The sequence below is a fragment of the Sciurus vulgaris genome (assembly GCF_902686455.1).
Source record: "Sciurus vulgaris genome assembly, chromosome: 8".
Lineage (NCBI taxonomy): Eukaryota > Metazoa > Chordata > Mammalia > Rodentia > Sciuridae > Sciurus > Sciurus vulgaris.
In genome coordinates, this window is record NC_136468.1 from 122,977,643 (window position 1) to 123,049,731 (window position 72,089).

The window sequence follows — 72,089 nt, forward strand, 5'->3', positions numbered from 1 at the left end:
ATACAGAAAGTTAGGAAGGACCTTGATGGCCCCACCAAGAGTGGCTTGATGGAAACATGGAGGCAGGAGTTTGAGTATTTCCCTAGAGTAGAGGATCAGGCAATTATGGCCTGAGTGCTACATCCAGCCCAACCCCCATTATTTCTTTTTTTTTTAAGATGTTGATAGGCTCTTATTTTATTAATTTATTTGTATGTGATGCTGAGAATCGAACCCAGTGCCCCACACATGCTAGGCAAGTGCTCTACCACTAAGCCACAACTCCAGCACCCCCCCATTATTTCCATAAGTTAAATTTAATAGGAACATAGCCATACCCATTTGTTCAGTCAGTGAATGCTTTCTTATCATAAGGGAAAATCTGAATATTTCAACAGACAGTATGACTGAAATGCCAAAAGTTACTATCCTGCTCTTCACAGAAAATGTTTGCTGGTCCCTTCCACTCCCCTGTGCAGAAGAATAAGTGCATTTCTTTCGCCTAGGTGGCCAATTTTTTCCACTGTGGGGACATTTAGCAATGTCTGGAGGTATTTTGGATTGTTACAAATGTGGGAGGAGACATCTGGTGTGTACTGGCTTCTGGCAGCTTAACATCTTATAATACACAGGACAGCCCCTCAACAAAAATTGGTCCAACCCAAAATGTTAACAGTACCAAGGTAAATCTGGCCCTACCAGCATAGTGGTCAGCCTCCTGTCACTGCAGGCACCAACCATGGTTCTGGCCTGTGGTTTGTAAGTTGGCAACCGAGGTTTTCGAGGTGACCCTGGTCTTGATGGTCTTGATGCCAGGAACCCTGGCAGTGGCCAATCTCCATCCTACCATGCTGCAGGTGGCAGGGGCCGGAGGGCCCACTGTCCTCCATGACTTCTACTGACTGTGCTCCTTCTTAGCCAGAGGTATATCTGGATGCTATGCCAAAACAACAGTTGCTCCTTTGGATTGAGTCTTGGAATCATGGAAGAGTATTTTCTACCTTAGGTGCTGCTCCCCAAAAGGAAGGATACCTCAGAGTATATGAAGGAAATGGTGCAATGATGATTCAAATCTTTCCCTATGGTCATGCTCACAGATCAATGACTGGATCCATCACGTGGGTATGACAGCAGTTATCAGTACTTACCCTCTTGACAGGGTTGGAGTAGACCTCGCTTTTCAGTTGATAGGGGAACACACCTCCACAGGAATCATTCATGCATTCAAAACAATTTATGCAAAGGTGTTTTCCTTTGATTTTTACAGAGGCTGATGCCCACTATATTAGGAATGGCTCCATTTGCAAGTGTTTCATTTTTTACTTTTGGAATCTTAAAGAGTGTCGGTCTCTCCAATACTCTTACCCTTCTTGGCAGATCTTCATCAGACAATCCTAACGTCTGGGTCCTGAAAACTCACATTAACTTCTGTTGTGGTGGTGTTGCTGGAGCAATAGCACAGACAATATCATACCCATCTGATGTAACTGTTCAGAGAATGTAAATAGGAGCTATTCCACCAGAATTTGAAAAGTGCCTTACCATGTGGGAGACTATAAAGTATGTCTGCAGACACCATGGAATTTGTAAAGGATTATATTGTGGCTTATCTCTTAAATACATTCAGTGTCTTCCTTCTCAAGCAGTGGCTTTTACAACATATGAACTTATGAAGCATTTCTTTTATCTCAACTAAAATTAATTGTAGTTTGTGGTTTCTTTTCCTTAATAAACTCCGAAAAATAAAAATAGAATGTTACTTTCATTGTGAAATAAACATTATTTGAAGGAGGATATTTACCTGTCACAGGAACCACTGGAATTAATTAGTTCTTGATATTTTTTTTAATTCACAAATCAAAAGTGTTTTCTGATCCAAACATTTTACCTTTGAACATTGAAAAAATATTCCTAAGATGATGATAGCTAGTCATAATCAGGTTGTTTGAGAACATTTTAAAGTGTTACTTGGAAACAGAACTAACTTAAAATGGAGTTTAAAGGTTGCCATTAGGTTTATCATACTGTTCCAAATGTCCTTCTTTTCCTTCTTTTTTTTTTTTTTTCTTTTGCAGTACTGGGGTCAAATCCAGCACCTCACACATGCCAGGCAAGAGCTCCACCCCTGAGCTAAATGCCCACCCTCCTATTCAAAGTTTTTGATTGTAATCATAAGTTTGGGGTTAGGGGCAGTGCTGGGGTTTGAACCCAGGGCCTTGCATGTGCTGAGCATGCACTCAACAACTGAATGATACTCCAAGCCTATAGTCATGATTTTGTAGAAACTGAGATATATGTACACAATGGAATGTTATTCAGCCATAAAGAAGAATAATATTATGGCATTTGCAGATAAATGGATGGAATTAGAGAATATTATGCTAAGTTTAGTAAGCCAATCCCAAAAACACAAAGACCAAATGTTTTCCCTGATAAGTGGATGATGATATATAATGGGGGTGAGGGTTTGGGGTGAGAGAAGAATAGAGGAACTTTAGATTATGTAGAGGGAAATGAGAGGTGGGTATGAAAAATGGTGGAAAGAGACAGACATTACCCTATGTACATGTATGATTACATAAATGGTGTGAATTTACATCATGCACAACCATAGAAATGAAATGCTGTACCCCATTTGTGTATAATAAATCAAAATGCAGTCTGTAAAAAAAAAAAATAAAATCTTAACATTTTTTTTATATTATTAAAGTAAACGGGTTTGATTATATTGCAGCAGAACAATGAGAACTGAATTTTTAAGTTCTATAAAATATAAACAGCATTGAAGTATAATTATTTCTCTTCTCATAATTCTGCTTCAATGAATAAAAGAACATTTTTTTCATTTTTTCTTCATTTTTTAGTAAAATAAATGTCATACTTAAGAGTAGAGACTCACCAGGCACAGTGGCACACACCTATAACCCCAGCAGCTCATGAGGGTGAGGTGAGATGATCATAAATTCAAAGCCAGAGTCAGCAATTTAGTGAGACCCTGTTTCAAAATAAAAAATAAAAAGGGCATGTGGCCCCATGCTTAAGCACCCCTGAGTTCAATCCTCAGTATCAAAAAAAAAAAAAAAAAAAAAAGGTAGAGACTCAAGCTGGGTGTGTTGGCACACGCATGTAATCCCAGTGGCTCCAGAGGCTGAGGCCGGTGTGGCAAGTTTGAAGTCAGTCTCAGCAACTTACAGAGAACCTGTCTAAAAATAGAAAATTTTAAAAAAAAGGTCTGGGAATGTGGCTCAGTGGTAGAGCACCCTTGGGGTCAAGCCCCAGTACAGAAGAAAAAGAGAGACTCAAAAAATAAATGAGAAGAATCATCAGGTTTTTGTCAAATGTTATGACCAGGTACCATGATTTACATGTGTTTTTAAAATTCAGTGTTTCCCAAAGGCAGGAATAATAAAACCTGAATATCTTTGCTCTCAAAAAGAGTAGTACTATAATTATTATTAGATCATATGATATCTACTATAAAATTTATTTAAGTGGACTGTGAACTATACATTAATGTAGATGTGAGTATAAAAGAATGTGCCTAAAGTATCATGTCATGATACGTCAAGAAGTTCTATCATGTAAAGTAATTATAGTACAAATATAAAGTTAAGTAAAACAAAAGATATGATCTGATCTATAGAACCAAACTAGGTGCATTTCAACAGATGAATGGATAAATTATATGCACAAAGGAATATTACTCAGCCATAAAGAAGAATGAAATTGTGACATTTGTTGGTAAGTGGAAGTAGCCGGAGAATATAATGCTAAGTGAAATAAGCCAGTCCCAAAAAACCAAAAGCCAAATGTTCTCTCTGACATGTGGATGTTATCTTTTTATATTAAGAAAAATTTTAAATGCAATAATTCTATTTATTATGTTTAGATCAATTTATGTGTTATTGTAAGCATGACAGAAATTGGCAGGGAACAATTAAAATCCTATATTTAGAAATAGTGATTTATAGAATTAATGTCCTTTTTAGGACATTAGAAAAGTTGAAAGTGTTATTTCTGCATCAATTTTTATTTTTGCATAAAATATTTCTTTTCATACTTTGGTAAAAATTTGATGAACTGGCTTCATTTTCCAAGTCTTTTTTAAAAAAATAAATATGTAACTTTGCATGACACAGTAAAAATATATGTTTCTTAAACTATTTTGTATATTTTCATTTTTGGACCACAATGTAGATAACTGTTGTCAAGAATCTTGAGATAATTTAAATGTTTAAAATAAGTATGTATGTTGCTGGTGGGACTGCAAATTGGTGCAACTACTCTGGAAAGCAGAATGGAGATTCCTCAGAAAACTTGAAATGGAACCACCAATTGACCCAGCTAACCTATTCCTTAGCATGTACCCAAAGGACTTAAAATCAGCATACTACAGTAATAGTCACAACAATGTTTTTGGCAGTTCAATTCACAATAGCTAAACTATGGAACCAACCTAGGCGCCCTTCAACAGATGAATGGATAAATTGTGGTATATATACACAATGGAATATTAGCCATAAAGAAGAATGAAATTGTGGCATTTGCTGGTAAATGGATGGAGCTGGAGATTATCATACTAAGTGAAATAAGCCAATCCCAAAAAACCAAAGGCCAAATGTTTTCTCTGATATGTGGATGCTGATTCACAATCAGGAGAAGAATAAAGAATTAGACAGAGGGGAGTGAAGGCAGGGGAGGGGGGATAGGGGTAGAAATGATAGTCTAACAAATTGAACATTATTACCCTATGTGCGTATGACTACATGACCAGTGTAACTCTACATCATGTACAACCAAAAGAATGAGGCACATTTATGTATGATGTATCAAAATGCATTCTACTATCATGTATAACTAATTAGAATAAAAATAAGTATGTCAATTATGTTATCAATAAAAGGAAACTTCAAATATTTTTAAGTAAAAAATGCATCCTATTTCTGTAATAGAATACACAGGATATTGAAAAAAATTTTTTAAAAACAGTACCAAGGTGGGGAGCCTGCTCTAGCTCTATCACTTGGCTCCTCTTGTCCTCCCCAAGGGCCCAATAAAAAGTTTTTCTTAACCTTGTCCACCTCATAACTCCTAGGCATAATCAGCTGACAATAGAGCGCTCTGTCCTTGGCAAGGATGGTCCTGTTCCAAAGCACTTCTGTCAGTCTCTTGTACCCCATGACCCTCAGGAGTAGAGGCTCAAGTGAACACTGCCCACAGTGCCTCAACCAAGTAGACCATGTTGATTAGTTTCCTGGGACCTGTACCCTAAGTTAGTTAGATTCATCCCATGAGATCATGCAATCAGACCAAACTCAGCAAAACAACTTCTGAAAACAAACAGCTTTAATTCTGTAATCCAGCCTCCAATGGGGTTTACAGCAGTACTGTTAGACAAGAAGGAGCTGACTGTCTCTCTCTCCTGGGCTCCGTGCTGCCCCATGCTTCCGCCCTCCTCCTTCCCACACCAGCCTCTCTGAGAGAAACCCCGTCTTCAATTCAAGTAGGCATGTCCTGGGGTGCCTGAAACCCTGAAGCAGCAGAATCCTTTTCTTCCCTGATCTCCCTCTCCATCTTTTCCCTCTCCGTGCTTTGGGCACCCACAGCACAGTAATACATTGCCTCATCCTCAGACTGCAGTTTGGAGATGCTCAAATACCCCCGGTTCCTGGCCACATCTTTGGACCCAGAGAAGCGAGGGGGGACATTGGGACCCCGGTGCTGATCTGAGTGTGAGAAGTATCTTAGCAAGAACCTTGGAGAGTTGCCCAGTCTCTGTTGGTACCAGTAGATGCTATAAACACCAATATTATAGTTGCTGCTCAGAGTGCAGGTAAGGCGGGTTGTGGTTCCAAGAGATGAGGATGTGGATGGTGGCTGACGCAGCACAGGTTGAGGGACACAACCTGGGAACACAGAACGTGTGGGTTATCCCATTGAGGCAGGGCAAAGTACAAGAAGGAGCAGAAAGGTTTGTGTGCTGTGAGTTCCCTCACCTGTGCAGTAGGCTAATAGCATGAGCAGGACAGGAATCCAGGACATGGTGGAGACCCGCAGAGCTGTACTTCCCGAGGCTATTGCTCCTGGGGCCTTTGCAGGGTGAGCCAGCACCTTCCTCCTTGCTCCAAGGGGAGGAGCCATTGCGACCCCAGTTCCTACTCACTACCATCCCGGAGTTTCTGGGTTTGCCTTGTCAGTTAAAAGAACAGTCCCGCGGCAGGCTTTGTGGCTCTGGCTTTGCCATGTGGAAGGGTTTGGGGAGGAAGCACCTGCTGAAAACTCACAGATCAGTGCCCAAGAGGCTGGCTGGTGAACTCAGGTCCCTGAGGGAGAGTGACATCAATTTCCCCTTGAGGAAACTAAGCCACATGAAAATAAGTTTCTCATCCAAATGCAAATGCCTGGTGAAATGGAGAGGACACATCCTCAGGGTGGTGAAAACACCTGCTTCCTACAGCACAAAATCTTGGGGACCCTGAAAACAGTGGGATGCTCTGTACCTTTCCAAAACTCAGTAGCACTTTAACCTGGCTCCTTTCCCTCTTGGAACAAAGTGGAATGGTTGGACTTCAAGAGAAAAGCACCAGGGAACCCAGCATCATTCCTTTCCCTGTTCTCAGCTCACTAAGGAGACACACTTTGGCCCTATTATGGACTAAACTATGTCCCCCAAATTCACACATTGAAACCATAACCCACACTATGGCTATATTTGGAGATAAGGCTTTTAAGGAAGTAATTATGGTTAAATGAGACCGTAAGAATGGGCCCCTGATCCAGTACAACTGGTGTCCCTATGAAAATGAGATATTTGAGCTCAGAGACAGGGACGATGATAAGTGAGATAAAGAGAAGTTCATCTTCAAGCCAAGAGAAAAATCTGGAATATATCTTCTTTCAGAGCCCTCATAAGGAATCAACCCTGACAATAATTTGATTTTGGACTTCTGTCCTTTAGAACTTCGAGACAATTTTTGTTGTTTAAGCCACCTAGTCAGTAGAACTTTGTCACTTAGGTCCTAGGAAACCAATACAGAAGTTTCTTAATTCATTTGGGCTACTACAACAAAATACCATAGGTTGGGTAGCTAGTGAATAACAGAAATTTATTACAGATCTCCAGTCTTGGGTGAAAAGGCCTATTATCAAGGCATTGGTGGATATGGTGTCTGGCAAACACCCGTTTCTTGGTTCAGAGTAGATTGTCTTCTCACTACAACTTCATGCGGTGGAAAGGCAAGGAACCTCTTTTGGGCCTCTTTTGTAAAAGCACCAAACCAATCATAAAGGTTCTGCCCCATAACTAATCATCTCCAAAAGGCCCTCCTAGTGCCACGTTGGAGGTGAGAATTTCAGTATAGGAATTTGGGGAGACACAAACATTCAAAGCATAGCCAGAAGTAATTCTAAGATGGCCCCAGAAGTTTTCATGTCCCATGGGCTCATTCTTCCACCAAAAGCTGAAGTCTGTTTCTCCTTAAATCTGCACAGCTCTGCGACTATGGGTGAAGTAACCTTATGTGCGCTAGAATGCACTGAGAAGCTGGGTGAGCACCAGTACTCCTTTTCTCATAAATACTTGGCTAAGTAAATTTACTTTTCCATCAGATGAGCCCTGTGGAGTCTTGAGCAGCCCTTTGTCCTTTATTTCTCTGACAAGGAGCAGACCTCACTCTAATTGGTCAACTAGGCCAACTCCAGGAGATGTGTCTTTCTTCCTACTGCCTCTCTGGCCAACAGCAAAATCTGCTCTGGTGAGGGGTGGGGAGATACAGGGCAAACACAAGGCATCTTGACCATCCCTTGTCCAGTCACAGCTGCAATCACAAAAATGACCTGTTGCTCTTCCCTCCTCAGCCCATGCTGGTGGGCAATGGGAAACTGACCAGTGAGTACTGATCCTTAGAGAGGAAAAAGAAAGCTTTGCTCATTCATGCATTCATTCCCTCATCCAGTAGTTCATCCATGTGCTGTGCATGTATTTGTGAAAAAGAAATAGCACCTCCCAGAGCATCCAGTCCTTAAGAATCAGGGACAGTTCCACTTGTGAGCACCAGCACTACTGAATCCCCACAATCTGTTCCCACCACAGTCACTGCCAGAGCTTTTTGATCCCTTATCTGAGAGAGAGTAAGTGCTTCCACTTTTACTTTTAGGTATATACATATAGTTTTACTGAGACAAGGAAGACGCTGAGAACCTCCCTTCAACTTTATAGAAACCCTGGCATCCCAGCACATTTGTATCACATATCTGAAAAAATTGACTCCCAGTGGCCAACACACGTGCTGGGAAATGCCTTGGCCCTTCCCGATCCTGCTGAATATGGTTCTGGCCCTCGGAGAATCTGGATTTAGAAGGGGATCGTAGCCCTACATGGCTATCCCCATCTCTGTTCCTTCAGCTTTGCCCTCAACACCCTGCCTCATGGAATCATCTTCAGGGCATGGCAGTATAATGGAGATGATATATTTCATCATTTTCCCTGGCTATATCCAACTCAAGTAACTATAGATCACCAGGCACGGTGACACACAGCCGTAATCCCAGAGCCTCAGGAAGCTAAGGCAGCAGAATCATGAGTTTAAAGCCAGCCTCAGCAATGGTGAGCCACTAAGCAACTCAGTGAGACCCTGAGGGTCTCAGTGAGACCCTATAAATCAAGAGAAAGGTGTTGAGCTCAGTGACAGACCTCAATGTCCTCAAGGACCACAGAATCCAAAAGACCTCTCAATGCTCCTTCCTAATTTATAGATGTCTTATAGACGCCAATTTAATTATCTACTGCTTCACGTCAAGCCACCCAAAATACTGTCAAAATCGTCATATTACCAAAAGCGCTAAACAGTTTTAATGTCTTTCCTATTAAAATTTCAACGTCATTCTTCATAGACATAGAAAAGAAAACCATGAAATTCATTTGGAAAAATAAGAGACCCACAATAACCAAAGCAATCCTTAGCAAGAAAAAGTGAAGCTGGAGGCATCACAATACCAGACCTTTAATCATACTACTGTGATAGTAATAAAAACAACATGGTATTGGCACCAAAAAAAGGCATGAAAACCAATGGAACAGAATAGAAGACATAGCAATAAACTCATATAAATACCCTTATCTCATACTTGACAAAGGTGCTAAAAACATACATTGGAGAAAAGACATCCTCTTCAATAAATGGTGCTTGGAAAACCATATGTAATAGAATGAAATTCAACCTCTATCTTTCACCCTGCACAAAATTCAACTTGAAGTGGATCAAAGACCTAGGCATTAAACCAGAAACCCTGCACAAGCTAGAAGAAAATGTAGGACTAGAGTTCTAACATATAGGCTTAGGAACCAACTTCCTCAAAAAGACTCCTAAAGCACAAGAAGTAAAATCAAAAATCAATAAACAGGATCATAGTAAACTAAAAAGCTTCTTCACAGCAAAGGAAACAATCAAAAGTGTGATGAGAGAGCTTACAGAATGGGAAAAAAATCTTTTCCACCTGCACCTCAGATAAGGCATTAATTTCCAGGATATACGAAGAACTCAAAAAATTTAGCACCAAAAAAAAAAAAACAAATAACCCAATCAATAAATGGACAAAGGAACTAAACAGTTCTCAGAAGAAGAAATATGAACAGTCAACAAACACATGAAAAGTGTTCAACATCTCTAGCAATTAGAGAAATGTAAATCAAATCTAAACTGAGATTCCAACTCACTCCAGTCAGAACAGCAATTATCAAGAATATAAGTAACAACGAATGTTGGCCAGGATGTGGGGGGAAAGGTACACTCATACATTGCTGTTGGGACTGCAAATTGGTGCAACCACTCTGGAAAGCAGTGTGCAGATTGCTCAGAAAACTTGGAATGGAACCACCATTTGATCCAGTTATCTCTTTCCTTAGTATATACCCAAAGGACTTTAAAATCAGCATATTACAGTGACACAATCACTTCAATGTTTATAGAAGTTCAATTCACAATAGCTAAGCTGTGGAACCAAGCTAGGTGCCCTTCAACAGATGAATGGATAAAGAAATTGTGGTATATATACACAATGGAATTTACTCAGCCATAAATAGGAACATCTTGATGACAACTGCCAGTAAATGGATGGATCTAGAGAATATCATGCTAAGTGAAATAACCCAATCCCAAAAAAACCAAAGGTTCGATATTCTCTCTTATATGTGGATGCCAACACACAACAAGGGAGGGATAGAAGTTCAGAGGATTATACAAAGGGGAAGGAAAGGAGAGGGACAGGAATAGGAAAGACAGTGGGATAAATCTGACATAACTTTCCTATGTACATACATCAACACACTATAGTGAATCTCTACATTATATACAACCACAAGATATTTGTATAAATATGTCAAAATATAGTCTACTGTCATGTATAACTAAAAAAAAGAAAAAAGAAAAGTCTAAAAAACAAACAAAAATTTTAAAACATAAAAATAAAAATAAACAATTGGTTATTCTTAACCAATTTGGGTTGTCTTAGTGGTTCTTCTGGCTCCACCTGGGATTACATATGATGGCTGACCCAGCGTGACTGGGAGGTCCAATATGGCACCTCATTTTTCTTCACATGACTCTGATCTCAACAAGACCCCCACATCCCCATCCAGTGGTTCCTCTAGTCACCATTTCTCCCCATCCCTTCCTCTTTCCTCACTCGAGGATCTCTACCATTTCCCATTCTACCTACTTTCTCATCTGAAGGCATGTTTATCTCACGCCTTTCCACTTTCATCCTCTCACACGGAGATAAGTCATACTGGCTCCAAGCTCTTTATTACTACTTGACATTTGCCCATGATCCCAATGCCTTTTCTCACAGTCCTCTAAGAACCAACCTCCTTCCTTCAGGTGCTTATTTCAATGTTACTTCCTTGGCAGACTCACTTGACTTTATCACCTAAGTCGGCTCATCCTACTCTTGCTCTATTACCTATTATACTTGTTTTTGTCAAAGCATCTGTCAGAGGTTCGAAGTTTGTATGTGCTTAGTTCTACTTACCACAATCTTTGTGAGGACAGGGACTATTTCTGTTTAGTTCTTCATTGAAGGTGATGATCTATATATTCACCCTATATATTCACTACTGCAGAACTGTATGAATGAATGAATGGTGTTTCTCTTGTGAAAGTGATGTGCTCACCCAGCACCCAGGTGGGCACACAGGTGAAATGCAACTTAATGGCACCTGTGAGTTATAGCAACTGTAGCACTAGTGTTGCTTCTCACTCTCTTCAGCCTTTCTTTCACTCTGCAGGCCAGTTGGAAATTCTTTCATGTATCATTTGGGTTCCCAAAGTTCAGCCAATGCATGTCACCCACATTGAGGTCTCAGTCTATTGAGAGGGATGAGGCTCATGATGATATAGATTAAATTAAGAATATGGATGACAGCACTGTCTCTGTCATGGAATGAATGTCTGTGTCTCCCATCTCCTACCCCCACCAAATTCATGTGTTGAAATCCTAACCTAAAATGTGATGGTGTTAGGATGTGAGGCCGTGGGGGGTGATTAGGTCATGAGGGTAAGACACCTCATGATTAGGACTAGTATCTTATTTTGTAAGAGAAATCCCAGTCCTAAACCCACATAAACACAGTTATCTCAAACTAGACAAAGATGCCAAAAACATACGTTGGTAAAAAAGAAACTGGAAATCTATATGTAGCAAAATGAAATTAAACCCTTATCTCTCAACCACACAAAAATCAACTCGAAGTGGATCAAGGACTTAGGCACTAAAACAGAGACCCTGCACCTCATAGAAGAAAAAAATAGGCCCAGATCTCCACCATCTTGGCTTAGGAACTAACTTCTTTAACAAGACCCCTAAAGTACTTATTGCCCTTTAAATCGAGAATCAATCCATGGGATGAAATCAAACTAAAAAGCTTCTTCACAGCAAAGGAAACAATCAATAGCATGAAGTGAGAGCCTACAGAATGGGAGAAAATCTTTACCACACACACCTCAGATAGAGCATTAATCTTCAGGATATACAAAACACTCAAAAGACTTAACACCATAAAAAAAGATAACCCAATCAATAAATGGGGAAGGAGTTGAACAGACATTTCACAGAAGAAGAAATACAATCGATCACAAATATATGAAAAACTGTTCAACATCTCTAGCAATTAGAGAAATTCAAATCAAGAATTAAACAACATTGCCCTATGTAAATTTATGATTTTTAATTAAAATAAAAAAAGAAACAAACCCAGATATGTCAATAAAAACTCAGAAATTTAAAAAAAAACTACACAGAGATTCCATCTCACTCCAGTCAGAATGGCAATTAACAAGCAACAATAAATGTTGGCAAGGATGTGGGGGAAAAGGTACACTCATACCTGGCTGGTGGGACAGCAAATTGGTACAACCACTATGGAAAACAGTATGGAGATTGCTCAAAACAACTAGGAATGGAACCACCATTTGACCCAGTTATCTCACTCCTAAGTTTATACCCAAAGGACTTAAAATCAGCATACTACAGTGACACAGCCACATCAATGTTTACAGCAGTTCAACTCACAATAGCTAAACCATGGAACCAATCTAGTGCCCTTCAACAAATGAATGGATAAAGAAAAGGTGGCATATACACCATGGAATATTACTAAGCCTTAAAGAAGAATGTAATTATGGCATTTGCTGGTAAACAGATGGAACTGGAGAATGTTATGCTAAGTGAAGTAAGCCAATCCCTAAGAACCAAAGACCAAATGTTTTCTCTGATATGTGGATGCCAATGGGGAGAATAGAGGTCCTTTGGACTAGAGAGAGCAAAGTAAAAGGAAGGGAGAAGGTATGGGGGTAGGAGTAACAGAATTAATCAGACATTATTACCCCATATATGATTATATGACCTGTATAACTACATCACATATAAGCAGAAGAATGAGAAATTATACTCCATTTATGCATGATGTGTCAAAATGCTTTCTATTGTCATGTATAACTAATTAGAACAAATTTTAAAAATTAAAAAAAAGAAATCCCAGTCCTTTATCCACCACATGAGGACACAAATGGAAATGAGCAGTCTACAGCCCCAAAGAGACCCTCACCAGAACCTGTGCTGGTACCTGATGTCTGACATCCAACCTAGAACTGCAATAAGTAAATTTCTGTTGTTTACAAGGTATCAAGTCTGTGGTATTTGTTATACTAGCCCAAACTATGACAATCTCCTAGGCTGACTCTAATTAGAGACACTAAAAATCTGCCTTCTGATCATACAGAAATCATATAACTTCATATCATCAATATCTTCTGAGAACAGGAGTGACCCAAAGCTGATCCCTAAGAGTCTTGGTGGTAGGCATGTAGTAAGAAGAGTTGGGTGGAGGCCAGGGCAGGGAAGGGAGGAAATGTTCTCTCCGTGTAAAATTATGAAAATAAAGGAGGGGCATGATTTGCTTCACAATTTTTAAAAACTGCTATGTGTAGATCAGTTACAGGAAACACAAACAAAAGTATTTCACAGCACATTTGTCCACGTTTGGATGGATCACATTTGTAAACAACAGTTTTATGTCATGAGACTAAATAAAATATTTTCTCATTCCAAATTCAATGAGTAATGAATTATCACAGTAGAATTAGGTGCTTCCTTTTTTAATTTTATTTTTCCACTTTAAATTTCACTCATTTACATCTTCCTCTGGATCTGTATAGGCATTTACATGTGTAACTCTTAGCACAAGGTGACTTAATTTGCTTTTTAACATGACAGTTGTGATGGATTCTGATATTTTACCAACAAGAAAAAAATGAAGAAATCAGTCTGTCAAACATTTGAATCATAGCTCCAAAGCCAATCAGAATTATCTGTTGACAAGAAATGTTAAAGTAATTAAACTTTCCCTTATTTTTAGCCAACAATATACCTTATCAGGTTAATCCCATTAGGGCTCATTAAAGGAGCTCCAGGGGGAGTGAGCTCCCTTACTCCCTTGGGAGGTCTAGCAAGCTAGAACCTCAAGAACTCCAAATTAATGCTCTCTGCTTGCCTGATGTTTCACCAGCTAAAGGTAATATTCCCCAACTTCACTTAATCTTCAGTTTTCCTTAAGAAATTGGCCAAATTCCTTGTTTCTAACATGCCATTTTCCTGGTATTTTGTCCCAAGGAGACTCAAAAATCTCTCTCCTTCCCTCTCACCTACTTAAGTTATTACGAAGAGTCAAACCAATGCTTCCTGTCTACAGAGCAATGGTGAATTAGGATTCCAAGTTGAGGGCCAGACCTTAGATACTGGAGAGTGAAGGAGCCTGTAGCCACCTCAGAGTTCTATTTCAACATCCCCATTTCATTCATCTCAACATATGCCAACGATCTGAAATCAAAGAAATGCAAGAGCAGGATCAATTGATGTGGGCATTTCTCTAACCCCCTTTTTTTGGCGGGGGGTGGGAAATCACATACTTTACTGATGGCGAACTTTCACAATGCCAAGGAAAATGAAATTCAACAGTATTTGGCACCCTCATTGTGAAGAATTCCTTTGAGTGGTGTTATCTTGTTAAAATACTCCTGTAATACAGATGCACGTGATAAATTATAAACTAAAAATTTAACCTTTAAAGAACCCCAAAAGAATATAGTAATGCAGAATGAACCCACATGAAACTTGTAATAATTTCTGTATCCCCAGATTGCAGAATAGCAGCAGCAGTTAACATTATGTGCCAACTAGTAAATACTTTATGTATATTATTGAAATCTGTCATAACCACCCTATGAGGAAAGTATGATAGGACAATTATCCATTTGCCACAGATAAAGAAACTGAGGTGCAGAGATAACTTTTCCCTAGGTCATATAGACTGTTAGGCTCTCCAAGTCTGTGCTCTTAAGAGATGATTAACATGAAACCTTAACTAGTAATATTTGCTAGTTTTTAAAAAAATAAACCTATCTTTAAGTACACTGAAAATTTTGCTTTACGTTTACTATTTGTACTTAAGACCAACAGGTGAATATTGAGCTCTAAGACTGGTTAGAGTCCTAGAGTATATGAAAGGGAGATCACTTCCAGCTTGGGAGGTAAGCTTCACAGCAGTGGCATTTAAGCCAGACTTGGAAGGGTAAAAACATTTGTGCACTATACTTACTTAGGAACCTAGTCAATACAACAGATATTAACAAAACTGGTGACTCAGACAACATCAGGAAACAAAATGCAGGTTGCAAGTGTGACAATGTTCCCCCTTCAGGTCAACATCCAGTTTACTCAGGTTTCTAACTTCAGGTTTGGCTCTTATCTATATTTCTAACAATATCAACACAGATCATGGAAGCCAAAACCTAATATTTTGTCTCCTCTTTTGAAATACATCTTTTATTGTCATGTCTCAGTGTGCAAAAATGCAGTATCATCTTTGCAAAAAGATAAAAAAAAAAAAAAAAACAGAGTACTCTTGCTATGGATCTTGGCAAAGGTCTAATAAAAATTTCCTAACACTGCAGTAACCCCACTCTCATTATGCTGTAAAGTCAAATTAACCAACTTTGATAATGATAGACTTAAACTATCAAAACCAATTAAGGCATAATATGATTCAAAATTCAATACAGAGAAACAATAATTTAGAGAAAACATAATTACAACATTTTGCTGAAGGTGGATTGTTACCATTTTTATACGGTGAGACTTGGAATGATAGCATAAAAGGTACAAGTTTGTAAGCACCGCATGTACATAGCATAATGTTTTTCTGAGATGGGATCTGTGGTATACAGGTTTTCTGAGATGGGAATGTTAGCTCACGTTCCAGACTTCAGTTTATTTTTTTTAATATCTTCTGTGCTATATTCTGGATTATTTCTTCTTCTTCTTCTTCTTCTTCTTCTCCTCCTCCTCCTCCTCCTCCTCCTTCTCCTCCTCCTCCTCCTCCTCCTCCTCCTCCTCCTTCTCCTTCTCCTCCTCCTCCTCCTCCTCCTCCTCTTTCTTTTTTTTTGGGGGGGGGCGGTTCAAAATTGTAGCATAAAGACCTTAAAGAATTTGATTATACCAGCAATTTGGTGACATACTGGTAGAGCTGTTCTGTAAATGCTTCTCCTTAACCATGGCTCTTCCAGCCAGGCCCACTGTGGCTTTTAAAGGATCATGGATAAACTTTTCTATTGCTTCTGAGAAGTACACTGGGTCAAGCTCACGCAGAAACCTTGTGACACTGTGGACGATGGACTCCATAGGGCCCACCAGAATTAACAGCAATGACTGGGCACTGCATGTACATGGCCTCCAAAGGGACAATGCCAAAGTGCTCATTGCTTGGTGTGTAAAGCATACACAAGCAGTTGTGGAGGAGTGAAATTTTTTGTTTGTCTGAGAAAGACCACAGGAAGGTCACATACCCACCAAGGTCAGATTGCTGGACTTTCTTCAATTCCTGTTAGTGTTCCACATTATCCAGGACTCTGTCATCATAATCACCTGCCATGATCAGATGAACCCTCTCCCAATCTTGAGATGTTAATCGCGCACCCAGAGGTACTAGAGCTTCTAGTGCCAAAGTCAGATTTTTCTTCCTTTCATATCTGTTAATGGAGAGGAACAGGAATTCTTTTTGCCTGGGGACTAGGTCATCAAATTTTTCAGGAACAGCTAAATCAAAGCTGGTGACTTTCAGAGATGGGTAGAGAACATTGGGGTCTCTGTGAGATAAGGACTTGAAGGTTTCTTTTAAAATGGCAGCTGTGAACTGATTGTTGACCAAGATGCAGTCCGCCATGTCTGTGGTGCATTCCTCTATCCAGTCCAATCGGTGCCCTCTATAACCGTTTAAGAAAAGAATCTTTCCTGGTGAGGAGCAAATCTGGAAAGTGGCAATAAAACAGGATCCTCTTAGGCCGTCTGCCTGGCTTGAACACTGGGATACCTGGTCCTACACTTCGAACTCCTCATCTGCAAGGAACAGCACAGGGCGCCAAGAAGGCCAAGCGCATGTAGGCTCAGACCGCGGCGCCATAGCCGCCCCAGCCCAAGCTGCACCGCAGCCAGTCCCCAGCGCAGCGCACGGGGAGCTCGCTGCTTTCGGTGAAGCAGTGGCCAGGGTCATAGGGTGCTGTCCAGATCTTCACGCTATACCCACGTGCCTGCAGCGCCAGCGTAGCTTCCAGCATCAGCCGCTCTGGGCCGCCAACGCCCTGGTCCGGGTGCAGGAACAGCACCGACGGCCAGAGCCCTGATCCCCAGCTCAGATCCTGCTTCTGCACCATGGCCAGGAAGCCGTGTCTGAAACGCAAATGCCTGAAAAGACCAGGTAGGAAGGTGAGTTGAATAAAGAGGTCTATGGGGGATTAAAGTAACTGGGAGACACCTGCCCTGTCTGAAAAGGAATACAGGTTACTCAGTATACACCTAGAGCTCCTACCCAGGGAAGTGTCATCTTTTGTCATGTCAAAAGAAATTGAGATTTAGGTTTTTATAAGATTTTTCAACTCAGTAACAGAGAATGATTCTTCCAAGAATAATGATATTCATTTGGGGGGAAAAAACAGCATTGCAATGGAAATACTTATGTCATAGTAAACTATAAAAGTATTCAAAGAGGTTGAGACAAGGTAACGTTTTTAAAGGTAAAAAAGATGATCACATAAACTATTTGGAAACAATAATCCTTGACTTCAGGATTAATAACAGAAGCAGTGTCAGTCCAAGGCTGAATAGATAATTGCAAGGGAAATGTCCTCCAAGAATTATTTTTTGTACAAGATTTCATTTGTACAAAATTATGGTACTGGCAGTCTTTTATGAGTTGCTATCAAACCGTTGTGCATGTGAACTTTTCCTTCACAACGTCCTGACTTTATTCATTTTATTTCTTTCTTAGGGTTAGCACAAGTGACTCCATTTTGATTCTGAAAACTTTAACATGCTATTCTTTCATCTAAGGGAGGTAGCTCTTTGAAGACTGGTTGAAACAGAATATCTTGAGTATCTGAAGTCTCTTCCCCTGTGGCACTTAAGAGTCTAGAGGAAAATCTTGTGAAAGTCTAGTGGGGAAATAATTAAAACCACACGTTTTAATGCATGTCATGAGAGTATATATCCAAAAACCTGTTCTGGAGTAGGGAGTCATTAAAGGCCCCAGGAGAGGAAGAACAAAATAGGTGGCACCTGAAGGCAGGGAAGGACACAGCCCCACAATTTCGAGCTGGTGTATGAACCAGGAATAATAATTTGAATGACTATTGGGTGGTGGGACTCTAGGCAGGTGGGATGTGGCTGGAGGAAGTATGTCACTGGGGATGTGCCCTTGGCCCTGGATCCTCTCTTTCCACTCCCTTCCCAGCCCTATTTCTGGGCTCCATTAAATAAGCACCTTTCCTCTGCCACCTGATGTTCTGCCTTACCTCAGGCCTATAGCAATGGAGTTGGCTGCCCAAGATAAACTTTTCCTTCTCTAAGTTGTTCTTGTCAGGTATTTTGTCACGATGATGAAAAGCTGACTAACACAACCACTGATTTTATCAATCATGCCCATATAATGGAACCTCCATAAAACACCTAAATGACAAGGTTTGGAAAACTTTCAAGTTGGTAAGCACATTGGGGTGACTGGGAAGGTGGTATGCCTAGAGAGGACATGTAAGTTCTGCATCTCTTCCTCCATACCTTGTCCTATGCATCTCTTCTATCTGGCTGTTCCTGAGAGGCATCCTTTATAATAAACCAGTAATAGTAACACTTTCTTAAGTTCTATGAGATGTTCTAACAGGTTACTAAAACTGAGGAGGTTATGATAACTCTCAGTTTATAGCCACTTGGTCAGAAATACAGGTGGAAACCTGGGCATTGAGACAGGCATCTGAAGTGGGAAAGGATACTCTTTTGAGATTTGAACCCTTAAACCTATACAGCCTGACACTAATTTCAGGTAGTTCATGTCAGAATTCAGTTATAGGACACAGAGAGTTGAAGAACTGATTGTCAGTGAGTAAAAACATCCCGGAAATTCCTAGAAATTTGTTAATACACTAGTGTAGGTAGCTGTCAGTGACCTGGCAGCTATAAACACTGAGCCAATACTAGACACAGGCCCACCTTGGCCTCTTGCAAAGTCATACTTTGCAGACTCTGAGTGATGGAGACTCCTGAGTGCAAGTATGTGCCAAGCTCTGTCTGATATTGTTAAGGATATGGTGACCCTCTGTCCCAGAGCCCTGAAACTGAGGCTGACTAGGTCAGCCCCAACTGAGCACAGAACCTTGGAAGGAGGGAGACACAGAGTGATCACCCTGAGCTTTGAGTCTACTCTGAACCCAGAAGGACAGGAGGCAATCCTAGGTGCTTCTTGAAAACCTGTCAACCAGTCACTTGGGCAGAAAATAAAGAGGGTGAGAAGGAAAAAAGGGTCCTGGCCATGGGGGCAGAAGCATCTTCAGAGATCTGAGGCTGGAGACCTACAGCAGAGGCTAGGCTCCCAGGTACCTCTAGTACAAGCTAACACCTTTGTGGGGGCAGAAACATAGCAAAATACTCCTTACTGATCACCTCCCTGGGTGCCCAGAGCAATGACTCCATGAGGTGTGGAAAGGGCCGTCCTCCCTGGTGTCACCTCATTATGCAGGAGGAGTCCACGGTCCTGATGACCCAGGGGATCCTAAGAGGACACAACTGCTGTCAGTCTTATAGGACTAAAGACCCTGTTGGGTCAACTATCTTACAGACCCATGACTTCTCCAGAGCTGTGAATACACCTCCACCTTCTGTTCATTTTTAAGAAGCCCCACAGCACCCGCTGCTGACCTTATATGCACAAGCACCAGTACAGGGCTTTAAGAGGTTAGAGTAGAATTCAGTGGGTCATTTGATTTGGATGGGATAAAATTTAGACTGTTATTACAACTAGCCTCTACCTAAAATTTACCAGTTCTTTCAATTATGAATTGCTATAGTATTAATATGGTTTGTTCCCTCTGAAACTCATGTTGAAATATGAGTCCCAATGTAACAAACACCCTCTCTTAAAGTTCAGCTTTAAGAAATGTGTGTGGGGGTCATGAGAATTTGAAGAGGGGATTAATACCATTCTTGTACGTGTAGGTTCATTCTCTAGGGAAATGAATTCAAAAGCTCATTACCACAAAATTTATATAATGAGGCCTCCCTTTGTATTTTGTCTCTTCCACATGTGCCTGCTTGGTGTTACACTTTTTCAGCTTATTATGACAGCACATGGCTCTCACCATATCCAGCCATCTGATCTTGGACTTCCAATCCCCAGAACTGTGCATCAAATAAAACTCTGCTCTTTATAAATTATTCAGTCTCCAGTTATAGCAACAAGCAGACTAAGACATGAGTATAGGAAAACAAACCAGAGCAGTATTGACAATACCTATTTGTCACTAATACAAATCACAAATATATTCAGATTATTTCAAAATTATTGACTAACCTCCAAATACAGTTCCTACTGCATTTAAATTGGAGTGGTCATTAGATTAGACCTACTGCTACAATATCATAAATTTGCTAATTCTAATATTGTAATAACTGTGCTTCAATACATTTATAATTCTTTGTAATCTGTGTGCTTGCCAACACTCTCTAGACAAAGACCACCATGTATACATCTGTAGTCAAAGTTGAATTTATGGACATGTTGTAATGTCAGACACTGGGTGTCCTAGAGAACAGCAGGGAATCCCAGTAAGAGGGTGTGAGAAAAGAATTATATGAGTTTGGCTTGTGTTAGATAACTTTGAGGAGGGCTTAAGGAAAAGGGGCTTTGCTAAGAATTGGATACTATAAGGAAGCCAGGGTGACTGGTTATTGTCTGCATTCTAACCTAAGAGGAGGGTACCTGGGGTGAGGCTAAAGCTATAACTGGTAGAGAAGCAGCGGTCACTCCTATAAGCCAGCATGGGACATGAGACAATTTGATTGTTTTTTGGTTTGGATAATGTTCATGTTTTATCTGTGTCTAGGTGTGATTACAGTGGTCTTGCTCTGTCTTGATCAATTATCTTTAGGGACTGGTCTTGTCTCAGGCTAGTGTTCTGTGAAATTGTTTATGTTCCACACAAGCTATGGGAGTCAGGTCAGCTCCCAGAATGCCAACACCTGGTTGATAGCACCAGGCAGGCTCCCAGCTCTCAGGAGCTGTCTTCCTCTTTCTTACATCTGTATCTTAAGAAAATAATAGCGATTTCATGTATATTTTAATACACATATATATTTTAATACTCCTTCCAGGGGGCAGGGCAGAGCCCTAGTCCCCGAGGGGCCTGTCTATCTCCTGAAAGAATACCACATAGGCCTCCTTCCAGGAGACAGGTCCCACAAAGCTGCACCTTTGTCATTTTTTCACTTTCCTGTATGTATGTTAAACCTCAATAAAACATTTCCAAAATCCATACTGTTGCCCAAACCACAAACCAAATAAATCGGAACCATTGAGGGCAGGTCCTGACTTTAGTAATGTCTAAAACTCCCAAGTAATTCTGTCATTCTTGATATCCTGGAGGCTAATGCCTAGTTTTCTGTCAAATTCTACAATCACATGCACCCATATCTCTCCCTGATACAAAACAGGGTAAGGAGAGCATCCCCAAAAGAGCTTCATGTGAGAGAGGAGCTATGGGCTAGAAAGTGTGAACGGATACCTAATTTTGCTCATAACAACAGGTTACGCTTATCACACACCCCTTCATCCCCACCCACATCATGAGGGTTACCAAATGTTTACCATTTTCATGATTTTAAAAATATTTCAACATTCTTATTAAAACTAAGGTTGTTTAGTTGACTTTTATCTGTTAGCCATTCAAACTGCCTTCCATGAATTGCCTATGCCTGTTTGTATGTTTCTAGTAGATTCCCTTCCTTTTCCTCTCAGTGATTTTTCTCATTTTCTAGATCTTAACAATCTACCTTGTAAATATCTTTTCCTGGTTTGTAAGCCTGTATATGTAATTGCATCTGTTATGATTTTTAAGAATTTTTTTTCAGTTTAACCACAAATATCAAATGTTTTACCACTGTTTAGAGCAGGACTTAAGTGATCTCCTTCCCCTACCTCAGGATTTTATGAGAAAGGTTCTCCTACATGTGATTCATTACCTTTCTAGTTTTTCTTTAATTCTATTTGAATTTTTTTCTCTTACTGATGTAAGATAGCACTCACCTTTATGTTTTTCCCTACAGAAAACTAATTTTTACTATACCATTAATAAAGCACCTTCCCCAACTAGTTTCAAGCCTTCTGCATCATCTAGAAGTTTCTTCCTGAAACCTCCATTTGACCAGGAGCTCCCTAGACCCGGATCCTGGACCAATGCTGCATCAAACTGACACCACTGTTGGTGCTCAAAACCCCAAGGCGCTTTGATTAGGGAAAGGGTGACTGGAATATGATAACTCCAGGGGCCTTATCTGGTCATTTCTGTGGACACCATCCTCCCCAGCTGTTTCCTGACCCTCACCCAAGACACCTGAGGTATAAGAAAGAAACATTATCTATGTTCACTGCACTCAGCTATTTAAAAATGTCTGTGTGATCTACACTTCCCCGCTCCTAGTCCTTCCACAACAGCCGTGCATTTCACTAAGACCCCATTTACATCTTCCCAGGGGATTTTCCCAGGGGAGAGCCTGCTGTAAGGAAATAAATCCAGGCACAGTAAGGGGATAGAGAGAAGGCTATGAGAGCAGCACAGAAGTCCAACTGTGAATCTCTGGAGGCCAGAAATTGGGGTGGGATGTTACCAATTGGTGTTCTGCTTAGGGTCTGCTCCGTTTGTGGAGGAACATGAGATAGCAGGGACTAGAAAGATGAGGTCATCCATTCATTCTGCAAATACTTATCAAAGAATAAACCCAACCAAACTGCCCTAGTGGAGTTTATATTCTAGCATGGGAGATACCAATAACTAATAAAGAAAATAAGTAAAATAACTCATATGAAATATTCAAAGGTAACAGGGACATGAAAAAGTAGAGTCCAATCTGCAAGCTCACAGTTGTAACAGTTATTAGGTGTTATATACTGGGCCCTGTCCTTGCAGGATTGATGGGAGTGCCACACAGCCCCATTCCAAGGGACTCTGAAGTCTGTCTTGAGCTTTAGGGAGAGATTGTGCTCCTGGTGGTAAAAACTGGATTCCTGGAAGATAGGTTACCAGAATAGAAAACAAGCAAAGTGCCCCAACCCCAAACCTGAACCTGTGGATGAGAAGAGGGAGAGGCAACAGAGAGATAAAGAGGTGCGGGGCAGATATTCTCTTAAGCTTACCCACTTGAAAACTGTTGGAAAGACAGACAAAATTTAAAGCATGTGGTAGCAGAAGGGTCCTTAAAACAGATTCTAGATTCCACTGTCTGCCATTCACAACCTGGGACAGTGGAATCTAGAATCCAGGTGAACCACTGGAGTCCTTTCACTACCTCAGAGAATAGTGTAAGTCAGGGGAATACTTCTAAAACTACATAATACCCACAGAAAACCACAACCAGAGTTCCTGTGCTCACATATAGCCACCAGGATCGTCACTGCCATGAAAAGGATCCTGTAGAGGAGACCAGGTACATGGTGAACCACAGCAATCACAGGGACACTCCAGAGTCCCTGTTCAGGACCCAGAGTCTGCATCCTGAACTACTGCACATAATAGAAACACCCAAACCACAACACTGCACCCTCCAAGCAGTCAGTTGGAGGACCGCTAAGATGACAAACCAGAAACTGCTTATATGAGATTCACAGCAACTAGGGAATTGGCTGTGCCCCTGCATCTCAGAAAGGATCCACAGCCAAAGACTAATAAACATTTGTTAACTGTCCAAACACCAATGAAATCCAAACCAAGATTCGACAAGAATTTTACTCACCTTGCATGGTTTACTATAAACAACTCTGTCAACTTTGATCATATAAATAACTTTTTAATTTGAATGATAATTGTTAACCCAATAGCCAAGATTGTACCTTCAACCCATTTGAATGTATTTCATCTAATAGTTTAAAGCACTAATTGGAATCAAATCTTCCTGTCTTTGTTTTCCTAGCTCTAGATTATACTTGCTCCTCTTACCCACTACTCATCCTCTTGCTTTATTAGTTACTGCCTCAAATACCAATCATTTGTCATCTATTTCTTCTCTTTCTACCTTGGAGTAAATTATTTTCTCTCTCTCTCTCTCTCTCTCTCTCTCTCTCTCTCTCTCTCTCTCTCTCTCTCTCTCTCTCTCTCTCTCTCCCCCTCTACTTTTTGATCAATCTTTCTTCCTCCTCCCTTTTAGCCCTCACTTAAGGTTATAGTAAATTTACTAAACTTAACAATTCCAGAGCTTTATGATAGATTTATACCTCAATTTGATGAACCACAGAGAACAATTGCAACAAGTTTTTGTTTCTTAAAAGGTTGAATAGGCTGGGTGTGGTGGTGCATGCCTGTAATATCAGCAGCTCAGGAGGCCAAGGCAGGAGGATCACAAGTTCAAAGCCAGCCTCAGCAAAATAGAGGCACTAATCAACTCAGTGAAACCCTGACTCTTTAAAAAAAAAAAAAAAAAAAAATACAGAGTTCCGGCCGAGAACGCGGTGAGAAATCTAGTGCGGCCTGCTCTCCCGGGTCCTCTGGGGCCCTCCGGCCTCCGACCCGGTGAGCTGGGGGTCCCAGGGACAGGCCGCAGCCTCTTCCCTGCAGCCCTCCAGAGCTCCCGCTGCGACTGCCCACTGGCTGGCCCTGCCTGTGAAGGACCTTCGATCCTCTTCCCCTGGCTGGACGACCTGATGGCCGCGACGACCTGTCGGATCCCGGCCCCCGGCCCCACGGGCGGCTGCGTCTCGGGGGTCCAATCCTGTCTGTTCCAGCCCAAGCCGCAGCGCTCGTGGCGCCTTTGGGTGGCGGCGGGCGTGGCAGGGCGAGAAGAATGGTGGCCGCGGGAACGCCGCGGAGGCCGGCAGGGGCTTCGAGGGCCCACGAAGGAGAGTGGACGCCCGAGAGCTCGGCCACGCGTTGGACAGAGGAGCCGCGCAGACCAGGGCCCTCCGCCACCGCGCGGTGCGGCCCCTGGAGACCGCGCCTTGTCGGGACAGGCAGACAAAAGCCCCAACCGTCCTGGAAGGTGAGCGAAGCCCCGAAGACGACCACGGGTGGTAGAACGGTTAGCGGCCTCGGGCGGTTGCTGTTCCTTCTCACAGAGAGAAACGGTGGAGTAACAGGTGTGGCCGCCACCCTGGAAAGATGTCCTGGCCGTGTGCAGAAGGCCTGGGTATAGAACACGAAAAAGCTGCTCTCAACTTGCCCCCAACCTGTTAAAACGTGTGCTAGGCTGGACATTCTCATCGTGAAGAGGTTGCCGAGGTCTGATAGTGTTAGAAAATGAAGTCTTGTAAATGACCATTTGTTTTATAAGATCAGAAATTTCTTCTGGAAGTGACTTTGGACTGGATTCGTTAGACCATCTCTAGGAGCGGCACTTGCCCACGTTTGTTAGGAGGGTTAGAGGACATGGAGAAGACTTCCAGGGTGAGGAGGAGGAGGGCCTGTGCAGACTGGTTTTATGTAAAAGACATTTTTCTCTTATAACCATTGTTTTGTGTGTGCATTTTATTCCTCGTTACTGTATATATAGTTGAAAATGCTAGGTACTTTTTTGGAAATATCTAGGCTTTCTAGATGTTCTAAAGTGCATGGTATATGTTAAAAGTAAAAGTGGTAACAAACAACACATTTTATACATTTCTTTTTGTTAAAATTCTTATGAAAAAGTTGTTTTGGGGGGCAGTAACCAAACCCCCCTTTTGAGTCATACAGAGTTGTGTGCTAGTCCTTGGATGTGCCTACTGTGAGCTAAGACTTGTACCTTATGTCTATGGGTTTTGTCTTACTTTGCTGTGTACATAGTGTATATAAAGGACAAATGAGTCCTAATCTGCATCTAGTCTTTCTAGATGTTAAAGACATTGCCGGTGTATGACAAAAGTAGAATTAGTAAATAAATTCTGTATGTTTTGTGTTAAAATTCCTAGGAAGAATTGTCTTCCAAAAATTTTGAGCATTATAGCCCACCAGGTTGGTAACAGGCCAGAATGCTCGTATTTTGAAGACATTTTCAAATTAGAACTATTGTTACATGTGTGCAGTTTATTCAAGACTGTCGTGTACATAGTGGACAAACTGAGTCCTTACCTGAAACATCTAGACTGACGAGATGTTTAGCAGTGCCCGATGTATGTTAAATGTACAGGTAGTAAAATATCACTTTGTAAATATCTTTTTGTTAAAATTCATTTGAAATAGTCTTTTGGGAAATGGAACTGCTAAACCACTTATGTGAGCACTGTAGTACTGTCTGTACTTGTTCAGTGATGTGGAAGAGATGGGAGGAAAGCAATTGCAAAAGGTAATATGTTAGTGTGTTCATACTTGGACATTTTCAGACATCAATTTTCTTTATTTTGTGCATTTTGTTTTGCTGTGTATATAGTATATATAATGGGCAAATGAGTCCCAGTTTTGCAACATCTAGTCTCTAGATGTTAAAGAGGGTGCCAGTATATGACCAAGTAGTTAGTAAAATTAGCACATTTTGTACATTTTGTATTGAAATTCATAGGAAAGCTTGTCCTCTATAAATGAATTTTGACTATGAATTTGTTCAACTATCAAAAAAAATATGAAGTAGAGTTGGAAATGTGGCTCAGTGGTCAAGTGCCCTGAGTTCAATCCTGGTACTCAAAAAAAAAAAAAAATGAATAGAATGAGGCTTGGTTCTAAACTAATTATAGTAAATAGGGCTCAGTCGCATCTCTTAAAAGTGGTGCTAATATTTGGAAGGACAGAAATCGCACATTGACTTAAAATATAATTATCTGGATATTCACCCAACCCAGGGCTCTTAATAAAAAGAAGCTCACAAAGTAGTCTTTCACTTAAAAGAAGTCAAAATTATACCAATAGATGGGAAGACAAACAATATGAAAAGGCAAGAGAACAAACCATCCCAAAAGCCCATAATGCTTCAACAACAGACTTCACTGACAACACAGTGGAGGAAATCTTAGAGAAAGAATTTAGAAAGTTCATAGTTAAACTGTTCTATGAGTTTAAAGAGAATATAAGGAGTGAAATCAGAGAGAAAACACAGAAAGTGGAAGATCACTTCAGTAAGGAAATAGAGATTCTGAAAAAGAACCAATCAGAAATCCTGGAAATAAAAGAATCAATAAATCAAATTAAAAATTCAATGGAAAACACCATCAATAGATCAGACCATTTTGAAAATAGATTTTCAAGTCTCAGAGACAACGTATAAAATCTTGAAAAAAAAAATTAAAGCTGACCACAGAAAAAAGATGTTAAAAGACCCTGAACAGAATATTCAGTAAATATGGGATAATATTAAAAGGCCAAATTTAAGATTCTTTTGGATAGATGAAGGCTCTGAAATAAGGAATGCACAATCTTTTCAATGAAATAATATCAGAAAATTTTCCAAACCTTAAGAGTGAGATGGAAATTCAAATACAAGAAGCATATAGGACTCCAAATTACAAAAATCACAAGAAATCTACTCCAAGACACATCATTATGACAATGATTAACATACAGAATAAGGATAGAATTTTAAAAGCTGCAAAAGAAAAATTACTTGTCACATTTAGAGGGAAACCAATTCATATTAAACTGATTTCTCAACCCAGACCCTAAAACCAGTAGAACTTGGAATAATAGATACCAGGCTCTAAAATAAAATGGATGCCAATCAAGAATACCAACAAAATCAAGTTTTGGAATTGAAGATGAATAAAAGCCTTCCATGATAAACAAAAAGGAATCCATCACTAGAAGGTTTAAACTATAAAACATATCAGTAAAGTATTTCATTGAGAAGAAATGAAAAATAAAAATGAAAATCAATATAGAGAAGAATTACACTAGAAGAGTAGTCAAAGGAAAATCAAGTCCAATTTAAACTTTAGAAATAAATCAAAATGACAAGAAATAAAAATTCTCTCACAATAATGACTTTGGATGTAAACAGTCTAAACTCTTCAATCAAAAGACATAGGTTAGCAGATAACATTAAAAAGAAAACCCAACAATATTCTGTCTGCAAAAGACTCACTTCATAGGAAAGAGATTCACAGATTGAAGGTGAAAGAGTGGGGAAAAAAACATACCATTCACATGAGACTCATAAACAGGCATTTCTATTCTCATATAAAATAAGGTAGACTTCAAGCCAAGATTAATCAGAAGAGATAAATAAGATTATATCATACTGCTTAAGGGAATCATACATTAAAAGATGTAATGATCATAAATATTTATGTCCCCAAAACAGAGCATCTATGTACATAGAACAAAACCTTCTCAATATTAAGAATCAAGTAGACCACAATACAATAATACTGGGTGACTTTAACATGCCTCTCTCACAATTGGATAGGTCATCCACACACAAACTAAGCAACAGTTTGTGACTGTGAACTAAAAAATACAATTAATAATATGGACCTAACCAGATATCTTTAGATTATTTCACCTTTCAATGACTAAATTCACTTGCTTCTTAGCCACACATGGAAATTTGTCTAAAATAGACCATAATTCAGGTCACAAAGTAAAACTTAGCCAATACAAAAAAACAGAGATAATACCTTGTATTCTCTCAGATCATAATGGAATGAAATGAGAAATCAATGATAAGGTAAAAGAAAACACTTTAACACTTAGAGATTAAATAATATACTTTTGAATGATGAATGCATAGCAGAAAAAATCAGGGGAGAAATAAAAAATATTTAGAGGTAAAAGAGAATAGTGATACAACATATCAAAATCTCTGGGACAGCATGAAGGCAGTACTAAGAGGAAAGTTCATAGCATCGAGCTTATACATTAAAAGAATAGAAATATACTAAATAAATAATCTGACATTACTTCTCAAGGTCTTAAAATAGAGAAAAACAAACCAACACCAAAATCAGAATACATGAAATAAAGTCATAGATGAAATTAATGAAATTGGAATTAAAAAATAATACAAAAGATCAACAAAACAGTTTTTTGAAAGGATAAACAAAATTGATGAATCCTTTGACAAACTAACCAAAAGAAAGAGGGGAAAAATTCAAATTATCAAAATCCAACATGAAAAAGGAAATATCACTGGATGGTAACACAAGGTGGTGAGGGAAAGAACAGAAGTTCAGTGGATTAGACAAAAGCACATAAAGGGAAGAGAGGGGGATAGGAATAGGAAAAATAGTGGAATGAATCTGACATAACTTTCCCATGTACCACAGTGAATCTCAACATCATGTACATCCAGAAGATGGAATTCTAATTAGAATAAGATATACTCTGTGTTTGTATAAATATGCCAAGATAGACTGTACTGTAATGGATAACTGAAAAGAACAAATATTCTTTTGAAAAAGAAAGAAAAGAAAGAGCAAATATCACCACAAATACCACTAATATCCAGAGGATCAGCAGAAACTATTTTAAAAATTTATACTCCAAGAAGTTAGAAAGTCTTAAAGATATTTATAAATTCCTAGAGATAATATGACCTACTAACTTGAACCAAGATGATATAGAAAACATAACCAGATCAATTTCAAGTAATGAAATTGAAGCAGTTATCAAAAACCTCCCAACAAAGAAGAGCCCAGGACCAGATGGATTCTCAGTCAAGTTCTATCAGATCTTTAAAGAAGAACCAATACCAATCCTCCTCAAATTATTCCATGATATGGAAAAGGAGGGAACTCTTCCAAACTCATTCTATGAAGCCAGTACCACCCTGATACCAAAACCAGACAAAGACACATTGTTCTACTCAGCTTTTTCACTACTATGACCAAAAGACCTGACAAGAAAACTTTTAGAGGAGGACAAGTTTATTTTGGAGCTCACACTTTCTGAGGTCTCAGTCCATAGAATGCTGGTTCCGTTCCTCAGGGCTCCAGGTGAGGCAAAACATCATGGTGGAAGTCTGTAGTGTAGGAAAGCAACTTAGGGCCTGATCAGAAAACAAGAAGAGAAAGAGACTCCTCACCAGATACAAATATATACCCCAAAGGCACACACACCCCCCAATGACCCACCTCTTCCAATCACATCCTACCCACCTACAGTTGCCACTCAGTTAATCCCTATCAGAGGATTAATTTGAGGTTTGGGTTAAGGCTTTCATAACCCAATCATTTCACCTCTAAGCCTTCTTGCATTGTTTCACACATGATCTTTAGGGGGACACCTCATATCCAAGCCATAACATGCATCAAGGAAAGAAAACTTCAAACCAGTATTCTTGATGAAAATAAATGTAAAAATTCTTAGTAAAATATTGGCAAACAACATACAAAAACATAGTACACCATGAGCAAGTGGGTTTCATTCCAGGGATGCAAGGTTGGTTAAACATATGGAAATCAATAAATGTGATTCACCACATAAATAGCTTAAAGGAAAAGAATCACATGATTATCTTAATAGATGCAAAAGCATTTGACAAAGTACAGCACTCAGTCATGTTTAAAACACTAGAAAAACTAGGGATAGAAGAAAATTTCCTCAACATTGTAAAAACTAACAATGACAATCCCAAGGCCAACATTACTCCAAATGGAGAAAAACTGAAAACATTTCATCTAACAAAGGAATAACACAAGGATGTTCATTCTCACCACTCCTATTCAATATAGTCCTTAAAACTCTAGCCAGAGAAATCAGGCAAGAGAAAGAAATTAAAGGGAAACAAATAGAAAAACAAAAGGGCCAACTATCTCTGTTTGCTGATGACAAAATCCTATATTTAGAAGACCCAAAAAACTCTACCAGAAGATTTCTAGAACTGATAAACAAATTCAACAAAGTAGCAGGATACAAGATCAACATATAAAATCAATCATGTTCCTATACTCCAATAATGAATCTGCTGAAAAATAAATCAGGAAAACTATCCCATTCACAACAGCCTAAAAGAATACTTCGGAGTCAACCTAACAAAAGAGGTGAAGGAATTCTACAATGAAAACTATAGAACTCTAAAGAAAGAAATTTGAAGACCTTAGAAAAGGGAAACCCTCCTCTGTTTTTGGATAGGCAGAATTAATGTTGTCAAAACGACCATACCACCAAAAGCATTATACAGATTCAATACAATTCCCATCGAAATCTCAAAATGACTACTTCATAACTGGTTAAAAAACAACTATGATTTTAGGTTATTACAATATCGTTGACACCCTGAACATATGTGACTAGATAGATGTTGTACATCTGAGAGTTTAGGAGAGCACTTTATCAAACTTGTGTTCTCCAAACTGAAGTTGTCTGTAGCAATAGTCTCTTTCAGACTTATATAAAAATAACAAATTTAATTGTGTATTTATTTATGTCACCATAATGTTTTGTAACTGGAAAGAGGTAACCTGTTATCAGTAAGTTATAAAGATTTTATGATACTCTTTACATTGAGATGGAAATTTAAATGTGTTTTTGGAAGGTAATAAGGAGAGCCTGAGTTGTTTGAAGGCTGACAGTGTGGAACATGAAAATATTTTGCCCCTTTTTCGACAAAAAGGAAGTTAGGTGTTCTCTTGCCTTTAATTTGATGTATATTTCAGATTGTGCTAACTGATGTTCATACAGACCCAGGAAACAACATATGAAAACTTTGCAAAATGATATTTAAGAAAGAGGCAAAACTCAACTTCAGAATTAAAATACTTTACCTAAGACTTGTCAATAGCCACACCTCAACTGAGTGAAGACTCTGCCTCTCACCTTACTCTATGTTGGGATGGCTCCAACAGGATTGACCTTATTTAAAGTTATGTTCAAATGATAGATTTTGTTGTAAAGATTACTAAAATCTCAAAAGATAAAAGGGGGAATAATGTATAAGTAAAGGTTTGGGATTATTAAAATTATGGTTCTTGGTTCATAGATGTTATACAATCTGAATGTTTTTGTTCTTGTAAATTTCACTTTGTATTATCCTTATAGAACTTTTAACTGTTGCCCATTGGTGTTTTTCAGAAATATTGCTTCTAACAAAACAACCTGAGTTAATTTGAGATAATAATCCATCACCTATAGGACAGGCAGGATAGAAGGCTGACTTCTAATACTAATACTGACCCCAATTAAATGGAAGGGGTAATTGTAAAATTATAAACATTGAAGTTAAAATCCAGTGTTCCCACCTCAAGACTGGTGAAACTGGCCTGCTGGATATTTGAAACCAAAACTTGGAGACCAAAGTCAAAGAAGTAAAAGAGTCAAAGAAAAAGCAGCCAATATGTTAGACCTTACCCTCTAAAGACAGCCAGAATCCAGGGAACGATGAACCTGAGTCCTGCAGTCCCACTTAGGGGATTGTGATGACCCTAGAGAACAGGAAGCCAACCAGTACACATTCTGCAAAGAAGAGGATCATCAGAGAGGGAAATATCCCTGATGTTTTCAAGGGAAGCCACATCTGGTCAGCAAAACCCTAACCCATCCCAGAAGATAGCACAACTGGTAGAGGAAAGCTAAAGGAACTGAGAGGACTTGAGAGGCTCCTCTCAAGTTCCCAAGAATGACACCCCCAAGAAATCTCAGCTGTCCCTAACAGTAGATAGGAAAAAAGTCAATTTTGACCAACTTGATCTTAAACACCTGGCAGAAGAGTATAATCAGAGCACAGTCATACATGGACATTTAAAATGAAAGACAATGGTTATTTTTTTTTCTTTTTTTTTATTTATTTTTTTATTGTAAACAAATGGGATACATGTTTCTCTGCTTGTACATGGCATAAAGGCATACCATTTGTGTAATCATAAATTTACATAGAGTAATGTTGTTTGATTCATTCTGTTATTTTTTCCCTTCCCCCCACCCCTCCCACCCCTCTTTACCCTCTATACAGTACTTCCTTCCTCCATACTTGCCCCCCTCCCTAACCCTAACTCTAACCCTAACACTAACCCTTCCCTCCCCCCCCCCATTATGTGTCATCCTCCACTTATTAGCGATATCATTCGTCCTTTGGCTTTTTAGGATTGGCTTATCTCACTTAGCATGATATTCTCCAATTTCATCCATTTGCCTGCAAATGCCATAATTTTATCATTCTTTATGGCTGAGTAATATTCCATTGTATATATATACCACAGTTTCTTTATCCACTCATCAATTGAAGGGCATCTAGGTTGGTTCCACAGTCTGGCTATTGTGAATTGAGCAGCTATGAACATTGATGTGGCTGTATCTCTGTAGTATGCTGATTTTAAGTCCTTTGGGTATAGGCCAAGGAGTGGGATAGCTGGGTCAAATGGAGGGTCCATTCCAAGTTTTCTAAGGAATCTCCACACTGCTTTCCAGAGTGGCTGCACTAATTTGCAGCTCCACCAGCAATGTATGAGTGTACCTTTCTCCCCACATCCTCGCCAACACCTGTTGTTGCTCGTATTCTTGATAATCGCCATTCTAATTGGGGTGAGATGGAATCTTAGGGTGGTTTTTGTTTTTTTTTTTTTTTATTTCTAATCTTTCTACTTTATAGGTTTTTCATCAATGCTCAAAAGCCATTATTGATAAAGATTTCCTGAAGTACATAAATCTTAGAAGTCAACTTTAACCATACACATTGTGTTCCAAAATTAGAAATTAACTGATTCTGATGATTTTGTATAGTGTCAATTCATAGCTCTGAGGGCTTTATTATTGCTTCCTAACTTCATGGTTAAAGTCCTTATGAGCAGACAGATCTGCAAGTTGAGTTTTTTTTTTTCCAGGTTTAGTTTTGTGTAGTTATATGAGTAGGCTGACTATATTATAGCTTATGAGAGAGGATAAATTGTTTACCATTTTTTAGGGGGAAAAAAAAGCACAATTATAACTTCTGTCCTCTTCATAAATTAATGACAAACCCATAAAAACCTACTAAGACTATTTTCATGGGTATTAGAACAGTTCTTATTTACTGTTTATACTCTTGTGTAGGTTAAATTATTCAAATACTTTCTTTAAAAATCTATGGGGGGGAAGGGAAAAAAATAACAGAATAAGTCAAAAACTATTACTCTATGTAAATGTATGATACACAAATGGTATGCCTCTACTTCATGTACAAACAGAGAAACAAGATGTATCCCATTTGTTTACAATAAAAATAAATAAAAACAAAAAACGAAAAACAAAAAAACCCAAAACAAAAACAAAAACTAAAAAAAAGTCTTCTATAAATTGAAAGCTATAACTCTCTTTCCTGAAGTTTGTCTGTATCATGTAAGTATTCATCTGTTTGGGGCAGTTTATTCATAGCTCCCTGTCTTTGCTGACTGGTCTTCACAAATCTGAGCAGATTGATGATAGCAGCAGGTGTCACTCCAGGTATGCGGCTAGCAGCCCCAATCGTCTGTGGGCGACTGAAATGTAGTTTCTCTCGAACTTCATGGGACAAAGACACATCCCTGATAGTCAAATAGTCTAGGTCTTTTGGCAGTTGGAGAGCTTCATCTCGTTGAACTTCCTTTATTTCCTGCAGCTGATGGATCACTACTGATTCATAAGTGGCTTCTATTTTCAGTCTTTCAGCAAGCTTTCTACATTTAGTATACTTCTTCAAGGATTCTGGAACAGCTTTGGCTAGTAATTCCATGTCAACTTCCTCATACTTCAGAACATCTAGAGCTCTGACAGGCAGACTTCTTGCAGTACTTATAGAAGCCTGTAGGATTAGCTTTTTCCACTTGGAGCTTGAAAACTCAACGGATTTCAACACAGAAATGCCTTCTTCTAAAGAAGACTTCATCCAAGAAGCTCTTTCATATCGTTGTTGAGACACACAGCCAGCTTCCTTATACCCTCGGAATGTAAGCCGGCTGTCAGCATTATCAGGGCGCAGTGACAAACGGAACTCCACTCGGCTGGTAAACATGCGGTATGGTTCACAGGTGCCCAGTGTGGTAAGGTCATCAATCAAAACTCCTATGTAGCCTTCTGTTCGACTAACAATAAAGGGTGGTTTGCGACTGACCCGAAGACTGGCGTTGATTCCAGCTATCACACCTTGAGCTGCGGCTTCCTCATAACCAGTTGTGCCATTTATCTGTCCAGCAAAGAAGAGCCGTTGAACCAAATGAGTCTCAAGGGAAGGAGTGATTTGACCGGGATCTAAGTAGTCATACTGATCACCATAGCCTGGCTGAGTCATTTTAGCATTCTCCAAGCCTCTAATGCACATGATCATTTTCTCCTGTAACTCAGCTGGTAGCGTCACAGATAACCCTTGGGGATAGATGAGGTCAGAATCCATTCCTTCAGGTTCTAACCAAACCTGATGCACACGATTCGGAAAACGTAAAACCTTTGATTCAATGGAGGGACAGTATCAGGGCCCTCTTGTAGTTTCCTTAACATGACTATTAAGGTGAAGGTTCTCAAGCACAATCTTATCCACTCTTGGGTTGGTGTGAGTCAAGTAACATGGCAGCTGATCTTCTGGCTTAATCCACACTGTCTCATTGACAAAGCTGAATGGTATAGATGGATTATCTGGTGTCTGCTTATTTAGAATGCTGAAATTAATGGTCTCTTTGGCAATTCGGGGTGGAGTCCCAGTCTTCAACCTTCCCACCACAAACCCCAACCTCTCCAGAGTCTGAGCCAACCCCATAGAAGGCTGATCTCCCAAACGTCCTGCTGGGTGCATTTCCAATCCAATTACAATCATGCCTCTCAGAAATGTCCCAGTAGTCAGAATCACACTCTCTGCATATACTGTGCTTCCATCCACCAAAACAACACCACTGACACGGCATTTCCCAGTGTGTTCAGGTTCTGGCTCTGCAAGAATAAGATCTTCTACAGCTCCCTCACGAACAGTAAGCAGTGGTGTGTTCAGGATTTCTTTCTGCATGTTTTGTTTATAGAGTTTCCTATCAATTTGAGCTCTCAGTCCCCACACAGCTGGTCCCTTCCGTCTGTTTAACACTTTGTAATGCACACCAGACTGGTCACAGATTCTAGAACACAGGCCATCCAAGGCATCTACTTCCCTCATTAAATGCCCCTTTCCAATGCCACCAAAGGAAGGATTACAGGACATCTGACCAAACACAGTAAATATTCCAATTACTGCTCATGCCTAAGCAAAAGGCAGGAAGAAAAGCATAGATTTATAGGACGATGTTTCAGCAATCATCTACCATGATGCTAGAGTAGAAGTCTTGCTTTAAAAGATTTCCTGACCATCCACTACCCGTTACATGGGGATACGGAGTACCATCGGGTCCTAAGCACAAAACTGACAAATACACATCCATTAGAAATACGTGATGCAGTAAATAGCATTGTTCTCCAAAAGGGTTTCATAAAATTTCAATGAAAGCACAACTCTTCTTTAATAAATGATGTAGAATAATGTTAATCCACCTTTGATCTAAAGTGCCAAGGCAGTAGAGGGTAAACTCTACAATGAACTAAGAAGCTGTCGTCAATATTTCTTGTTTCTCGCTTCCCGGAGGCACCACGCCCTCCCTCTCTCCATCTTCGCCGCAAGTGAATACTTCTGACAACAGCAACGCTCCGCGGGTCCACAGGATAGATTAATGCAGATTTCTAGGCCAGGTCAGCGTGATCCCTATGACATAACACTTTTATAAAAGCTAAAACCGCCGTGTAATGCCAGCGGCTCCGTAGGCTGAGGCAGTAGGCTCGACAAATTCAAGGTCAGTTTTCTGCAATTTAGCAAGACCCTAAGTCACTCAGTGAGAACCTATCTCAAAATAAAAAATAAAAACGGTTCAGCGGTGAAGCGCTTCTGGGTTTTATCCCTGTACCAAACAAACAAAAATTACCCCCAAAACAAACAAAAACCTAAAACAACAGGAGTCGGAATTCTCTGTAGCTTTGGGGGAGGGGAGAGCACGCCCACAGAGGGTCCTGGGGTTGCGGGGAGAAAAGGGGTATTGATTACTGCGTCCTATGCCGGACGTCACACCACTCACGCGCCTCACCGATAGTGTCCACGCGGTGCGTGAGAAGCAGGGTCCGGGAGCCAGACCGAGCAGCGGCAGCGGCTGCCTCGGTCCGGCATGTCCTCCACCTACAACTACCACATCGAAGTGCGGAGAACACGGCGCTGCGCTGTCCCGGCTTAACCCGGAGAATGGAAGGTGTTGTTTGGTGAGCAAAGTTGCGACCCTGTGGCCACAGTGTCGGAAGGAGAACATGCTGGGAGAAGACCACAGGAAACCTGACCTCGAGCCAAACACGAGCGCGAGGGGAAGAACACTAGGCGGAAGGAAATCTGCAGGGCGCAGCCATCTTTCCCATGAGGTCACGGACAAAACGCTCCACGTCCAGCCTCGCCACTCTTAGTGTGGTTTTGATTTGCCTTTCTCTTATTACTAGAGATGTTGAACATTTTTCCATATGTTTGTTGATTGCTTGTAGATCTTCTTCTGTGACGTGTCTATTCATTTCCTTAGCCCATTTGTCGACTGGATTATTTGAATTCTTGGAGTAGAGTTTTTTGAGTTCTTTATAGATTCTGGAGATTAGTGCTCTATCTGAAGTATGATTGGCAAAGATATTCTCCCACTCTGTAGGCTCTTTCTTCGCATTGCTGATAGTTTCCTTTGCTGAGAGAAAGCTTTTTAGTTTGAATCTATCCCAGTGGTTGATTCTAGCTTTTATTTCTTGTGCTATGGGAGTCCTGTTAAGGACGTCTGATCCTAGACCAACAAGGTGAAGATCTGGACCTACTTTTTCTTCTATAATCTGCAGGGTCTCTGGTCTGATTCCGAGGTCCTTAATCCATTTTGAGTTTAGTTTCGTTCATGGTGAGAGATATGGGTTTAGTTTCATTCTGTTGCATATGGATTTCCAATTTTCCCAGCACCATTTGTTGAAGAGGCTATCTTTTCTCCATTGCATATTTTTGGCACCTTTGTCTAGTATGAGAAAATTGTATTTATTTGGGTTTGTGTCCGTGTCCTCTATTCTGTACCATTGATCTACCTTTCTATTTTGGTACCAATACAATGCCGTTTTTGTTACTATTGCTTTGTAGTAGAGTTGAAGATCTGGTATTGCAATACCCCCTGTTTCACTCTTCCTGCTAAGGATTGCTTTAGCTATTCTGGGTTTCTTATTCTTCCAGATGAATTTCATAATTGCTTGCTCTATTTCTGTAAGGTACGTCATTGGGATTTTAATTGGAATTGCATTGAATCTGTATAGCACTTTAGGTAGTATGGCCATTTTGACAATATTAATTCTTCCTATCCAAGAACATGGAAGATCTTTCCATCTTCTAAGGTTTTCTTTAATTTCTTTCTTTAGTGTTGTATAGTTCTCATTGTAGAGGTCTTTCACCTCTTTTGTGAGATTGATTCCCAAGTATTTTATTTTTTTCGAGGCTATTTTGAATGGGGTAGTTTTCCTAATTTCTCTTTCTGAAGATTCATCACTTATGTATAAAAATGCGTTGGATTTATGGGCATTGATCTTGTAACCTGCTACTTTACTGAATTCACTTATGAGTTCTAAGAGTTTTCTGGTGGAATTTCCAGGTTCCTCTAAATATATAATCATGTCATCAGCGAACAGGGATAGTTTGAGTTCTTCTTTCCCAATTCGTATCCCTTTAATCTCTTTGGTTTGTCTAATTGCTCTGGCCAGAGTCTCAAGAACGATGTTGAACACAAGTGGTGAAAGAGGGCATCCCTGCCTTGTTCCAGTTTTTAGGGGGAATGCTTTCAGTTTTTCACCATTTAGAATGATATTAGCCATGGGCTTAGCATAAATGGCCTTTACAATGTTAAGGAATGTTCCCACTATCCCTATTTTTTCTAGTGTTTTGAGCATGAAGGGGTGCTGTATTTTATCAAATGCTTTTTCTGCATCTATTGAAATAATCATGTGATTCTTGACTTTAAGTCTATTAATGTGGTGAATTACGTTTATTGATTTCCTGATGTTGAACCAACCTTGCATCCCTGGGATGAAACCAACTTGATCATGGTGCACTATCTTTTTAATATGTTTTTGTATGTGATTTGCTAAAATTTTGTTGAGAATTTTTGCGTCGATGTTCATTAAGGATATTGGTCTGAAATTTTCTCTCCTTGATGAGTCTCTGTCTGGTTTAGGTATCAGGGTGATATTGGCTTCATAGAATGAGTTTGGGAGGGTTCCCTCCTCTTCTATTTTATGGAATACTTTGAGAAGTATTGGAATGAGCTCTTCTTTAAAGGTTTTGTAGAACTCGGCTGAGAACCCATCTGGTCCCGGACTTTTCTTTGTTGGTAGGCTTTTGATGACTTCTTCTATTTCAGTACTTGAAATTGGTCTATTTAAATTGTTTATGTCCTCCTCGTTCAGTTTAGGCAATTCATATGTCTCTAGAAACCTGTTGATGCCTTCAAAATTTTCTATTTTGTTGGAGTATAGATTTTCAAAATAGCTTCTAATTATGTTTTGTATTTCACTCGTGTCTGTTGTGATATTTCCTTGTTCATTCCGAATTTGAGTGATTTGGGTTTTCTCTCGTCTTCTCTTTGTTAGTGTGGCTAAAGGTTTATCAATTTTGTTTATGTTTTCGAAGAACCAACTATTTATTTTGTCAATTTTTTGTATTGTTTCTTTTGTTTCAATTTCATTGATTTCAGCTCTGAGTTTAACTATTTCCTGTCTTCTACTACTTTTGGTGCTGTTCTGTTCTTCTTTTTCTAGGGCTTTGAGCTGTAGTGTTAGGTCGTTTATTTGTTGAGTTTTACTTCTTTTATTAAATGCGCTCCAGGAAATAAATTTCCCTCTAAGTACTGCTTTCATAGTGTCCCAGAGATTTTGATATGATGTTTCTTTGTTCTCATTTACCTCTAAGAATTTTTTAATTTCCTTCCTAATATCTTCTGTTATCCATTCATCATATAATAGCATATTGTTTAATCTCCAGATGTTGGAATAGTTTCTGTGTTTTACTCTTTCATTTATTTCTAACTTCAATCCATTATGATCTGATAGAATACATGCTAGTGTCTCTATCTTCTTGTATTTGCTAACATTAGCTTTGTGGCATAATATATGGTCTATTTTAGAGAAGGATCCATGTGCTGCTGAGAAGAAAGTGTATTCGCTCTTGGTTGGATGGTATATTCTATAAATGTCCGTTAAGTCTAAATTATTGATTGTGTTATTGAGATCTATGGTTTCTTTGTTCAATTTTTGTCTGGAAGATCTGTCCAGTGGTGAGAGAGGCGTGTTAAAATCACCTAGTGTTATTGTGTTATGGTCTATTTGGTTTCTGAAATTGAGAAGGATTTGTTTGACATACATGGATGAGCCACTGTTTGGGGCATAGATGTTTATGATTGTTATATCTTGCTGATTTATGCTTCCCTTAAGCAGTATGAAATGACCTTCTTTATCCCTTCTGACTAACTTTGGCTTGAAGTCCACATTATCGGAAATGAGGATGGATACTCCAGCTTTTTTGCTGAGTCCATGTGCATGGTATGTTTTTCCCCATCCTTTCACCTTTAGTCTATGGGTATCTTTTTCTATGAGGTGAGTCTCTTGCAGGCAACATATTGTTGGATCTTTCTTTTTAATCCAATCTGCCAATCTATGTCTTTTGATTGATGAATTCAGGCCATTAACATTCAGGGTTATTATAGAGATATGATTTGGTTTCCTGGTCATTTGGTTCATTTTTAAAATTTTATTTATTTATTTGTTTGACACAACTTGTTTCCTCCTTTATTTGACAATTCCTTTAGGATAATTCCTCCCTTTGCTGATTTGCTTCTTTGTTTTTCATCTCTTCCTCATGGAATATTTTGCTGAGAATGTTCTGTAATGCTAGCTTTCTTTTTGTAAATTCTTTTAGCTTTTGTTTATCATGGAAGGATTTTATTTCATCGTCAAATTTGAAGGTAAGGTTTGCTGGGTATAAGATTCTTGGTTGGCATCCATTTTCTTTCAGGGCTTGAAAAATGTTGTTCCAGGCCCTTCTAGCTTTTAGGGTCTGGATTGAAAAATCTGCTGATATCCGTATTGGTTTCCCCCTGAATGTAATTTGGTTCTTTTCTCTCACAGCCTTTAAAATTCTGTCTTTATTTTGTATGTTAGGTATTTTCATTATAATGTGCCTTGGTGTGGGTCTGTTGTAATTTTGTGTATTTGGAGTCCTATAAGCCTCTTGAACTTGATTTTCCATTTCATTCTTCAGATTTGGGAAATTTTCTGATATTATTTCATTGAATAAATTGTTCATTCCTTTGGCTTGTTTCTCTAGGCCTTCCTCAATCCCAATAATTCTTCAATTTGGTCTTTTCATGACATCCCATAGTTCTTGTAGATTCTGTTCATGATTTCTTACCATCTTCTCTGTTTGTTCAACTTTGTTTTCAAGGTTAAATATTTTGTCTTCAATGTCTGAGGTTCTGTCTTCCAGGTGTTCTATCCTATTGGATATGCTTTCTATAGAGTTCTTAATTTGGTTAATTGTTTCCTTCATGTCAAGGATTTCTGTTTGGTTTTTTTTCAATATCTCTAACTCTTTATTGAAATGATCTTTTGCTTCCTGTATTTGCTCTTTTAATTGTCGATTGGTGCGATCATTCAATGCTTGCATTTGCTCTTTCATCTCATCATTCAGTGCATGCATTTGCTCTTTCATCTCATCGTTTGCTTCTCTGATCATTTTAATTATGTACATTCTGAACTCCTTTTCTGTCATTTCTTCTGCCATGCTGTCATTGGGTTTTATTGATGTAACATCTAGATTTGTTTGCAGCATTTTCTTTCCTTGTTTTCTCATATTGTTCAGGAATCAGTGGACCGCTGAGATATTGCAGATTTCCTCTATTGACTTACAATGTCCCTGAAGATTTCTATATATATCCCCCCTTAGCCTTCAGTAGGCTGAAGTCTTGGAGGAAGTTGATAATGCGGTGCTCCACAAGGAAGCTGCCTCTCTAGGAGTGGTGGCCTTCAGGTGGGGTATAATCCCTGCTAGTGGGCAGAGTTGCCTCCACTTGTTGACCAATGGTCATCCAAAGGGGACCTAGGCTGCGGGCTGAGGCAAGGCCTGTTTGGGCCTGAGTCTCTGGTTTTACCGTCCTTGTGGGGAAACCTCACCCGGCAGGGAAGACTCACCCGGTGGGGAGGTGTCGCTGGTCAGTTCCCTCCTAGAGGTTCCCCTCAATTTACAGCTACCGCCTGGGCTGGGCTGCCTTCCTCTGCAAAGTTCCCAGGGGCCCGGCCCTACCTCCTGGGCCTGGGAGCCTCACCCTTCGCAGATGAATCTCCTTAGGCTGCCCCTCCTCAGAGCTGCCCGCAGGCGTGGAACCTTCGCTCCGCCCTAAGCCTGTCTCTGTGTGGCTCTTCCACCAAGAAGCCTCCTAGATCCTGGGACCCTGCTCTGCACCTAATCACCTGGCTATGCGGCCCCTCCTCTGAGCAGCCACCTGGGGCCCCGTACAATCGCTCTGAGTCCCAGAGATCCGCCACACGCCTCTTCCTCCAGACAGCCGCCCAGTATTCCGGTGCAGTCACTAGGAGTCCAAGAAACTCACTGCGTGCCTCCTCCTCCCACCAACCACCCGTAGCCCTGGGCAATCAATCACTCCGAGTCGAAGTGACCCTCCCCGTTCCTCCTCCTTCTCCAGATAACCCCCCGGGTGTTCAGGAGCAGTCGCTCTGAGTGGCTCTGAATCCACGTGACCCGCTGCACGCGTCCTCTGGGCAACCGCCCGGAGCTCTGGTGCGGCCACTCAAGACCAAGCAACCCACCACGCTTCTCCTCCAGGCAGCCCCTCTGTGTTCAGGAGCTGTCACTTTAAGTCCAAACAACTCACCACTCGCCTTCTCCTCTGAGCAGCCGCCTGGAGCACTAATGCAGTCACTGCGAGTCCACACGACCCGCCGCGCTCCTCCTCCTCCTCCTCCTCCTCCTCCTCCTACTCCTCCGGGCAGGCCCCGGGGTTCAGAAGTGGTCTGAGTCCAAACAGCTCGCCACGCAGCCCCTCTTCTGGCAACCGCCTGTAGCTCTGGTGTAGTCACTCTGAATCCAAGCGGCCACGCTCCTCTTCCTTGTCTTCCTCAGTGCAGGCGCTGGTGTTCAGAAGCAGTCGTTCTGAGTCCAAACTGCTCGCCACGCGGCTTCTCCTCTGGCAACCACCTGTAGCTCTGGTGCAGTCACTGCGAATCCAAGCAGCCACATTCCTCCTCCTCCTCCTCCTCAGGGCAGGCCCCGGTGTCCTGAGTCCACACAGCTCTCCTTGCCACTCCTCCCCTGGGCAGCTGCCGGAGCCCCAGTGGTTGCTCTGAGTCCCAGTGCTGTGCCAAGCGGCCTCCTTTACGGCGCTCCCAGTTTTCCGCGTTCACTGCTCCAGGGGGGGAGGGGCGTCTCGCCAGCAGCTCTACTTCACAAAGTTCCCTGCATTCCGGGACCACCGTCCCATCCGGGACGCCTTCCCAACGGGTGAGAGTCACCCGGCTGCTTTGAGTTGGTCCCAAGTGTCTCAATATCTCCTCTTTTGAATCCTGAGTCCTGGAGCAACATGAAATGCAGCCACCCTCTAGGCCGCCATCTTGAAACCTCTATGTTTAGGCAGTAGTCCATCCTATCATTTCTTCTCAGCCTAATTTTATCTCAGCCATGGTGTGATTTGGCCATCTGCTACCTCTTCCTTATCAGAAGATTCAGTAGTAGTTGTTGGAAAAGGTATTTCAGAGTTATTTAGCTTTTTAATAGTTTGTGTTCTTCAGACATAAGCAAAGCATGTCAATGAACAATAGAGAGTAATTCAAGTATTAAATAGAACTTTTTAAGTTATTAAATTGAGGATTGGGTTTGTGGCTCAGTGGTTAAGTGTTTGTCTGTCACATGAAGGACCCTGGGTTCAACCCGCAGCACTGACAATGAGCTTCAAGCCTCCAGCAGGCGTCTCAGGATGGGATTTGCCCCACCGGAAGATCGGAGCTACGGCTTCCAGGATTATCCAAGATGGCCGCTCTGGCTTCGAAATGTGTTGGCAAATGGGGAGTTGCAGCTCAGGGGTGGACGTGGTCAGCTGGAGGTCCTGGAGGCGGGATGCAGTTGGTCCGGCAGGAGTCCTGGAGGTCCAGTGTGTTTGGTGTAGTTGTGGGATCCTGGAGGCCGGGTGCAATCAGTCGGTCTGGGTTCCCGGTGATAGGGCTCAGTTAGTTGGTCTGGGGGTCCTGGCAGCAGGGAGCAGTCAGTTGATGTGAGGGCCCCAGAGGCAGGGAGTGGTCGGTCGGGCTGTGGGATCCTGGAGATGGGGATCAGTCAGTCCGGCCAGGGGTCCTACGGGGCCTGGCTGTTGTCTCAAAAATCGACAATGGTTATTTTAATGTAACTTGAGATGTACATTTGTGTCATTCCTCCCAAAAGTAAAACTGGGAGATCATAAAGGAAGGGGTTTTATACACAGAACTGCCTGATAAATAATATAAAAAGCTCTGTCAGGTCACAGCTTTGTTGAGTCAATTTGAGGCCTGCAAATCCTCCTAATCTCCTACATAGGCAGACTTGATCTGCATTTCTGGGTTTTGTTTTTTTGTTTGTTTGTTTGTTTTCAATAGTATAATTATCTAGCTCTGATATTTATTATGAGCTGCTGTATGGGCTCCCTCACTTGAGAAAAACTTCAGTATTCCCTACCATGGAGACTGAAGACAAATTTTAAAGAGAATATATACTGGCTATAGTGTCCCCTTCAACATCCCTCAGGTTAAAGGGACTCTTTGCTCAGACTCCTCCTGTGGATTCATAGTTCATCACTTCCATCCTGGCAGGTTGATTTTAATCAAGACCTGGAAAGAAGAGATGCTCCAACCAATCTGGAAAGGACCTTACCAGGTGCTTCTGACCACCAAGATGACTATGCCAACTGCTAAAAAAGGGTAGATTCATTATACTCAAGTCAAAAGACTGGTGAAAGAGACTCCAAAATGAGTGGGAAAAATATGAGTGAAAAGTACATGTCACCTGAGGAACTCTGAGAAAAATGTAAAACCTCTGACCATGGGCAGTTTCCACCTTAAAAAGTTAATATGGCTAGAATGGATGGCAATACAAATGATAGAAAATCAAAGGGGATATTGAAAGGGAAATTCCTGTTATCCAAACTGGTAATCAATGTGACTAAAACTACTTCTTCCAGACTGTAAAGATTGATGCTTGTTAAGTTTTACAGATTGACTAGAGGGATGATTTGGAAAAATTAAAGGGCAAAGTAGCTTCACTAATTACATTCCTCATAATTGTGGCTGGGGTCCTTGCAGCAGTAAGATGTTGCATTATTTCTTGTGTAATTGAATTAGCGCAGAGATTAATTGGAGCAGCTATTAATAGACAAATTTCCATGACTTATCAACAGAATAAGTGTTATTGGAGATTAAACTATATTCACTTTCCTGTGAGGAGGAAAACCAGCAGATCTTAAAGAGCTTGAGGACCAGAGGGTACAAGAACAAAAATGAAAATGAGACCAAAAGGCATAAAAATAAAAAGGGGAGATTTGTCCAGTGGTCCACTTTCAGAATACAGTATTTAGTTTTAAATGCAAAATTACTGAGGATGTAAGAAAAACAGCCAGAGGGAAAATAGAGCAGAGTGGTTACCCACAGTTAGCTCACACAATGGCACAATAGCCTGTGAATGTAATAGAGTCAAAATCCATACACCTGAATAGCCCCTTGAGAAACAGGAGGTGGGAGAAGGGGTTGGCCAGACAGAGATAAAAATATCTCTGTTAATAGTAACGAGAGAACAAAGAAAATAAGAGAACAAAAGAAATAGTTAACAAGAAAACAAAGACAATGGTTAGAAAGATTGTACACCCCATGTTATTCAGCTGGTGAGGAACATGGGGAGGGACCTGGTGCACTAGGGGATAAAATACTTATTGTAACTGCTCTGGGTGTGCCTGACCACCAGACACCTGATCTTGCAAGACTGTCATTAAATTCTTGCTTCCCAAGAGGCATCACAATACCAGACCTTAAATTATACTACAGCTATAGAAACAAAAATGGCATGGTCAGGGCTGGGGTTGTGGCTCAGTGGTACAGTGTTTGCCTAGCAAGTGTGAGACACAGGGTTCAATTCTTGGTACCACATAAAAAATAAAGATATTGTATCCATCTACAACTAAAAAAATTTTTTTTTAAAAAGGCATTATACTGGCACAAAAACAGACCAATAGAACAGATCAGAAGATACAGAAACAAACCCACATAAATACAGTTATCTCATACTAACTAGACAAGGGCACCAAAAACATATTGGAAAGAAGATAGCCTTTTCAACAAATGGTGCTGGGAAAACTGGAAATCCATATGTAGTAGAATGAAATATAACTCCTATCTCTCAGCCTGCACAAAACTCAAAGTGAATCAAAGATGTAGGCATTAGCTACATACCCTGTGCCACTAGAAGAAAATGCAGGCCCAACTCTCCATTATGTTGACTTGGGAACCAACTTCCTTAACAAGACTCCTATGGTACAATAAGTAAAATAGAACATCAATAAATGGGATGGTATCAAATTAAAAAGCTTCTTCACAGCAAAGGAAACAATCAAGAACATGAAGAGAGGGCCTACTGAATAGGAGAAAATCCTTGCCACCTGCACTTAACAGAGCATTAATCTTCAAGGATATACAAAGAATTCAAAAAAATTTAACACCAAATCCCCCCCCAAAACTAAATAACCCAATTAATAAATGGGCAAAGAAATGGAATAGGCACTTCACAGAAGAAGGATTTCAAATGGTCAACAAATATATGAAAAAATGTTCAATATCTCTAGCAATTAGAGAAAAAAATGCAAATTAAAACTACACTGAAATTCCATCTCACTCCAGTCAGAATGGCAATTATCAAGAATATAAATAACAATAAATGTTGGTGATGATATGGGGAAAGGGGTACACTCACACATTGCTGGTGGGACTGTAAATTGGTGCAACCGCTCTGGAAAGCAGTAAGCAGATTCCTCAGAAAACTTGGAATGGAACCACCAATTGACCAATTATCCCACTCCTTGGTATATACCCAAAGAACTGAAAATCAACATACTACAATGGCACAGCCACATCAGTGTTTATAGCAGCTCAGTTCATAATAGATAAGCTATAGAATCAACCTACGTGCCCTTCAACAGATGAATGGATAAAATGTTGTATACATTCACCACAGAATATTACTTAGGCATAAAGAAGAATGAAATATGGCATTTGCTGGTAAATTGATGGAACTGGAGAATATCATGCTAAGTGAAATAAGCTGTCCTAAATAAACCAAGGACTGAATGTTCTCTCCGATATGTGGATGTTAATACACAGTAAGTGGGGAGGGAAGAATAGAAATTCATTTGATTAGAGAAAGGGAACTGAAGGGAAGGGAGGGAGGATGGAAATAGGAAAGACAATAGAATGAATCAGACATAACTTTTCTGTGTTCATATATGAATACATGACCAGTGAAATTCCACATTATGTACAGCCATAAGAATGTGATCCCAATTAGAATAAGTTATACTCCATGTATGCATAATATGTCAAAATAAACTCTACTGTCATATATATCTAAACAGAACAAATAAATTTAAAAAAAAAATCACTTCCCCTGCACCTCATGTCTCAAGTCCATTCTTTGAGTTTGGGCAGGTGAGTGTGTTTCTCACACTCCACAGGTACCAGTCCCAAGGAAACCCCCTAATAAATGTCTACACACTGAACTCCATCTCATATCCTACTTCCAGGAGAAGTCAGTGCTCCAGCAGGCCAAAAAGCCATGCTCCAGAAGGCCATGTTCCAGCTCCTCTGGGGACAGATACTCTACTTTATTCAATTCTAGGTTTGTTGGTGGATTCTTGCACAGAGAGACAGGGCATTAGGGCATTCAGCAGGAAGCAGCATTTATTAGTGCCAGCACTGGCCCAGTGGATTGGTATCCAAAGGCTGAGCACCAAAGGCAGCAGGTTTGCCTTTTATACCCCTTGCTAGTTTGTCTTTCATTTGCCAGCTCTTTGTCTCCCACATAAGGTAATACACATTCTGATTGGGCATTCTATTTCTATACTACAGAGTGACAACAGTGTTATAGCAGAATTGTAGAATGTGCACATTGATACTGAGGGTGCCATGTTATTTTCTTCTTTGTTCTGAGAAAGTCCCTACCACAGATTCTCAAAACCTCAAACAATAGCTGGACCATCAGAGGAGTCAAATAATTATTTATTGAATAAGTGAATAAACCCAAATTCTAGGGTGACTGATCCCCATAAGTCTACCTCAAATGCGTATTCTCTTGTTCCAAGTCTTGTACCTGAGTCCCTGAAGTCAAAATCTTGGGATTCTAATGATGGGTTTCAGAAACAGAGCAGACCTCCTTCTGTTAGATACTAGGTAGGAACTTTTAGAGTCAAGTTCCTTTGCTTATGGAGGGATTAACTGCTGCCCTTTAAAATGACTGTTGAAATCCCTTTATGTTGTTTTGTTGTTGTTGCTTCTTTCAAATAAGGCCTTCCCATAAAACCCACAAGAAAGCAGCCAAAATTGCTGAGTCAATCTGAGTCACTCTTCTAGATGACATAGCATGAAGTTTACTCTTTATAATCTTTGCTTCCTCTTTTCAGAGAGATACTTCTTTAGGAGTTATATTTAGTGCTCTCCTTACTTGCTGCAAGTAAAAAAGCTTACATCACTCTTTTATCTCCTGGTGTGCTTATTGGCTTTGTCTCCACACCCAAGAGACAAGCCCATTTTGTTCTGCTACATTTCCACCTTAGTTTTGGCATTGAGGCTCCAGCAGACATAGTCAAATCATAAACCTCCAAAAAGAGATGGTATATGTTTAGTCTTACTAGACAATTAGGCTGAGCTAGGCCAAGAATAGGCAGCAATAAGCAACCCTGGCTTTAAAGGACAAGGTAAAATTAGTAACTGAAATTGTGGTTACTTGCAAGAATAAGAGGCCCCAGTTCTGTCTATATCCTGCTAGATAAAGACCTAGGGCTTGGGCTGAAAATCCTAGTGAGGATAAAAAACTGTAATAGTTAGTAGAAAACCCTGAGAAAATCAGGGTGACAATTAAAATATGGCCTACTTCCCACCTGAACTAGAGGGAGGGGATCAAAGAGGACCTTCAGGGACTGAGCAGAGAGGCATTGAGAAGTGCAAATGCAGGTGTGTTTGGTGGGAAGAAGACTGTCCAGGCAAAGAAGGCAACTGACACCCCCTCAGCCAGACAGGCTTGAGGAGAGGAGGGGAAATTGTCGCATGAAGAAACATAATGAGATTTCTCTGTGCCATGTCCCAAGGAACATCCACTCTGCCCCCACAGAGAAGTGGATAAAATTACACATTGCTCATGAACAGTCTGGTTAAATGAGAAGGATATGAAACTGCTTGCAAAAGCAGAGCTGGCCCTGAGGCTCCAGGGCATATTCACGGTGACTATCAGTTGCCCACAATCACTGAATATTACCTCTGTAGAAGTCCCATGGCTTCCCACGGGCTGCTCCTTTAGAAAAACGGGACACTTTAGGGCTGGGTTGTAACTCAGCTGTAGAGTGCTTGCCTAGCACATGTGAGGCACTGGGTTCAATTCTCAGCACCACATATAAATAAGTAAAATGAAGGTTCATTGACAACTAAAAATATATATATATATATATATATATATATATATTTTAAAAAAAAAGAAAAATGGGACACTTTAACAGAAGCACAGAGACAGATTCAAACATCACAGCCACCTCTGCAGCAAGGATTCCAGCTGCTGCAGAGGAGCTCTGCCTTCAGAACAATTGGTGGGTTGTGATCAGGCCTGGGCTTCCCTCTCTGGCCACACTTGATCCCTGGGTTACCCTTCAGACCTGCGACCCTTCTCAGTCACATGTGTGTGGAACATTCTCCTGTGGAGAAAGTTCAGTCAGGTCAAATCTAGTATTTTAATTGTTAAAATGATCATTTACAAAACCTGCCCCCCCCCAGGGAACCCCATTCTCCTTCTCCCCCTCCTTTTCCTCACAGAAGAGCAAATTGCTGTGGGCTGAGGGCTGCTCCGTGGGGCAACAAAGCAGAGTCAGGGTGGGAATTAGAGGAAGGTTGGGCCCAGTTGTGTGTGTTCACAGAGGTTCCACCAGTGCTCCAGGGCATCGGCTCTGGTGCCTGCCCAGGGCCTTAACCATCAGACTCATTCCTGAGCGCTTCCTAAGTTCTGTGGCCGGCTTCTTACTGGCTTTACCAGTCCCTATAGGCTTTTTGTGTCTGTGTAGCAATTCCTCTACTCTTTTTTCAGATTCTAAAATGTTTTTTCTAGGTGGGGAAAGAAGTCTAATTCATTCTCTTTGACTTCCTTTATTTTTTGTTTTCTAGTAGCCACTCAAAGCATTGGTGTTCAGTCATCCAGGTATAATTTGGAATTCATTGGCAAGTTTCCTAATATATCACTCTCCCTTCATTCCTGGAAGAAATGCTTTGTGACATGACTTTTTCTTTTGTTCATTTTGTGGTACTGTGAATCAAAACCAGGGCCTCACATGCTAGGCAACGCCTACCACTGAGCTACATCCCAGTTCTGGGCTTTTTTTTAAAAAAATGTTTATAAGACATTGTTATGTTCCCCCTGATAATACTTTACTAAGGACTTTACACATAAAATTTACTATATTTTCCCCTCTTGTCTCTTTCTGACTTATGTCAAAAATTGATTAGTCCCATAAGACAGTTTTATATCTTATTGATTTTTTAATTATGTTCTCATCTCTGAATTGCAATGAAGCCTGGTGGGCCGAGGGTGAGGAGACACTCTCACACAATGGGAGGGAGGGGAGATCTTAATGCATATTAACAATAGCTGTCATTAACTATTTTAGAAACACTGCTTGCCAGAGAAGTCAAGGACAAACTTAATACATAAACTCTTAACATTACCAGGGTGAGTGATTGGTTATTCAGATGTTTTTCTTAAAAATCATTTTAGAAGTGAGAGTGATCTTGGGGAAAAGGTCAAGAAATGGAGTTTGGAATAATTCATATTTTTTGAAACCCAATGAGGGACAGAGATAAAATGCTGATTATTTATTACTTAGCTGACATCAGGGCTAGTGACAATACTGGGCTGAGATGGGCTGAGAAAAAATTGGAGATTTATGCCAGAAATTGCAGGATGGAAGGATAAGGGATGGAGGGCAACCATTGAGTGTTTGAGGCCTGGGTTGTACTGGCCCAAAATAGGGAGACCAAGTACTGTGAAATCTGTTCAGGATTTTCCCTTGCCTTGCACCAGGTTATTGGAGATAAGCAAAGACCCTTTCAGTCTCTTGGCTCTTGCAGCACAAAGCCTGCTGAGTGATGAAGACTCAACTGTGCATGCCCTAGGAGAGCTTCCCGAGGGTCTCTTCCCAACACTGTCAGTGGCAGCCTTCCATCGGGCTACACAAAGACTGTGACAGCAATGGTACAATCTTGGCCCTTCCACTGCCTCCATCTGGGCTCACTAAGGGATCAGTCAATAATACAAGACCTGTTGGAAGCTGTGCTAGAGGGACTTAAATTTGTTTCTCCCAACACTGCTTGCCCAAGGTACTTATAGAGGGGTGCTGAGATCATCAAACTAAGGAGGAAGGAGCTGGATTCAGGGATATGTGTTCAAAAGATGTTCCAGAGTGTGCTGGTGGCACAGCATCAATCGTTGGAAGACCTTGAGATCAATGCTCAGAGTTCCTCAGAAAAGAAAGAACCTGGTGTAGTTCAAAGCTGACCATGCTGCTGAGGTGACTGAGAGAACAGTTGAAGCTCCTGGGTGATATCCCAGGAATGAAGACTGAGGAGCTTCTAAGGGATAAATGAGGATGGAGTAGTGCCTTTTAGAAGGCTTGGTAGACAGATGAGCAAGGGTGCTAGCTGGCAGGGAGACTTTCTCCTAGAGTTTGCTACTGCAGGTCTCATTCCAACACTGTCTTGCAAATCATCTCTCAGATCTGTTCCTCATTTCCCACAGGAAATCAAAGCTAAAGGTGCTGGATTTTACCCATGACCTTGAGCACTCCAACTGGTAGGAATGCTCTGAGATCTCTCCAGCACCCTTTGTCATCACACACATGCTGGAAGAGCCAGAAGCAGACCAACTCATACCCAAATCCAGAGAACAGCCTCAGCCATACCTGGACCTGTGGAAATACACACAGATCTTTTCCTAGGTGCTTTATTTGGTTCCTTCCACCTGACTGAGATTCTGCTTCCTGTTAGACCTGATCCAGTTTTCACCCAGGTAGGACACATGTGCAATCTGGGCAACCTCATCATGAGTGACATCCCTGGAACTTCCCTGCTGATTGTTTCTCCCTGCGGAGTACCCTGAGTAACTTTCAAAAGCTACACCTTATCTTTGACTGTCTCTCAGACCAGCTACATAAGATGCTCAGGTGAGTGTACATTAAATCCCACTGCAGAAATAAGGCCAAGATCCCTGAACACTCCTGCAATCAGAGCCCAGAAAAGCCTGAATTTCCCCTCCCTAAATCCCTACAGAGTCAATAATGGGCACAGAATTAGAGGTTGGTGTCCTGGGCCAGACAGCGGCTGGTGACTCTTACAGAAGAAAAAATTACTTGTTTGAAATGGGCACTTCATCCATGCATTCATTCATGCACTTAGTCCTGATCAAACATAAAGATAAGAATGGGGGGAGATACAAGATGGTGAACTAGAGGAAGGCTGTGTTCCTTGTCACTCTGTAACTCCAGTTTCAAGCAGAGGATATCTGTTTCTTGGTGTGGTAGTTTTTGCTGCTTATCGATCCCTGCTGTTTACCCATTTGTCTGCTGTGACCACCTGCAGTCTGCCAGCATATCGATGCATTTTTTGAGTGCAGATTGCTCACTGTCAGGCAGCTATCATCCGCCATTTGCCTGCCTCTCACCTGTCCATCGCCTGCCTTACACCTATCCATCAAACAACGCACGAGGTTGACCTCCCAAGAGACCGATAACAGTCAGCCGACCGACAGTGGAGCACCAGCTGCCTGCTGTTGCCTGGAAGTTCACTGTTACAGTACCTGCAGGTTTGATTACACGGGGCTGCTGCCATTTTGAGACAACAGTCAGACCCCGTAGGACCCCTGGCCAGACTGACTGAGCCCCATCTCCAGGATCCCTCAGCCCGACCAATCAATCCCTGCCTCGAGGGCCCTCACATCCACTGACTGCTCCCTGCCACCAGGACCCCCAGACCAACTGACTGTGCCCTATCACCAGGACCCCCGATCAACTGATTGCACCCGGCCTCCAGGATCCCACAACCATACCAAACATGCCCAACCTCCAGGACCCCTGCCTGACCAAATGCACCCAACCTCCAGGACCTCCAGCCGATCACGTCCACACCCCGAGCTGCAGCTCCCCATTTGCCAACACATTTCGAAGCCAGAGCGGCCATCTTGGATAATTCTGGAAGCCGTAGCTCCGATCTTTAGGTGGGGCAAATCCCATCCTGAGACGCCTGCTGGGGACTTGAAGCTCATTGTCAGGTATCTCTCATGCATCAGGCTACTGAACACTGGGAGGTTTCATTACTACATGACTGTTATACAGGAGATTTTCTTTTTGCTCCTTATTGAAAAAATTTTAAGTTTTTATTTCTTTACTTTCTTTTCCTTTTGTTTACCTGTTCCTTCAGTCTCTTTCTCCCTTTTTGCATGCTAACATCCAATTTCTTTTGATTACACTCTCACCCTATTATATAGAACTTCTGTATATTCTTTTCTTATCCCATTAACAGCCACATCCTACATCCCTCTGCATCCGCTTTGTCCTCCATTAGAACCTGCAGACATTATTGCAAATCTGTTTGTTTTACTGAAGATAATATTTGAAATCATTCTGTTTATTATGACAATTTTGTTATTGTCCCCATAGGGGCTATTTGGTCCAGGATTGCATAGTGTCTGAATTGGGCACTGCTAATATTAAACTCCCCTTAAAGAAAAGATTTTGGAAACCTATAAGGCCACTATAAGCCTTTAGGGGGAAATCGGCAATATACCCCAGATCTACACTGCTAGAGGGGAAGATACATGAACAACATGAAAAAACAAGGGAAGAAAATGATCCAAACACATCTAGATTCTATATTAATAGAATTCAATGACAGTATGTTAGAAGAAATGTCAGAAAAGGACTTCAGATTATACATGATTAAGATGATTTGCGAAGCAAAGGATGAGATAAGAGAGCAAATGCAGGCAACGAATGATAATACCAATAAGCTGAAAGAGCACCTGCAGGAAGCAAAAGATCATTTCAACAAAGACATAGAGATTCTCAAAAAAAAAAGAAGAAAAACCAAACAGAAATCCTTGAAATGAAGGAAACAATAAACCAAATAAAAAACTCAATGGAAAGCATCACCAACAGATTAGACCACTTGGAAGACAGAACCTAAGACAATGAAGACAAAATATTTAATCTGGAAAATAAAGTTGCCCAAACAGAGAAAATGGTAAGAAATCATGAACAGAATCTCCAAGAACTATGGGACATCATGAAAAGACCAAAATTAAGAATTATTGGGATTGAGGAAGGCACAGAGATACAAACCAAAGGAATGAACAACCTATTCAATGAAATATCAGAAAATTTCCCAAACTTGAAGAATGAAATGGAAAATCAAATACAAGAGGCTTATACAATACCAAATGCACAAAATCACAACAGATCCACACCAAGGCACATTATAATGAAAATGCCTAACATTCAAAATAAAGATAGGATTTTGAAGGCCATGAGAGAAAAGCATCAGATTACATATAGGGGGAGACCAATACGGATAGCAGCTGACTTCTCAACCCAGACTCTAAAAGCTAGAAGGGCCTGGAACAACGTATTTCAAACTCTGAAAGAACATGGTTGCCAACCAAGAATCCTATACCCAGCAAAACTAACCTTCAGATTTGAACATGAAATAAAATCCTTCCATGATAAACAAAAGTTAAAAGAATTTACAAATAGAAAGCCTGCACTACAGAATGTTCTCAACAAAATATTCCATGAGGAGGAAATGAAAAACAACAATGGAGGTCAGCAAAGGGAGGAACTACCTTAGAGAAAAACTACTCAAAGGAGAAACCAAGCCAACTTAAAAACCAAAAAGAAGCCAAATGACTGGGAATACAAATCATATCTCAATAATAACCCTGAACGTTAATGGCCTAAACTCCTCAATCAAAAGACATAGACTGGCAGAATGGATTAAAAAGAAAGACCCAACAATATGCTGCCTGCAAGAGACTCATCTCATAGAAAAAGACATCCACAGACTAAAGGTGAAAGGATGGGAAAAAAACTACCATGCACATGGACACCATAAAAAAGCAGGGGTTTCCATCCTTATATCAGATAAAGTGGACTTCAAGCCAAAGTTAGTCAGAAGGGATAAAGAAGGACATTTCATACTGCTTAAGGGAACCGTAAATCAGGAAGACATAATGATAGTAAACATTTATGCCCCAAACAATGGTGCATCCCTGTACATCAAACAAATCCTTCTCAATTTCAAGAATCACATAGACCACAACACAATAATTCTGGGTGACTTTAATGCACCAATGTCCCCACTTAGATAGATCTTCCAAACAAAAACCAACGAAAGAAACCATTGAACTCAATAACACAATCAATAACCTAGACTTAATAGACATATATAGAATATTGCATCCATCTCGAGTGGATTCACTTCTTCTCAGCAGCACATGGAACCTTCTCCAAAATAGACCATACGTCAAGCCACAAAGCAACCCTTAGGAAATGCAAAAAATATATAGATACTGCCTTGTGTTCTATCAGATCATAATGGACGGAGAATAGAAATCAATGACACAATAAAAAACAGAAATTACTCTAACACCTGGAGACTAAAGAATATGCTATTGAATGAAACATGGATAACAGAAAACATCAGGGAGGAGATTAAAAAATTCTTAGAGGTCAATGAGAATGACGATATAACATATCAAAATCTCTGGGACACTATGAAAGCGGTACTAAGAGGAAAATTCATTGCATGGAGGACATTCCAGAAAAGAATGAAAAGCCAACAACTAAATGACCTAACATTACAGCTCAAAGCCCTAGAAAAAGAAGACAAAATAACAGCAAAATTAGTAGAAAGCAGGAAATAATTAAAATCAGAGCTGAAATCAATGAAATTGAAACAAAAGAAACAATTCAAAAAGTTGACAACACAAAAAGTTGGTTCTCTGAAAAAGTAAACAAAATAGACAAACCCTTAACCACACTAACAAAGAGAAGGAGAGAGAAAACTCAGATCACTAAAATTCGTGATGAAAAAGGAAATATCATTACAGACACAACTGAGATACAGAGCATAATGAGAAGCTACTTTGAAAATCTGTATTCCAACAAAATAGAAACTACCGAAGACATTGTCAAATTTCTAGAGACATATGCTCCTCCCAAACTGAACCAGGAGGACATACACAGTTTAAACAGATCAATATCAAGCAATGAAATAGAAGCCATTAGAAACCTACCATCCAAGAAAAGCCCAGGACCAGACAGATTCTCAGCCAAGTTCTACAAGACCTTCAAAGAAGAACTCATTCCAATACTTCTCAAAGTATTCCAGGAAATAGAAAAGGAGGGTACCCTACCAAACTCATTCTATGAAGCTAATATCACCCTCATACCCAAACCAGGCAAAGACACATCAAGGAAAGAAAATTTTAGACCAATATCCTTGATGAATATAGACGCAAAGATCCTTAACAAAATATTGGCAAACCATATCCAAAAACATATTAAGAAAATCGTGCACCACGATCAAGTGGGGTTCATCCCTGGAATGCAAGGATAGTTTAACATTCATAAATCAATAAACATAATCCATCATGTCAATAGACTTAAGGATAAGAATTATATGGTTATTTCAAAAGACGCAGAAAAAGCGTTCGACAAAATACACCACCCCTTCATGCTCAAAACACTAGAAAAAATAGGGATAGTAGGAACATACCACACGACAGATCAAGGGTCTTGTAATCAGACCAGAGACCCTGCATCTTATAGAAGAAAAAGTAGGTTCAAATCTTCACCTTGTTGGCTTAGGATCAGACTTCCTTAACAGGACTCCCATAGCAAGAAATAAAAGCAAGAATCAATAACTGGGATAGATTCAAACTAAATAGTTTTCTCTCCGCAAAAGAAACTATCAGCAATGCGAAGAGAGAGCCTACAGAGTGGGAGAATATCTTTGCCACTCATACTTCAGATAGAGCACTAATTTCCAGATTATATAAAGAACTCAAAAAACTCTACACGAAGAATACAAATAACCCAATCAACAAATGGGCTAAGGATATGAACAGACACTTCACAGAAGAAAATCTAAAAGCAATCAACAAACATATGAAAAAATGCTCAACATCTTTAGTAATAAGAGAAATGCAAATCAAAACTACACTAAGATTCCATCTCACCCCAATTAGAATGGCGATTATCAAGAATACAAGCAACAATAGGGGTTGGAGAGGATGTGAGGAAAAAGGTACACTCATACATTGCTGGTGGGGTTGCAAATTAGTGCAGCCACTCTGGAAAGCAGTGTGGAGATTCCTTAGAAAACTTGGAATGGACCTACCATTTCACACAGCTATCCCACTCCTCGGCCTATACCCAAAGGACTTAAAATCAGCATACTACAGAGATACAGCCACATCAATGTTCATAGCTGCTCAATTCACAATAGCCAGATTGTGGAACCATCCTATATGCCCTTCAATTGATGAATGGATAAAGAAACTGTGGTGTATAGATATACAATGGAATATTACTCAGCTATAAAGAAAAATAAAATTATGACATTTGCAGGCAAATGGATGAAATTGGAGAATATCATGCTAAGTGAGATAAGCCAATCTCAAAAATCCAAAGGACAAATGATCTCGCTGATAAGCGGATGATGACACATAATGGGGGCAAGAATGGAGGAAGGAGGGACTGTATAGAGGGAATAGAGGGGTGGGAATTGTGGGGGGAAGGAAAAAATAACACAATGAATCAAACATCATTACCCTATGTAAATAGATTACACAAATGGTATGCTGTTTTCCATGTACAAACAGAAACAACATGTATCCCATTTGTTTACAATAAAAATAAATTTTAAAAAAAGATAAGAATGGAAGATAAAACTCAAAAACAGTCAAATTAAATAAGTCATGCACAAAAACACAAATGTTGCCTGTTCTCATCTATGTGTGGAAGCTAAAAAGTTGGCCTCAACGAAGTAGAGAATAGAATAGTGGTAAATAGCCTGGTTAAGGTGTGGAGGAGGGAGGGATGGAGAGAGAAGGGTTAATGGGTACAAGGATGCAGTAGATAGGAGGAATAACCTCTAACATTCTATAACACAGCAGGATAGTTATGGTTGATGGCAATTCATTAAATTTTAATAAATAGTATGATTTTCACAAAGAAATGGTATTTTTCTAAGGTGATTAAATATGCCATTCACCCTGATCTGATCAGTAAACACAGTGTACATGTTTTGAAATACCACACTATGCCTATAAATATGCATAATTACTATATGTCAGTTAAAAATTAAAATATATCTTTAAAAGTCAGACAGGTCTCAGCTCCCTGGAGCTTACATAGAGAAGTCTAAATAGGGATAGTAAATTGTGAGGGTAGTGTTGAGGGGAGTTAATTGCTCCCAAAACATCTAAGCACAGCTGATTTGTTTGTTCCTCATTTATATCTCATAGACTTCCCCATGGAATGTCTTGGAATAGGGAATTATTTCTCTTGGAGCCCAGTCATTGGTTAAATAGAAGCAGGAAAAATACCTTCTCATCCTTCCACCATGTATAAACCTAGTTCTCACCATGTGTGGGCTGTATATAAATTTCAATATTTCCTACAACACTTTATGGAGAAAGAGTGATGACTGTGCTTATATGGCTTATTAGGAAGCTGAGATTATGAGAGGTCAGTGCCACTGACACCATTCTCTGAAATATGAGAGTGGTTCTTTTGGGAACAGGAAACTGTTTCACTCTAAACTCTGTGATCCTGAGCAGTACAAACGACCTGAAAAATCAAAGCCAAAATCAAAACTCCCACCTTTGATGTAGTTGCTTTAAATGCAAATTTTCTAAGCTAGATTTCTGTCCCTTTTCAAATGTATCTAGGGTTCATCTCAATATCCAAGGAGTAACTTTATCTGTCTGTCCAAGGTGGCCTGCAGAAACCTTTGGAGACCCTGGTGATTGACAGATGTAGGCTTACTGAAAATGACATCACCTACTTATCCCAGAGCATTCATGCCACCCGCCTCAAAGTGTTGGTCCTGTGTAGCAATAACCTGTCCCAAGAGGTTCCTGGACCCCTAGAGGTTCTGCTGGGTGAGGTATCAGACACCCTGCAACACCTGAATTTGAGAAACTGCAAGTTGAAGGAAGCCCAACTCAGAGCCCTCCTGCCCGCCCTGTGCTGCTGCGCCCACCTCCACTCCCTTGTCTTCTATGACAATGTCATCTCCACGTCAGGTGTAATGAATATGCTTCAGCACTTAGCCAGTCTGAAGGAGCTAAAGCATGTGCAGTACCCAGTCCCTGCTAGATGTGTTGTGTACTTGGATGAATTCAGTGGGCGAACCTCAACAGAGTGGAACTCACCCGAGTGCACACCAAGCCAAGTTGCAGGAGACAATGCAAACACTACAGTGGGCCGATAAGGAGCTGACTAATCCTACCTCCATGGCCTGACTTAGGAAAAATACACAGCTGACCCAACAGAAAGGGGAACAGTTGTGGGCCTTGGAGCTGTGCTAATGAAGTTCCTGACGATGATGCGACTAGAGAAAAACTATCAAAAAAAAGAAACACAAAGACGAACACTATGGTGGTGACCACTATTCTGGATGGAGCTGGGGAAGGTTACTGGGGTTGTGGGGTGGAGGTCAGGAATAAAGGTTTCTCTGTGAATGAAACCAGTGACTGACAGGTGAGTGTTGAGAAGCAGTCAGACATCAGAGAAGGAGCCAGGGAGACAGAGGATGAGGACGTATCAAATTTTTGATGATGAAAGTAGAGAATCGCAGGATCCATCATATGGAGTCATCTCTAAGGATAAGTATGAATGGGACAAAGGTGATTAAGGTGGGGAGGCAGGGTGATTAAGGGGAATTGTTTTCCTGATTATTGCTTCATGATAAATTCTGATACCTAAATGCATATCTCCTCCCCACTTTTTTTTTTTTTTTTTTTTTTTTTTTTTTTTGGTACTAGGGACTGAACTCAGGGGCACTCGACCACTAAGCCATATCCCCAGCCCTATTTTGTATTCTATTTACTTAGAGCCTCGCTTTTCCTGAGGTTGGCTTTGAACTTGTGATTCTCCTGCCTCAGCCTCCTGAGCCACTGGGATCTCCTCCCTATTTTGCCCCTTACATCTTGCACTACTTCTTGAGAATGACCCTTGCTATTCTTCCTTCCTTTCTAATAATTTGTCTATAGATTCTTTAATGTTTTGTGTACCATCTGCAATAGCAGAAGTTTTATTCACTCATTTCTGATTCCATGTCTATAATATAATTTTCATTTTGTAGTGACCTGGTGAGTAGCTCTGATAGCCACTATTGACTAGAATGAGTGAGAGTGGATATCCTTGTCTCCTCCTGGACTGTTGGGGTCTTAAGCCCCCTTGCTCTTCTCGACCAGTGGCAAGGGAAGGGGACACTCCCCAACAAGGTCAGAACGGGATAGGTAAGGCTGACTGACCGCCCGCTACCAGCCCTCCGTGCGGAGGACAATCAGACGCGTCAGGGAGACCCGTCATAGCAGGAACTCGTTTATTGAGGAAATCACACAGCTTTTATGTAGGGTGGGGGCTAGGCGGGAACCAATCAGCTTAAAGGTCAGCAAGGCATGGGGTGGTCACGCAGGAAAGAGTCCCATAAGACTATATGGCAAGCACGAGCTGATCACGTTCGTGGAACTATGGTTAACCAATCCCTGACGGTGGTCCAATTCATCCTCATTAACTATTGAAACCGCCTTTGAGGCCTTGATCTTGCTCACTCGCCAGGAAGTAAGGAGTCAGCCTGAGTTAGTTAACATATCATTAGTCCCAACACTGGACTTTGCAAGATATGCCTCCTCATTTAGAATAATGGTGTTCAGGATGGTGTTTCAATTTATCCCACCTTTGCTTTGCTTTTTACATCTAGGTACTCCCTGAAAGTTTATATGTGTTCCCCTTTGAAATTACTGGGTTCAGTACTCCCTGCAGGATAGTTCCTGGTCACTTTCTCTATTCTATGGAAATTAATCCATTTTTAAATTGTGATAAAATATAAGTCATTTAAATCACTTTAATTGTACAATTTTATGTCATTAACTCATTCACAGTGTTCTGCAACTGTTACCATCACCTATTTATTCTTTTCAGCTATACATGAGAGTAGAGTGCATTTTGACATATTATACATGCATATACTCTAATTTACTCTAATTAGGATCCCATTCTTGTAGTTGTACATGATGTGGATTTTCACTGGTCGTGTATTCATACGTCCAATTCCTTCTACTGTCTTTCCTAATCCTATCCCCCCTCCTTTTCCTTCATTCCCCTTCATCTAATCAAATGAATTTCTATGCTTCCCTATTCTCTCTGATATGTGTTAGCATCCACATATCAGACAGAATATTTGGCTTTGGTTTTTGGGTACTGGCTTATTTCACTCAGCATGATATTCTCCAGTTCCATCCATTTACAGGCAAATGCCATAATTTCATTCTCCTAAAAAAGGCTAAGTTAAATTCCATTGTGTATCCATACCACAGTTTCTTTATCCATTCATCTGTTAAGGGGCACCTAGGTTGGTTCCATAGTTTAGCTATTGTGAATTGAGCTGCTATAAACATTGATGTGGCTGTATCACTGTAGTATGCTTATTTTAAGTCCTTTGGGTATAAACCAAGGAGTGGGATAACTGAGTCAAATGATGGTTCCATTCCAAGTTTTCTGAGGAATCTCCATACTACTTCCATAACAGTTGCACCACTTTGCAGTCCCAACAGCAATGTATGAGTGTACCTTTTCCCCCACATCCTCACCAAACTTATTGTTACTTGTATTTTTGATAATTGCCATTCTGACTGGAGTGAAATGGAATTTCAGCATAGTTTTAATTTGCATTTCTTTAATTGCTAGAGATGTTGAACCTTTTTTCATGTATTTGTTGACCATTGGAAATCCTTCCTCTGTGAAGAGCCTGTTCAGTTCCTTTGCCCATTTATTGATTGGGTTATTTGGGGATTTTTTGATGTTAAGTGTTCTAAGTTCTTTGTATATCCTGGAGATTAATGCTCTACCTGAGGTGCATGTGGTAAAGATTTTCTCCCATTCTCTAGGCTCTCTCTTCATGTTCTTGATTATTTCCTTTGCTGTGAAGAAGCTTTTTAGTTTGATATCATCCCATTTATTGATTCCTGATTTTATTTCTTGCACTTTAGGAGTCTTGTTGAGGAAGTCAATTCTTAAGCTGATATGATGGCAAGTTGGACCTAGAAGTTCTGAATTCTTAAGCAAAATCTCCCCATTAGCCAGGCACAGTGGCACACATCTGCAATTCCATAGTTTGAGGCTGAGGCAGGAGGACTGCAAGTTCAAAACCAGCCTTAGCAACTTAGCAAGGTCCTAAGCAACCTAGCAAGATCCTGTCTCAAAATTTAAAAATAAAAAGGGTTGATCTAGGTGCCTTTCATCAGATGAATGAATAAAGAAAATCTTTATTCTTTAAATATGTGGTGTGAAGATTCCTCAGAAAACTTGGAATACAACCACCATTCTACCCAGCTATGACACTCCTACGTCTATAACCCAAGGAATTAAAATTTGCATACTACAGTGACACAGTCACATCAATATTCATAGCAGCTCTACTCACAATAGCTAAACTATGGAACCAACCTAGGTGCCCTTCAATAGATGAATGGATAAAGAAAAGGTGGTATACATACACAATGGAATATTACTTAGCCTTAAAGAAGAATGAAAGTATTGCATTTGTTGGTAAATGAATGGAGCTGGAGAATATCATGCTGAATGAAATAAGCCAGACCCAAAAAACCAAAGGCTGAATGTTTTCTCTGATATGCAGATGCTAATTCACAGTAATGGGGGCGGTGGGCAGCTAGGGAAGAATAAAAGTACTTTGGATTAGGTAGAGAGGAGTAAAGGGAGGGGAGAGGTATGGGAGTAGGAAGGAGAGTAGAATGAATCTGACATTATTACCTGTTATTACATATATGACTACATGACTGGTGTGATTGTATATCATGTACAACCAGAAGAATGAGAAATTATACTCCATTTATGCATTCTACTGTCATGTATAACTAATTAGAACAAATTTTCTTAAATATTAAATTGTTTATCTAGAACGAGGAAGGCTTAAAAAATTTCAGTTTTTACTTTATAGTTGAAACAAAAGGTTGAACATCATTTTTCCAAGCATAGAGCTAATTACCATTAGAACTAAACAACAGTATATTATAAAAATATGCAACCAAAGAAGGAAAACAATTAAGATTCCTAAAGCCAGAAATCATATAACAATAGAAATAATTATGGATAATAGTAATAGTTACCATATATTGTGTATTTACTAGGAGCCAGGATCTGGGGCTTATAAATTTGTAAGCATTATCTCTCAATCTTATTATAATACTTCATTAGTGAGAAATTTGAGGCTTAATGATAACCTAGAATGCGTAAGAATGTAAGATGTGATAAAGGTAATATTTTAAAACATAAAAGTATGAATCACTTTTTTAAAAAAAGAAAATATGGTATATATACACAACAGAGTATTACTCAGACATTAAGAAGAATGACTTTATAACATTTTCCTGTAAATGGACAGATCCCAAGAGTGTCATGCTAAGCAAAGTAAGCCAATCCCAAAAAAAAAGGTCAAATGTTTTCTCTTATACGTGGAAACTAACCCACAATAAGTGGGGAGGGGAAGAATAGAAGGTCAGTGAATTAGACCAAAGGGAATGGAGGGAAGGGAGGTGGGACAGGAAAAGGAATGACAGTGGAATGGATCTGACATAATTTTCCTGTGTCCATACATAAATACAACACAGTGACTCTCACCATTGTGTACATCCACAAGACTGGGGTCCTGATTAGAATGATATATATTCCATGCTTGTATGATTATATCAAAATGGATTCTTCTGTCATGTATAACTAAAAAGAAGCAATAGAATAAATAAATAAAAGGTTATGGATGTGGCTCAGTGGTTAAGTGCCCCTGGGTTCAATCCCCAATACCAAAAAAAAAAAAAAAAAAAAAAAAAAAAAAACTCGCCCCATTAACACAACACACACACACACACACACACACACACACACACACTCAGATAACCTCTAATCTACTTTTTGTCTCTGTAAATTTGTATGTTCTAGATATTTCATGTAAGGGAAATATGAAAAGGATATGTTAAAGTCCTAATCCCCAATACCTCAGAATGTGACCTTAGCTGGAAACAGGAACTTTGCTGAAATAATCAAGTTAAAATGAGGTCATTCTAGGGTGGGCCCTACTCCATTATGACTGTTGTCCTTATAAAAGAGAAATTTTGGACACAGACAGATATTCACAGAGGGAAGATGGTGTGAAAAGACTGAGAGAAGATAAACAACTATAAGCCAAGGAACACCTGAGGCTACCAGAAGCTAGGAGACAGGCCTGGAATAGATCCTTCCCTAGTGCCTTCAGAGAAAGCATAGCCCTGTTGACATCTTGATTTCAGGCTCTGGACACCAAAACTGTGAGATAATAAATTTGAGTTGTTCTAAGCCAACCAGCTTAGTGATACTTTTTAAGGAAGCCCTAGGAGACTTCTATGACTTTCTTTTTTCATTTAACATTTTCAGAATTCATCCATGTTGTACAATATATCCATTTCATTTTTTTTATCTGTTTATCTATTGTTTCCTCCTGGCTGTTCTGAATAAGGTTGTGTTGAACGTTGGAATCCATGTTCTCAATTGTTTTGCACATACCTAGAAGCACACACCTAGAAGTGGAATTACTGGGTCACATATTAATTCTGTGTTTAACTTTTTGAGAAATCACTAAGCTATTTACTCCACATCTTCACCAACACTTCTTATTTCCATTGTTTTTTTGATAGCCATTTTAAGAAGTGTGAAATAGTATCTCATGTGGTTTTATGCCTTCCTCAAGTCTAAAAATGTTGAGCATCTTTTCATGTGCTTACTGGCCTTTTAACTATCTCATTTGGAGAAAAGTCCGTTCAAGTCATTTGCCTATATCATAACTGGATGTTTGTCTTTTTGTTGTTGAATTGTAGGAGTTCTTTATGTACTCTGAATATTAAGCCCTTGTTAGATTTATGATTTGCAATTTTTCCATTTCTAAGGGTTACCTTTTTAATCTTTTGATCCTGTCTGCTGATGCACAAAAAATTACATTTTGATGAAATCCATCTTATCTAATTTTTTTCTTGTGTTATTGTGTTTCTAGTGTCATGTTTTGAAAAAACCATTGCCAAATTCCAGGTCATGCAGACTTTCCCTTATGTTTTATTATTAAACTTCTATAATTTTATCTCTCCATTTAGATCTCCAATCTATTTTGAGTTCTTTTTTGTATATGGTAAAAAGCAAGAATCCAACTTCATTTTTTTGTATGTCGATATTCCATTTTTCCTAACTTGTTGAAGACACTGTTGTTTCCCCCGTTGAATGGTCTTGGTACCCTTACTGAAAATCATACAACCAGAGATGTGAAGGTTTATTTCGGGGCCTTCTCTGCTCTTCCAAGGTCTGTCTATCTTAAGCCAGTACCACATCATTTTGATTACTGTGGCTTTGACATAAGTATTGAAACTAGGAAATTCAAGTTCTCCAACTTTGTTGTCCTAATTCAAGATTGTTTTGGCTATTCAGGATCCTTTGAAATTCCATATGCATTTTAGAATGTATTGTTTTCATCTTTAAAAAAACACCATTGGGACTTTGATAGAGATTACATTGAACATAAAAATGACTTCGGATCATACACAAAGTACCACCAACTGGGTGACTTTTAAAACAATGGAAATATATATTCACAGTTCTGGAGGTGAGAAGCATAAAATCAAGCCTAAGTATAAGATCCCTCCTTGCCTAGTACACCTTCTGGGTAACTCCAGACATTCCTTGCCTTATGGCAGCACAGCTTCAACCTTTGCCTCTCTTCATATGTCTGTCTTTCCTCTGTGTTTAGGTCTAAATTTTCTCCTCTTATAAGAACAATAATCACAGTATAAAGTATATCGACATACAAAAAAAATGAAGTTGGATTCTTGCTTTTTACCATATACAAAAAAGAACTCAAAATAGATTGGAGATCTAAATGTAGAGATAAAATTATAGAAGTTTAAAAATGAAACATAAGGGAAAGTGATAATAAAGATAAAGGCCAGTATAATTAAGTATAAATTCAATTTAACTTGATAATGCAGAATGAACATCCCTAATCTGAAAATCCAAAATCCAATATGCTTTGAAATCTGAAAATTTTTTTAAGCAACGATGCTCAAAATGTTTCAATTTTGGATTTCATATTTTTGGTTTAGGGATACTTAACTGTTAAAATCTATTCAGATTTTCTATTTCTTCATGATTCAATCTTGATAGATTTTTGCATCTAGAAATTTGTCCATCTCTTCTAGGTTATCTAATTTATTGACAGAGTTGTTTGTAGCACTTTATCATCCTTTTTACTTCTGTGGAATCTGTAATACCCCCAATTTTATTTCTAATTTCAGTCTTTTCTCTTTTCATCTTGGAAAATTTAAATAATGCCCATTAAACAATAACTTTCCATTCATCTCCCCCTAGTTCCTGGTAATTACCATCATAGCATTTAATCATTCTAGGTAACATATAAATGGTGTGCAGTATTTCCGTGTTTGTGACTGGTTTATCTCACAACATACTGTCCTCAAGGTTTACACATGCTGTGGCATATGTCAAAATTATTCCTTTTTATGGCTGAATAATATTCCATCGTATGTTTATGCCACATTTGCTCATCCATTCATCCATTGATGAATGCATAGGTTTCTTCCACCTTTTGACTATTGTGAATAATGCTGCTATGGAGAGGGATGTACAAATATCTCTTCAAGATCCTGCTTTCAGTTATTTGCTGTATATACCCAGAAATGCAATTATTGGGTCAGGTGGTAATTATATTTTCAATTTTTTTTAGTTTTGAGAAACTACCATATGATTACTATATTGAATATAATGCACCATTTTCTCTACTTCTGTTTTTCTATAAAAATAAGCTTTTAAAAAGAATGCCTTCATGAAATAAATGAATAAATTAGATAATTTAAATAAAAATGAATGCTAAGCAAATTTATCAAGTACAGCTTCTGATTCTAAAATACTCACTTTAACAAAGTTGTAAAATTCAAATGGTCATATGCTTTAAAATATGTGAAGAATGAATATATAACAACAAATTCCATCATTATATACAACTATAATTTACCAATAAACTATGGAAAGAGAAAAAAATAAAATCTGTGAAGATTCAAAATACTAATAGGCCGGGCAATGGGGCACAGATATATGTGACATATTTTATTTATTCCTACCAACTTCACATAAAGTTACTACTGTTTTTATTTTATAAATAAGAAAACTAAGGATCAAAGAAATTAGATAACTTATTTACAGTCAGATAACTTATTTGAGGAGTGAGTTTTCAAGCCCAAGCAATTTGACTTCATGCAAAACCCTCACTCATAACCACTATTTCTCTTGGTTGTTTCATTTTTTTATTTGTTGTTTTTAGGTATACATGATAGTAGGGTGTATTTTGATATATTATACATACATGGGGTGCAACATGTTACAATTTTTTTAGTTGTAAATGGACACAATCCCTCTATTTTTATTTATTTATTTTTATGTGATGCTGAGAATTGAACCCCTGGCCTCACATGTGCTAGGTAAGTGCTCTACCACTGAGCTACAGCCCCAGCCCCCATTACAATATTAATCCCATTCTTGTGGTTGAACATGATGTGGAGTTACATATATGTATTCATATATGAGCACAGGAATGTTATGTTTTATTCTTTCTCCTGTCTTTCCTATTCCCATCCTCCCTCCCTTCCCTTCATTCCCCTTTGTCCAATGTACTTCTATACTTACCCTCCCTATCTTCCCTTGTTAAGGGTTAGAATATATATATATATATATATATATATATATATATATATATATATATATATATGGGTTAGCATAGGTAGATAGATAATCAGAGAGAACATTCAGGCTTCAGTTTTTTGGGAATTGGCTTATTTCACTTAACATGATAGTCTCCAGTTCCATCCATTTACCAGCAAATGCCATAATTTCACTAGATGAGTAATATTCCTTGTGTGTATATATCACATTTTTTAATCCATTCATCTGTTGAAGGGCACACAAGTTGGTTCCATAACTCAGTTATTGTGAATTGAGCTGCTATAAACATTGATATGACTGCATCACTGTAGTGGCTGATTTTAAGTCCTTTGGGTATAAGCCCAAGAGTGGGATAATTGAGTCAAATGGTGGTTCCATTCCAGATTTTCTAAGGAATCTCCATGCTGCTTTCCATAGTGTTTGCACCAATTTGTAGTTCCACCAACAATGTATGAATGAACCTTTTTTAACCATATCCTCACTAACATTTATCGTTTCTTGTATTCTTGATAATTGCCATCCTGATTGGAGTGAGATGGAATTTCAGTGTACTTTTAAATTTGCATTTCTCTAAGAGCTAGAGATGTTGAACATTTTTTCATATATTTGTTGACCATTTGAAATCCTTCTTCTGTGAAGTGTCTATTCGGTTCCTTTGCCCATTTATTAATTGGGTTATTTAGTTCCAGGGCGGGGGGTTGGTGTTAAATTTTTTGAATTCTTTGTATATCCTGGAGATTAATGCTCTATGTGAGGTGCAGGTGGCAAGGATTTTCTTCCATTCTGTAGACCCTCTTTCCATGTTCTTGATTGTTTCCTTTGCTGTGAAGAAGCTTTTCATTTTGATTCCATCCCATTTATTGATTCTTGATTTTACTTCTAGCCAAAGCAATCCTAGCAAGAAAAGTAATGCAATAGGTCACAATAACAGACCTTAAATTATACTAAAGGGACATAGCAACAAAAATAGCATGGTATTGTCACAAAAATAGAACTGAAGACCAATAGAAGACACAGAGACATGCCCACATAAATACAGTCATCTCATACTAAACAAAGGCACCATAAACATTCACCAGAGAAAAGATAGTGCTAGGAAAATTGGAAATCCATATGTAGTAGATTAAAATTGAACCCCTATATCTCACCCTGCACAAAATTCAACTCAAAGTGGATCAAGGACCTTGGCAGTAGACCAGAGACCCTGCACATACTACAACAAAAAGTAGGACCAACTTTCCATCATATCAGCTCAGAACAGACTTCCTCAATAAGAGGACTAAAACCTAGTGGTTTTCTTTCTTGTTTTAGTTAGCTTTTACATTGCTGTGACCAAAATACCTGACAAGAATAGTTCAAATGAGGGATATTTTATTTACCTCAGTTTCAGAGGTTCAGCCCCTGATTGGCTGACTCTAGAACTCTGAGCCCAAGGTGAGGTAGAATACCATGGCTGAAGAGCATGGTGGAGGAAAGCAGCTTACAACATGATAGCCAAGAAACAGAGAGTGACCTCCACTCACCAGGGACAAAATGTAAACCCCAAAGGCAAACCCCCAGTGACCTACTTCTTCACTTACCTGCCTATAGTTACTGCTCAGTTAATCCATATCAGGTGGCTAATCCACCAATTAGATTATACCTCTCATAATCTAATCACTTCACCTCTGAAAAATCTTGCATTGTCTCATATGTGGGCTTTTGGGAGACATCACATATCTAAACCACAGCATATTTCATCCTTAGGAAATCTAAGTTTAGGAGTTGCTGCCAATCCCTGAAATGAGATGTTGAAACTTTTTCTCATGAAACCAAATTTGCATATCCCTGCTCTTCCCCGATGAAGTATATGGAACGTATGTCCCCAAAACCCTTGCTGAATGAAGCTGAATTAGTGATTACAATTACAGACTGGTTTCTTTTCCAGATACCTACAGAATTCTCTGTAAGTAAACTTTCTAAAGATCCACAATCACATAGGGCATTCCTTCCTGTCACATCATGTATGGAACTGAGGTGACACTTTAATTGATGTAAAGTGGTTTGCTTTTCATGGACAGCTGGCCTCTGTATGAGGTAGCTGTAATTCACTAATTTCATATTGTCCATATCCTATAATATGTTACTCTGACTCCTATATTATAAATACCTGATCAGGATGGATAATTTGAATGAAAATTCCTTAAAAGAACTTAACAAGTCCATAGAAGATCTGATATTGCTTTTCTCTTTATCCACACTTAGCTCCATCTCCTCCTCAATATCACAATTCAAACAGGGCTAATTTTTATCCACCAAACCTGCCATGCTTCAGTTTATCCCAAGGATAAACTTACATGTTGTTCCACTCGCCTGCAATATTCATTCTCTTTTGGGATGGGGCTAATTCCTACTTAGACTTCAGAAGAACTTAATGGTTCTTCCTCCAGAAATCTTTTACTTCTTTTTTTTTCCCCAGTACTATGGATAGAACCCAGGGGCATTCTACCACTGAGTGACATCCTCAGCCTTTTTTATTTTTTTGTTCTGAGGCAAGATCTCACTAGATGACTGAAGCTGACCTCAAACTTGTAATCCTCCTGCCTCAGCAACCCAAGTCACTGGGATTACATCTCTTCATGAACCTAAAGCTTTGAACTATGGTAACAATCCAACTTACAATGTCATTTTGTCTTTTAAAAGGATTGTGAACCAATTTACTTATACTCTCTTAAAATAGTTTTCAAGAGGTTTACCATAGGCCACTGTAAAAAAATGAAGAAAAATAAGGCAAGAGTTTCCTTTAATTCACATAATATTAACAGAGCATGTGTAAATTGAGCACTTACTATGCACAAAGCTCTGAATATATATTTTGCCATAATAACTCTAAAACAAGCAAAATTATTTCATTCATTTTAGAGATAAAGATATAAGGATTAGAGAATTTTTCAAAATCACACAGGTAACAAAAGACATAGACAAAATTTAAGTACATATCTGTATGACTTTATAACACATCTTGTATAGCTATTACTCTCCTAAGCAGTAAGAAAACCTCAGAAAGAAAGGATGAGCTAAGGACACCCACTTAGACCCTTTTGGGGCTTTCCTTAACCTTTTTCTTTAGGACCCCAGAAAGTAAAGAGCTTTATGAAAATTCTCTGCCTCCAGTCCTAGAAGGAAGAGAAACATCTCACTCTACCCTAAACCCATTATGTCACTCCCTGGCTCCCTAACCTTCTGGGTCTTTCAGGTTCAATCCAGTCCAACCTGCAGAAATTGTTCATGGAGATCTGGTATAAGATGCAGTACCTGGGCTCTTATGGCTATTCATTCAATCACTAAGAACTAAGTAACAACACCCAACTAACAACCTTCAGAATTGGACAAAGGACACACTTCTGGTTCCGCTGGATGTGCCCAGGGATACTGAATGTGCAACAGAAGGCCCACCATCTTACTCTTACCAAGTTCTGGGAGAGCACATGTGTGACCCACTGTTCCTGGATTCACCTGGCCCTTAAGTGAGGCTCTTCTCTAAAGCTTCAAGAACTCTCTGAGCCAATGAGTTCACTGAGTTGTTTCAAGGTCTCCTCATATCCTTTTCTGTACTCCCAGATCTGTTTAGACTGATCACCCCAACATCACTTTCTTCCTGAATTCTCTTAGAAGATAATGAGAACCCATTACTTTCTCATAACATCCTTGAGATAAACATCCTGAGGTAGGTTACTTTGTTGAATTTTTAACAGAAACCTCTGAG

At 39.7% G+C, this 72,089-nt stretch overlaps 2 protein-coding genes and 3 pseudogenes across 5 annotated transcripts; 2 read left to right on the plus strand and 3 right to left on the minus strand.

The window, feature by feature from the left end:
- Window positions 1–700: 700 nt before the first annotated feature.
- On the plus strand, window positions 701–1,727 carry LOC306667036 (solute carrier family 25 member 16-like; annotated as a pseudogene). Its single transcript has one exon. The product of its transcript is annotated as a solute carrier family 25 member 16-like (transcript).
- A 3,737-nt stretch (window positions 1,728–5,464) lies between these two features.
- On the minus strand, window positions 5,465–6,021 carry VPREB1 (V-set pre-B cell surrogate light chain 1; the record flags this gene model as incomplete). Its single annotated transcript, XM_079149464.1, has 2 exons — window positions 5,465–5,885; window positions 5,976–6,021. 2 exons carry the CDS (start codon window positions 6,019–6,021, stop codon window positions 5,479–5,481), a joined length of 453 nt encoding a protein of 150 aa, XP_079005590.1. The 3' UTR covers window positions 5,465–5,478.
- A 10,003-nt stretch (window positions 6,022–16,024) lies between these two features.
- Window positions 16,025–17,246, minus strand: LOC306668345 (alpha-1,3/1,6-mannosyltransferase ALG2-like; annotated as a pseudogene). The gene has a single exon. The product of its transcript is annotated as an alpha-1,3/1,6-mannosyltransferase ALG2-like (transcript).
- Window positions 17,247–33,700: 16,454 nt separating this feature from the next.
- Window positions 33,701–36,093, minus strand: LOC306667107 (protein MTO1 homolog, mitochondrial-like). The gene has a single exon (XM_079149394.1). The coding sequence runs from the start codon at window positions 35,299–35,301 to the stop codon at window positions 34,237–34,239; it is 1,065 nt and encodes a 354-aa protein (XP_079005520.1). The 5' UTR covers window positions 35,302–36,093; the 3' UTR covers window positions 33,701–34,236.
- Window positions 36,094–36,971: 878 nt separating this feature from the next.
- Window positions 36,972–59,820, plus strand: LOC306667699 (melanoma antigen preferentially expressed in tumors-like; annotated as a pseudogene). Its single transcript has 4 exons — window positions 36,972–37,162; window positions 51,322–51,617; window positions 52,036–52,459; window positions 59,291–59,820. The product of its transcript is annotated as a melanoma antigen preferentially expressed in tumors-like (transcript).
- Window positions 59,821–72,089: the final 12,269 nt, after the last annotated feature.

Excerpts from the sequence above, each read along its gene's own strand:
- LOC306667107 (XM_079149394.1), bottom strand. The coding sequence starts at position 35,301 with ATGGATTCTGACCTCATCTATCCCCAAGGGTTATCTGTGACGCTACCA.